The sequence below is a fragment of the Scyliorhinus torazame genome, chromosome 6 (assembly GCF_047496885.1).
Source record: "Scyliorhinus torazame isolate Kashiwa2021f chromosome 6, sScyTor2.1, whole genome shotgun sequence".
NCBI lineage: Eukaryota > Metazoa > Chordata > Chondrichthyes > Carcharhiniformes > Scyliorhinidae > Scyliorhinus > Scyliorhinus torazame.
This window is the reverse complement of record NC_092712.1, coordinates 71,077,485-71,149,573: the sequence shown is the minus strand read 5'-3', so window position 1 is coordinate 71,149,573 and position 72,089 is coordinate 71,077,485.

The following is a 72,089-nucleotide window of genomic DNA, read 5'->3' as shown; positions in this document are numbered from 1 at the left end:
TTTATCAGCCTCATCTGAATCCCAGCTCCACCATTTCTGTAATCAATATAATAAATCAATTATGCATTATAACTGGTCAAAAGGGGTACAAATTTCATTGAGCCTTGCCCGATGAGAAATCACGGTATACTTCCTGAAGAGCCAATGATAGGAGTTTTTAATTGTAATGTTGCCACATCTGGGGCAAAATTCTCCGTTATCGGCGCAAATCCGACTTGCGTCACGTCGGAAAAATGGGTCGAAAGTCTCCGGCCCGAAATGGGCTAGCAGCGACGTAACGGGATCCGCGCTTGCGCACGTGGTTCACGCCGTGCAGCGTCATATGCGCCGCACGGCGTGACGGCTCATAAGGCCGCGCTGCTCCCCCCAACCCGACCGGAACACCTGACCGGAACACCCGACTGGATGGCTGGCCGCCGCTCAGCCCCGAGGTTCGAGTCACGGGATGTGGAGGCGCTCCTGGACGCAGTGGAGCAGAGGAGGGACGCCCTGTATCCCGGGCACGGCCGCAGAGTTGCCCCACGCCACAGCCGGCGTCTGTGGAGGGAAGTGGCAGAAGCCGTCATCGCTGCGGCCCTGACACCACGGACAGGCACCCAGTGCCACAAGAAGGTGAACGACCTCGTCAGAGCAGGCAGGGTGAGCCTCCCCCATATCCCCCCTCCCCCATATCCCCCCTCCCCCATATCCCCCCTCCCCCATATCCCCCCTCCCCCATATCCCCCATATCCCCCCTTCCCCCATATCCCCCCTCCCCCATATCCCCCTCCCCATATCCCACTCCCCCATATCCCCCTCCCCATATCCCCCCTCCCCCATATCCCCCCTCCCCATATCCGCCCATATCCCCCATATCCCCCCTCCCCCATATCCCCCATATCCCCCCTCCCCATATCCCCCCTCCCCATATCCCCCCTCCCCCATATCCCCCCTCCCCCATGTCCCCCTCCCCCATATCCCCCATATCCCCCCTCCCCCACATCCCCCCACCCCCATATCCCCCTATCCCCCTTCACCCAAATCCCCCCTCCCCCATATCCCTCATATCCCCCCTCCCCTATATCCCCCCTCCCCATAACCCCCCTCCCCATATCCCCCCTCCCCCATATCCCCCCTCCCCCATATCCCCCATATCCCCCCTCCCCCATATCCCCCTCCCATTATCCCCCCTCCCCCATAGCCCCCATATCCCCCCTCCCCATATCCCCACTCCCCATAACCCCCCTCCCCCATATCCCCTCCCCCATATCCCCCCTCCCCCATATCCCCCCTCCCCCATATCCCCCATATCCCCCTCCCATATCCCCCCTCCCCCAGATCCCCCATATCCCCCTCCCCCATATCCCCCTCCCCCATATCACCCGCTCCCCCATATCCCCATATCCCCCCTCCCCATATCCCCCTCCCCATATCCCCCATCCCCCATATCCCCCCTCCCCCATATCCCCCATATCCCCCCTCCCCCTCCCCCATATCCCCCCTCCCCCATATCCCCCCTCCCCATATCCCCCATATCCCTCCTCCCCCATATCCCCCCTCCCCCATATCCCCAAGTGAATCCAGCCCTAACCTTAACCTCTGCAATGCACGCGCAACCGATGGCGTGCATTCATATACCTGCCTAACAGTGTTGCCTTTTACCCCTGCCACCACGCCCACCACCCTCCCCACCCCCCCCACAGGAGAAGCGCGCACACAACAATAGTGAGCATGTGAGGACTGGAGGAGGCCCCGCTGATGAGAGGCCACTGACCGAACACGAGGAAAGGGACCTGGAACCGGCTGGCGGACCTAAGGACCGGGAGGTTGCTGATGCAGAGGTCGGGGGCGTACTAGCAAGTGAGCCACCGACAGCACGTCCCCATATCCCCCCTCCCCTATATCCCCCTCCCCCATATCACCTGATCACTGCCTGCGTGTCTAACCATGCATGCTTCACTGTGTATCGCAGGACCAAACGTCCAGGCACCCATCCCCGCAGATGCAGACCGCCCGCAGGATGCCCCTCGGAGACCACGGGAGACGGAAAGACCCGGACCCTCCAGCATGCGACGCCCGCAGGGTGCCCGTCAAGGCCACGGGAGACAGAGAGACCCGGACCCTCCAGCATGCGACGCCCGCAGGATGCCCCTCGGAGGCCACGGGAGACAGAGAGACCCGGACCCTCCAGCATGCGACGCCCGCAGGATGCCCCTCGCACACCACGGGAGACGGAGAGACCTGGAGCAAAAGGGAGACGACACCCTCGTCACGTGCGGGAGCGACCACCCAGCGACGAGGGGGGCAGCCACAGGCCCCCGTCACATCCGAGCCAGGACACCACGACCCAGGACACCACTACCCAGGACACCACTACCCAGGACACCACTACCCGGGACAGCACTGCCCAGGACACCCCTACCCGGGACAGCACTACCCAGGAAGACGAAATACCGGACAGTGACTCAGAGTGGATGGGTGGAGACGAACCCCCACCCCAAAGTGACATGGACTCAGAGTGGGACGAAGAGCACGACACAACGCCACTGCTGTCACCAACACCCTCCACCATTGCAGAAACACTCACCTCGGTTGGGCACTTGAGTGATGAGGCGTCTGGTACACTCACTGGTGCGCACAACACAGCCATCCCGGTACAGCAGGTGGAGGTAGGAGCAGCAGAGGGGCCGGGCGTTCGGAGGGCAGCCCAGCCCAAGCGAACATCTGCCGCCCAGATGGATCCCGGGTTCCTGGAGTTACCACACCCACACATAGATCCGATGCAACCACCGAACCGGAGACGAGCGAAGAGGGTGACGGGCGGCTTGCGGCGGCTGCAGTCGCAGGTGGAGGAGTCCACCCACGCCCAGGAGCTGGAAGTGGTGCCGGTCATACGTGCCACCCAGGCCGACACCGCACGGGTGGCGTCCGCGGTGGAGGCAATGGGTGCGACAGTGTCAGACATGGGGAACGGTTTGCGAGGCCTGGGGCTTTCCGTGCAGGCGGCGTCTGTGGCCCAGGACATGGCTGCCCTCTCACAGGAGGCCATGAGCCAGTGCCAGCGCCAGATGGCAGAGGCACTCAACACCATAGCCCAGTCTCAGCAGGCCATAGCTCAGTCTCAGCAGGCCATAGCCCAGTCTCAGCAGGCCATGGCCCAGTCTCTGCAGGCCATCGCTGAGGGCATCGGCGCCAGTGGCCATGTGCGAGCCGGCGTCGCACTGTCACAGGCAGGATTTGCCAACCCCCTGGGCTCCATGGCTGCAAACTTGCAGACCCCTGTCGATACCAGCACGGGCCTCCAGGACTGGCAGCGCCAGATGCCGGGGGGGCGTCGGATGGCCAGTCCGTTCGCATCCCCCACCCATGTAGAGGCCTGGGGGCCATCGGGCACCCCGAGGGAGGAGGAGGTGGTGTGGTCCGTCCCGGGTCCCCCTGTAGGGGAGGTCCGGGAACACCGCGACACCTCAGACTCCCCCCCTTCCGTCCCAGGAGCATTGGGTGGGCAACGGGCAGGACAGGCTGGCAGCTCACCATCCCAGTCGCCCGGGCCGCAGCCTGGCCCATCTAGGCCAGGACGCCCCAGGAAACGGCCGCCAAAGAGATCCAGTGTCAGAGGGCAGGAATCACAGGAGTCCACCTCCGGTTCTGCTGTACCGTCTGGGGAACCACGTAGACGTAGTCAAAGGGCCCGTAAGGCCAAGCAATTAGACACTGAGTAAGTTGGCACGGGTGCAGGGCACAGATGAGTTTTCGTGGCTAGTGCACGTGCATGAACTCCTTTGGTTATTAAAGTCAATGTTACACATACAGAAGCTGCCTTTGTGCTCTGTCCAAAGCGTGCGAGGGTGTCATGTACGTTGAGCGCAAGTGTGTGTGTGAGGGGTGGTCTTACCTCAGCCCCAGGTGAGTCTGCCCCGTTCCCCCTGGGCCGCCATCAACATCCCCCCGGGCAGAGGACAGGACCGTGCGCTGCAGTGTCACAGCCGCATGCAGGGATGGTCCGGGTGGATGGTGGTACTGTGGCCATGGGTCAGACATAGTCCAACGATGTGGAGCCAGGAGCTCACCGCAGGGCGGGTTGTCATCATCCTCCATGGCCTGCAATAGACACGCGTCCACCCGCAACTGTGTGAGCCCGGCCCGTTGTGCCGCAGGTGGATCGGCAATGGGGGGGGGGGGGGGGGTGGTGTGCATGCGGGTGGGGTGGGTGGGGTTGGGGAGGGGGGTGAGGGTGCTGGGTGGGTGGATGGGTGGGGGGTGTGGGTGGTCGGCTGTTGCCATGGTGTGCGGTCTGTGGCCATACTACCCGATTCCCACGCCCATCTAGTCAGTGAAGCGGGCGGCTCTCAGTCTGTCCCGTGCCCGCTGGGCCAGCCGGTAACGGTGGACAGCCACCCGCCTGTGTCTACCCCGTCTGCCCTGACCATTACCCCCATCCCCCTCATCTGGGGAGGACTGCGCCTCTTCCTGCTGCTCCTCCACTCTGCCCTCCTCTGCCTGCTGCACATCGCCCCTCTGCTGGCCTATGTTGTGCAGGACGCAGCACACCGCAATGATGCGGCCGATCCTATCTGACCGATACTGGAGGGCGACCCCAGAGAGGTCCAGGCACCTGAAACGCATCTTCAGCACACCAAAGCACCTCTCTATCACTCCCCTTGTCGCTACATGGGCATCATTGTAGCGGTTCTCCGCCTCATTGCGTGGCCTCCGTATAGGCGTCATCAGCCACGATCGCAATGGGTAGCCCCTGTCGCCCAGCAACCAGCCCCTCAGCCGGTGATGGCATCCCTCGTACATGCCGGGGATGGATGACCGCGACAACACGTATGAGTCGTGTACACTGCCTGGGTAACGGGCGCAGACGTGCAGGATCATCATGCGGTGGTCTGTGTGGTGTTGGGTGTTCTGACACACAGATGAGCCAACACAGTTGCATATGGTACAATGCTTCTTTATTTAAACTCACTATTTACAACTTGGTCTTTGCACTCTGCACGTGGGGGGCTCCCTGCTTGTGGTGTTTCAACAGCTCTTTCTTGTTCCCTTCTCCCCAGACCTACTGACCTCCAGGTGTCGTGCTCGTGCTTTTTATGTGGTTGGTGTTCGTGTCTGTGATTGGTTGTGGTGTTGTGTACTCTGATTTGCCTGTTAGTGTGTCCATCATGATGTGTGTGTTTGAATATCATGACATCCCCCCTTTTTACAAAGATATGTGCCTACGTGGTGATAAATATGATCGTGACGTGAGTGCATCTAAGAGTGTGTGTGTGTCATGTTCAGCATGTGTCTATGACGGAACTATGTACATGGGGCGATGTCGAGTGCGTCACATGAATCCAGTTGTACCATAACATAACAGAAATGCGAACGAGAGAAGAAGAAAAAAAATTTGAACAGTTGTCCAGTCAGACGACATCTGGAACGATAAACAACAACAGGTTATCATGTAAAATTGTCCAACTTATTAAACATATGAACTGTATTATAAGTCCATTCTAATGGGTTTGCGACGAATTCGGGTTGACCGCCTCAAGGGTGGATCAAGAACCACCGGCTGCTGTGCAGGCATGGCCATGGGTGGCGATGGAAAGGGCGTGATGTGCGGCAGCTCCACAAAGTCATCCTCGGAAGCCTGTTGAGGATCTGGCGTGTTGTGTGGCTGTGAGCGTGGAAGTCGGCGAAGGGCGCGCCGATTGCGGCGACGCACGGAACCATCCGGCATGCGAACCAGGAACGAGCGGGGAGCCACTTGTCGGAGGACTTCGGCCGGTGCTGACCAGCCACCATACGGTTGATGGACGCGTACTTTGCCTCCGGAGGACAGGGGGGGCAGGTCCGTCGCTCGTGTGTCGTACCGACCTTTCTGGCGATCACGCTGCAGTTGCATGTTCCGAAGAACCGCCTCATTGTCTGTTGTCGGTGCCAGGACGGAAGGTACCGTCGTCCTGAGGGAGCGACCCATTAGTAGCTGCGCTGGCGAGAGGCCCATGGATAACGGGGCCGATCGATAGGCCAGCAAGGCAAGGTTAAAGTCCGATCCGGCATCAGCCGCCTTGCACAGGAGCCGCTTTGCGATGTGGACACCCTTTTCAGCCTTCCCGTTCGATTGTGGATGCAGAGGGCTGGATGTCACATGAGTGAAACCATATGCTGCGGCAAAGGACGACCATTCACGGCTGGCAAAACAAGGTCCATTGTCTGACATGACAGTCCTTGGAATGCCATGGCGAGCAAACGTTTCCTTGCAGGCCCCAATGACTGCGGACGACGTCAGATCATGGAGAGGCATGACTTCCGGGTAGTTTGAGAAGTAGTCTATAATAACAATGTGATCTCTGCCGAGCGCGTGAAATAGGTCCACACCCACCTTCGCCCAGGGGGACGTCACCATCTCGTGTGGTAGAAGTGTTTCCGGAGGTTGCGCCGGCTGAAACCTCTGACAGGTTGTGCAGTTGAGCACCATGTTGGCTATGTCTTCATTAATACCCGGCCAATATACCGCCTCCCGGGCCCTTCGTCTGCATTTTCCGACGCCCAAGTGGCCTTCGTGTAGTTGACGAAGAATCATCTGGCGCACACTGTGTGGAATAACGATCCTATGCGATTTCATAAGGACCCCGTCTATATTGGTGAGATCATCTCGCACATTATAAAACTGGGGGCACTGCCCTTTTAGCCACCCTTCCGTCATGTGGCGCATCACTCGCTGCAGCAGAGGGTCAGTCGCCGTCTCTGCGCGTATGTGGGCCAGACTAGGATCATCAGCTGGCATATTTGCTGCTGTCAGAGTCACGTGTGCCTCAATTTGACGCACGAACCCCTCTGCATCTGGTGGTGTGCTCACTGCTCGGGAAAGAGTGTCCGCCACGATGAGTTCCTTCCCCGGAGTGTAGATCAGTTCAAAATCGTACCTCCTGAGTTTAAGTAAGATGCGCTGGAGGCGAGGAGTCATGTCGTTCAGGTCTTTGTTAATGATGTTGACCAGGGGGCGGTGGTCAGTTTCGACCGTGAATCGTGGCAGGCCATACACATAGTCGTGGAACTTGTCCAGTCCAGTTAACAAGCCCAGGCATTCTTTTTCGATTTGCGCGTAGCGCTGTTCGGTAGGGGTCATGGCTCGTGAGGCATACGCAACCGGGGCCCATGATGACGTGCTGTCTTTTTGCAGGAGTACCGCTCCAATACCAGATTGGCTGGCGTCTGTTGAGATCTTTGTAGGGCGAGTCGTGTCAAAGAAGGCCAGCACTGGTGCCGTGACCAGTTTGTGCTTGAGCTCCTCCCATTCCCGCTGATGCGATTGGTGCCAGTTGAATTCCGTCGATTTTTTTACGAGATGGCGCATGTTTGTTGTATGAGAAGCCAGGTTGGGAATGAACTTTCCAAGGAAGTTGACCATGCCCAGGAATCTTAAGACAGCCTTCTTGTCAGCCGGTCGTGGCATGGCTGTGATGGCGCTAACCTTGTCTGCATCGGGACGGACCCCGGACCTTGAGATGTGGTCCCCGAGGAATTTCAGCTCCGTCTGGCCGAAAGCACACTTCGCACGGTTGAGACGCAGGCCATTTTGCCGTATGCGGGTAAAGACACGTCGAAGACGATGCATGTGTTCCTGCGGAGTGGTGGGCCAAATGATGATATCGTCCACATATACACGTACCCCTTCGATGCCTTCCATCATCTGCTCCATAATGCGGTGGAATACTTCAGATGCCGAAATGATGCCGAATGGCATCCGGTTGTAGCAGAATCTGCCAAAAGGGGTGTTGAATGTGCATAGTCTTCGGCTGGCCGGGTCCAGTTGGATCTGCCAGAATCCTTTGGACGCATCCAATTTAGTGAATATGTTGGCTCGCGCCATCTCGCTGGTGAGGTCTTCTCGTTTCGGGATGGGATAGTGTTCCCGCATGATGTTGTTGTTCAGATCTTTTGGATCTATACATATACGGAGCTCGCCCGAGGGCTTCTTTACACAGACCATGGAGCTGACCCATGGCGTGGGCTCCGTGACCTTGGATAGGACCCCTTGGTCCTGAAGAATCTGCAGTTGTGCCTTGAGGCGGTCTTTGAGAGGCGCAGGAACCCTGCGAGGTGCGTGAACGACAGGGATGGCGTCCGGTCTGAGTCGAATCTTGTACGTGTGTGGCAATGTCCCCATGCCTTCAAAAACCTCCTGGTTGTGAGCGAGGAGGGAATGGAGATTCGCGTGGAACTCAGCATCCGGGAAGTCGGATATCTCATCTGGAGAGAGAGACATAATGCGCTGTACCAGGTGAAGGACCTTACACGCTTGTGCGCCCAGTAACGAGTCCTTTGATAAGCCCACAACTTCGAAGGGGAGTGTGGCCGTGTACCTCTTGTGAGTCACCTGTAGCTGGCAAGATCCTATGGACGGGATAACGTTCCCGTTATAGTCAACCATCTTAAGCCGGGATGGTGTGATGGGTGGTTTGACCTTCATGGCCTGGACTGCAGAGTAAGCAATCAGGTTGGCGGATGCGCCGGTGTCCAGACGGAAGGCGACGCGCGATCGGTTGACCGTCAGGGTGGCACACCACTCATCGGCTGGATTGATGGCATTGACCTTGTTGACATCAATGACGGCAACTCGGAAGGCATCCTGGTCATCTGCATCACTTAACTGGAAGTCTTGATGCGTGGGCTGGACGGTCCTGACTCGTGCGCGAGGTTGTCGAGGATGCGCCGGATCCATGGGTTGAGCCGCACGACAGCGGGCTGCGTAGTGGCCCATCATGGCACATCTGTTGCACTGTCGGTTTTTTGCAGGACATTGCCCTTTTAAGTGTAGACCTCCACAATTGCTGCACGTCATGACGTCACGGCGTTCGTTGCGCCACTGCGCATGCGCAGTGCGATCTTGCGGTGGGCGCGCCTGCGCAGTGCGTCCCTCGTTGTGGCCGTTATTTTTGGCGCGCACCTGCGCGGGAGACCGCGAAAAGCGCGGGAAGCGGCCGCTGTCGTCCGGGCCGTGGGGCGGGAAGAAATCGACGGCCTGGATGCGTTCGACGTCGTGGGCGGCCTGGCTTGCCGATTCGACGGCTGGGGACCCCCTCCGTGCCAACTCGGACGCCTGAAATCGGGCAAAACGGCAGGTAGCATTTTCATGGAGGACACAGGCTTCCACAGCAGACGCTAAGGTGAGGCTTTTTATTTTAAGAAGCTGCTGGCGTAGGCCACTAGAGGCAACGCCAAAAACAATCTGGTCCCTGATCATGGACTCTGTAGTGGTGCCGTAACCGCAGGACTGCGCTAGAATCCGGAGGTGCGTCAAAAAGGGTTGAAAAAGCTCCTCCTTACCTTGCAGGCGTTGCTGAAAGATGTATCTTTCAAAACTTTCGTTTACTTCAACTTGAAAGTGCTGGTCCAGTTTGAGGATGACCGTGTCATAGTTGGCCTGGTTTTCGCCTTCTTCGAACACCAGTGAATTAAAGACATCGGTTGGGTGCTGGCCTGCGTAGAAGAGGAGCATTGCAATCTTCGAATCATCCGAGGCATTCTGTTTTTCGGTGGCACGGATGTACAGGTCAAATCGCTGCCTGTAGAGCTTCCAGTTGGTGCCTAGGTTCCCCGTGACTTGCATCGGCTGCGGTTTGCCGGTGTGGTCCATGTCCAGAATGGCAGGTTAGTAGGCAGGTATCGATCCACTCCTGTACCATGTGGTGTTGGGTGTTCTGACACACAGATGAGCCAACACAGTTGCATATGGTACAACGCTTCTTTATTTAAACTCACTATTTACAACTTGGTCTTTGCACTCTGCACGTGGGGGGCTCCCTGCTTGTGGTGTTTCAACAGCTCTTTCTTGTTCCCTTCTCCCCAGACCTACTGACCTCCAGGTGTCGTGCTCGTGCTTTTTATGTGGTTGGTGTTCTTGTCTGTGATTGGTTGTGGTGTTGTGTACTCTGATTTGCCTGTTAGTGTGTCCATCATGATGTGTGTGTTTGAATATTATGACAGTCTGTATGTTCATCGAATAGGTCCCCTTCCTATTGGTGAACACGGCCCTGTTATCCGCAGGTGGCCGCACGGCGACGTGCATCCCATCAATCGCGCCCTGGACCATGGGGAACCCGGCCACGGCAGAGAAGCCCACGGCCCGGGCATCTTGGCTGGCCCGGTCCACAGGGAAGCGGATGTAGCGGTGCGCCATGGCATATAGGGCATGTGTCACTGCCCAGATGCACCGATGCACCAATGTCTGCGATATGCCGGACAGGTCCCCACTCGGTGCCTGGAATGACCCCGTTGCATAAAAGTTCAGGGCCACCGTAACCTTGACGGACACGGGGAGAGGGTGTCCCCCGCCAGTGCCACGTGGTGACAGGTGTGCCAGCAGGTGGCAGATGTGTGCCACGGTTTCCCGCCTCATCCGGAGTCTCCTCCTGCATTCCTGGTCCGTGAAGTCCTGGTATGACTGCCGGGGCCGGTACACAAGGGGCGCCCTCGGGTGCCTCCGTTGTCGTGGGGCCACGACGTCCTATTCCCCCTCCTCGTCCTGTCGGTCAGGTGTCCCTCCAGCCACGGCGGCCAACATCGCTGGATGATCGGAAAACATGACGGCCTGGTGGGGGGGAGGGGAACGACGACATGTCATCATTGCCCACATCCCCTCCTCCCCCAGCCAGGTGGCATGGACCGCATGGGTCCAACTGTTGGAGGCTGGCACCTGGCCAGGTGGACCAACTCATTTGCCCTCGCATCCCCCTCCCCGGCACGGACCCCAACCTCCTCCCCGGCACGGACCCCAACCTCCTCCCCGGCACGGACCCCCCAACACCCTCCCCGGCACGGACCCCCCATCCCCCTCCGCGGCACGGACCCCCCCCAAACCTCCACCCCGGCACGGACCCCAACCTCATCTCCGGCACAGACCCCCCAACCACATCCCCGGCACGGACACCCCATCCCCCTCCCTGGCACGGACCCCCCCCAACCTCCTCCCCGGCACGGGCCCCCCCCCAACTTCCTCCCCGGCACGGACCCCCCAACCTCCTCCCCGGCACGGATCCCCCATCCCCCTCCCCGGCACGGACCCCCGCAACCTCCTCCCCGGCACGGACCGCCCCAACCTCCTCCCCGGCACGGAACCCCCAACCTCCTCCCCGGCACGGACCCCAACTTCCTCCCCGGCACGGACCCCAACGTCCTCCCCTCACGGACCCCCCATCCCCCTCCCCGGCACGGACCCCCCCAACCTCCTCCCCGGCACGGACCCCTACCTCCTCCCCGGCACGGACCCCCCAACCTCCTCCCCGGCACGGACCCCAACCTCCTCCCCGGCACGACCCCCCCAACCTCCTCCCCGGCACGGACCCCTACCTCCTCCCCGGCACGGACCCCCCAACCTCCTCCCCGGCACGGACCCCAACCTCCTCCCCGGCACGGACCCCCCATCCCCCTCCCCGGCACGGACCCCCCCCAACCTCCTCCCCGGCACGGACAACCCCAACCTCCTCCCCGGCACGGACCCCCCATCCCCCTCCCCGGCACGGACCCCCCCAACCTTCTCCCCGGCACGGACCCCAACCTCCTCCCCGGCATGTACCCCCAACCTCCTCCCTGACACGGACCCCCCATCCCCCTCCCCGGCACGGCCCCCCCAACCTCCTCCCCGGCACGGACCCCAACCTCCTCCCGGCACGGACCCCCCATCCCCCTCCCCGGCACGGACCCGTCATCTCCCTCCCCAGCACGGACCGCCCCCCCAACCTCCTCCCCGCCACGGACCCCAACCTCCTCCCCGGCACGGACCCCCCATCCCCCTCCCCGGCCCGGCCCCCCCAACCTCCTCCCCGGCACGGGCCCCCCCAACCTCCTCCCCGGCACGGGCCCCCCATCCCCCTCCCCGGCACGGACCACCCCCAACCTCCTCCCCGGCACGGACCCCCCATCCCCCTCCCCGGCACGGACCCCCCCAACCTCCTCCCCGGCACGGACCCCCCAACCTCCTCCCCGGCACGGACCCCCCATCCCCCTCCCCGGCACGGACCCCCCCAACCTCCTCCCCGGCACGGACCCCTCTCCCGGCACTCCCCCGGAGCCCAGCCCACTCTAACCACCCCCCCCGCCGCACACACACACACACATCCCGAGACACACCTCTCCCCACACATTCAGACTGCGGCCACGCCATCGCCTGCCCAGAGCCAACCCCCCAGGCCGTCACTCACCTCCACGCTGGTCGGCGTGAACCTGGAGCACAGGGTCACACCGATGAAAAGGAGGTTTGAATAGCCACTAAACAATTGTCCATAATCATAGAATCAAAGAATTCCTACAGTGCAGAAGGAGGTCATTCGGCTCAACGAGTCTGCACTGACCCTCTGAAAGAGCACCCTCCCGAGGCCCAATCCCGCCCTATCCTTGTACCCTAACCTCTACATCCCTGGACACTAAAGGGTAATTTAGCATGGTCAATCAACCTAACCTGCACATCTTTGAGCTGCGGAAGGAAATCGGAGCACTCAGAGGGAACCCACGTACACACGGGGAGAACGTGCAAACTCCACACAGACAGTCAGCCAAGGACAGAATGGGTCCCTGGAGCTGTGAGGCAACAGTGCTAACCACTGTGCCACCGCGCAACCCCTAAATGCTGTTGCTTCCTGTGGCCATGCAATCCCATGGGAATGGACTAAAGACAGAATTGACTATCCACCAATAAATGCATTTTAGATTAGTGGAGCAGGGGCCATGGAGAAAATGACCGATATAACTAGAAAGGTACAGGAAATTAGTTTAATGCTAAAATATATTTGGGGTTGCAATGTGAAATCTCACAGCTAATGCCGACTTTGTGTGGGTCTGAGTTGTCACACATCAGGGGCGTCATTCTCCGACCCCCCAGAGGGTCGGAGAATGGCCGTTGGCCGCCGTGAATCCCGCCCCCGCCGGTTGCCGAAGTCTCCGAAGGGAGAAAAGTCGGCGGGGCGTTAATGGCGCCGCTGCCGTCGGAGAATGGCACGGGTCTGCGCAAGGCAGCCGATTTTCGGCCTGCCGATATTCTCCCTTCCGGATGGGCCGAAGTCCCGTCGACGTGAACGTCCGGAAGGGAGAATATCGGCAGGCCGAAAATCGGCTGCCTTGCGCAGACCCGTGCCATTCTCCGACGGCAGCGGCGCCATTTACGCCCCGCTGACTTTTCTCCCTTCGGAGACTTCGGCAACCGGCAGGGGCGGGATTCACGGCGGCCAACGGCCATTCTCCGACCCTCTGGGGGGTCGGAGAATGACGCCCCTGATGTGTGTCAACTCAGACCCACACAAAGTCGGCATTAGCTGTGAGATTTCACATTGCAACCCCAAATATATTTTAGCATTAAACTAATTTCCTGTACCTTTCTGGTTATATCGGTCATTTTCTCCATGGCCCCTGCTCCACTAATCTAAAATGCATTTATTGGTGGATAGTTAATTCTGTCTTTAGTCCATTCCCATGGGATTGCATGGCCACAGGAAGCAACAGCATTTAGGGGTTGCGCGGTGGCACAGTGGTTTGCACTGTTGCCTCACAGCTCCAGGGACCCATTCTGTCCTTGGCTGACTGTCTGTGTGGAGTTTGCACGTTCTCCCCGTGTGTACGTGGGTTCCCTCTGAGTGCTCCGATTTCCTTCCGCAGCCCAAAGATGTGCAGGTTAGGTTGATTGACCAGGCTAAATTACCCTTTAGTGTCCAGGGATGTAGAGGTTAGGGTACAAGGATAGGGCGGGATTGGGCCTCGGGAGGGTGCTCTTTCAGAGGGTCAGTGCAGACTCGTTGAGCCGAATGACCTCCTTCTGCACTGTAGGAATTCTTTGATTCTATGATTATGGACAATTGTTTAGTGGCTATTCAATGAAGAATTTACTAAATGCTGTGAAACAGATGTGAGTATTTCAGGATTAATTGAAGCAACATCTGCAGAGTACACGATGTTGATGTAATATTGACATCAGATCACAAGGCAGAGAGGTAAGAGAGATCTGGAAGAAAAAGAGCTTTGTGTGGAGATCCAAATATGTAAATACTTGCTGCAGAAGGCTGTGGAGGCCAAGTCACTGAGTGTCTTTAAGACAGAGATAGATAGGTTCTTGATTAATAAGGGGATCAGGGGTTATGGGGAGAAATCAGGAGACTGGGGATGAGGAACATATCAGCCATGATTGAATGGCCGAGCAGACTCGATGGGCTGAATGGCCTATTTCAGCTCCTATATCTTATGGTCTTTTGGGAATGGTTTTGAGAAATTGCAGACTCGAGCAGCATACTTTGGGAAAATAGAAAATCCCTAAATCCACAACCTAGATCCCAACCACAGAACACAACATGGTGACAGTGTGTAAAAGATCCAGCGAACCTTAAAAAGAGGATTCAGGATTGACAAAGAGATCCTCGAAGACAGGACAAACACAAAAGGCTCCCCATGACGTCGGAGCAATGCGAGTGCAACAGATACAAGCTGAGACACATATCCGGAGACCATTGAGCAATGAGCACAGTCCTGAAGTAACAAGCAAGAGCCTAGAAGCAGGAACAATTCCAGAGCTCAGCTAAAGCCTGGAATCCAGACTATCATTCACAAAACTACTTCAGCGTGCAGAAGACTCACAACAGGCCCAGAAGTAGGCCAACTGAAAAAAGTTTCACCAGATGGAAATCTACACAAAAACGATCAAACAACCAGGTCAGTACATTACCTTATGCAATGGGATCTATCACAGATGACATGGTAGCAAAGCAGGGCATTGCTGAGAGTTCAACCTGTTATCAAATACTCCGGGAAGCTTTTGACTCTTACTTCAGCATCTGTAGGAATTTAATAACAAAGAAGGTTAAATTTAATAAAATAAAGCAAAATCAGGCAGAAGCATGGTTCCGTCGATCAATAATCTCTGTAGGATGGAAGGGAACTGCGATTACAGAACATTAAAGGATGAGCTGAACCACAACAGGATGGTAGTCGGATTCCTATTATCCGATTTCTTAAAGACGAGGGAAGATTAACACGAGTGAAAGCAGTGTGGACCGTGAGGCAAATGGAACTCGGAATCGAAATTGGGCTTTTGTCTGCAGGGAAGGAGAGGCTGCGTGAATAAGGTCGGGTGAGACCATTCAGTTTGTAGGCCATAATAGTGAAAGCACGCCAAAGTCTAGGCCTGGCAAAATGGGGAAAAGCACGCCATCTGCCATTCTGAAAAGTCTTTGGTGTGGCAGGAACAAACTGCACTAGTGAAAAGAATGTTCAGCAGGGGTTGGCACAATGCCACTGTTGTGGAAAAATAGGCAACTTCAAAATTATCTGTTGCTTGAAAATGCTGACAACCTGTAAACAGATGGAGAAAATTTTAAAGCAGAGTGACATACAACAAGTGGAAGAACGACAAGCAAAGGACCTGGGAATGTAAATGATACCGAAAAAAATTATTGGAGCATTGTACACAAAGTGGAGGGCACTCCTCGGAATTTAAAACTAGACACAGGAACAGGGGTTTCAGTTTTATCAGATCACGTCAAGTAACTCAAACAGATTGCATTGCATCTTTCATTTCTCAAATTACAAGGTCCTGGTCAGACAACTTTAAATGGGAAAGGCCTAATCGTGACAAACCTGAAATATCAAGATCGAGAAGTCCTCGAACCTCTCTATGTGATTTAACATTAAGAGTTCTCTGTAGTAAGCAGGAAGACATGCCTAAAACTGAAATTAATCTATAAAGTGGATGAAGCTGTTGATGAGAACTACAGGGGTACATTCCAAAATGAAACTCTAAAATTGTTTACAGACCTAGGGAAGCTGAAGCCCAAGTACCATGGGCTGGATTCTCTGCTGCCTGTTGCCAGCAGTGAGCGTCACCATCGAACAGAGAATACAGGGTGAAGCGATCATCGGGATTTGTGCCCGATGCTGATTCCGATGCGATGCTCCGGTCCCCCGTTGGTGGTGTTAGTGCCCTGCGTTGGTGGGCCCATGCAAATCTGCATTTGCATGGATTTGAATGCTCTTAGTGGGTTGGATGCTGCATGCTCCACCCCTCTGTGATGCTCCACCCCTCTCAGGTGGTGGTCACGGGGGTATGAATTGGTGCAAGTATTTGCAAGTGGGGTTTGGGCACTATGGCTGTTGAGGGGGAGCAAGAAGGTAAGAAAACTCTCCAATCTTTATGGGCTTGCTGGGGGGTTGCTGCCTGGGCCACCGGGACCTGATGCCAAGTCTGTGCACTCAAGGTGTTTGCCTTGGGATCGGGGGTGGCCTGGCTCAGACTGCCATTGCTCCAGTATGATATTTAAATGCACCTCTATGGGCTCCTGGCTGTTCACACTGCTGACTGCTCACTGTGTCCTCTATATGCACAGAGAGCCTGTGGGCATGTGGGAACCCACCTATCCAGTCCCTCTGGAAGCCCTCAGTCCTCAGGAGTATCATCAACAGGATTGACGTGGACATGCTCAATCACTGGCCTACCAGGTGCTGGCAGTCCCCAAAGCACTCCTCAGAAGCACTGCCCCAATGCAGAGGAAGCAGGGGACTAGCAGTGCTCACCCCACACAATGGACACATGCATCATGGTCTTTGGCACACAGCCCCTCTTGGAGTAGAAGCCTCACTAGTGACACTACAAGCTAGTCCACCCCTTAGGGTCACGAGATGTCTCCAAGCAACAACTGTCCACTGTGCCCCTGCTCCCATCCATCCTACTCTAGGTAAGGAAACCTGACCAGCTCTCTGCCACAACTTGTGCGTTACACCCAGGCCCCACATCACACTGCAACTAAGCTCTCAGCAAACGTACACTTCCCTTGCTCAGTCCCACCTGTAGGACCTGCCCACACACCAGCCTCTTCGCCTGGAAGTAACTGGCAACACACTTTGACCATCTCCACCACACAACCAGCTGCCACCCTAGTGACGGTATAACACATGGCCCACCCAGTGAGGAGACCCACAATACACCCTACTGGGGGAAACAGGGCAGGGACCACCTAGCGTACCGTTGACAAGGGTTGTGGCAGCCACCGGTACCCCTGTTGATAGGAACGGGTGATGAAGATAAAATTCCCACATCACAGACCAGGTGCCACTCACTGATGGGGAGAGGGGTGCAGTGTGGACGACAACATTTCAAAGGGGCTGGGTGAGAGGAATGTGTTGAGGGTGGCGCAGCAGTCCAACTCAGGGTGATCATGTAACCTGCTGGCTTTGGATGGTCAAGGGAATTCTCACCTTGCTGACATTCTCTGTATCTCCTCCTCCCTCTCCCCACCCTCCCCCAACTGAGACATGAATTTTGAACTACAGCCAGCTATGCCCGCAATCTACCTGGCCACTGCTGCTGTGGTAGATGTATGGTGGCTGGAACATCAGAGCCAGCTCAAGGGGTTCCTTGAACAAGTGGAGCCTGCCCCAGAATAGCAGGGGCCAACCTGTGGGGCTCAAGAGCTGGCAGAGGAGGAGGCGCGAAGGAGACGCCACGTCGGAGCACTTGCCTACCCTAGGCGCCTGTCCTTTGAAAAGCTAATTGAACCGCCTGTTCTGACACCGACTCTGGCTAACCAGGGAGACAGTTGGCCACCTGTGCCAGATGATGGCACACCTGGCATCACAGTGGTATGGAGGAGGACACCCGCTCCCAGTGACCGACAAGGTATTTGTCACCCTGAACTTTAAAGTCTCTAGCTCATTCCAGGGCTCAAGCATCTGTCGAACGTCCACACACAGGTGCATCCGCATTGTGACAGATGCCCTAGGTGCCTGTGGATCAGATTCCATCACCTTCAACTTGGGCCAGGCCCACTAGTTTGCTCAACCTAAGGAAGTCTTTCATTTTCTGATGATATTGCATGCTGGTCCTCCTGGTGATGCAGGCAGACTGACTGCCTCTGTCACCTTTTCCCAGGCGCTGTTCAGGAGGGCAGGCTTGAGTCCCACCATGGGGAAGAGGGTGTCCCACTTCCTCTCAATCGCATCAAGCAGTGGGTTCACTTCACCAGAGGGCAGTAGAGTGGAGTTGCTGATTGGCTGTTGCGGGGAAACTTTGCATCAGTGCATTGCGGTCACTGCATCCAGAAAGTGTACCTGAGCAAGACACCCTAGGTGTTCAAGTCAAGGCAAGCATCCAACAGAGGGCAGTAGAGCAGAGCTGCTGATTGGCTGATGCGGGAAAAATCTGCATCAGTGCATTGCGGTTACCATATCTTGAAAGTGGGTTGTGGAGGAGCTGTTGTCAAGTGACAGTTAAACCCGAAACACTTCTTCAGTGTTTCCCTCCCTACCTCCTCCTCTAACCAAAAAGAAAAGACAATCACTGTAAAGTTCCCAGCCGAGTAAAGATGAAGAGGGCAGGTAGAAGTAGAAAGAAGTGGAACCGTGATGTCACAGCCTGCAGTGAAAGAGAGCGAGGAAAGCAGCGGGGACTCAGTGAAAGAGCGCGAGGAGAGCGGCGGAGACTCAGTGAAAGAGCGCGAGGGGAGCAGCGGGGACACAGGATAAAAGAGCACGAGGGGAGCAGCGGGGACACAGTGGAAGAGCACAAGGAGAGCGGCGGGGACACAGGATAAAAGATCGCGAGGAGAACGGTGGGTCACAGGCTAAAAGAGCGCAAGGAGAGCGGGGGGCACACAGCTGCCAGAGAAGCGGCCATCAAACTTTGGAGGGAGCAGTGGCCAGGGGGCTGTCGGGAAGTTAAGTTTTCCTCTTTAAAAACTTACCTTGAAGAGTGACATCACAGCAAAGCAGTGACCTGATTGGCTGGTAAGGAAAGTGCTGGGAGAAATTTAACTCTTCGTGTGTTGGTAAGTATTGTGATTGGTAAGTAAAATCTTTATTCCTTTCACTTATTCATTATTTGATATTATATATGTAATCAGGTAAGGTAAAGTGTAAAAATGGCAGGCGATCCCAGACCCGTGTTATGCTCCTCGTGCTCAATGTGGGAGTTCAGGGACGCGGCCGATGCCCCTGACTCCTTCATGTGCAGGAAGTGTGTCCAGCTGCAGCTCCTGTTAGACCGCATGACGGCTCGAGAGCTGCGGATGGACTCACTTTGGAGCATTTGCGATGCTGAGGAGGTCGTGGATAGCACGTTCAGTGAGTTGGTCACACCGCAGATTAGGATTGTGGGGGAGACAGGGGATGGGTGACCAAAAGGCAGAGAAAGAGCAGGAAGGCAGTGCAGGTGCCCCCTGCGGTCACCTCCCTCCAAAACAGGTATACCGTTTTGGATACTGTTGGGGGAGATGACTCACCAGGGGAAGGCAGTAGTAGCCAGGCTCATGGCACCGTGGCTGGCTCTGCTGCACAGAAGAGCGGGAAAAAGACTGGCAGGGCTATCGTCATAGGAGATTCAATTGTAAGGGGAGTAGACAGGCGTTTCTGTGGTCGAAAACAAGACTCCCGAATGGTATGTTGCCTCCCGGGTGCACGGGTCAGGGATGTCTCAGATCAGCTGCAAGACATACTGAAGGGGGAGGGTGACCAGCCAGTTGCCGTGGTGTAAATATGCACCAATGATCTAGGTAAAAAATGGGATAAAGTCCTACAATCAGAATTTAGGGAGTTAGGAGATAAGTTAAAAAGTAGGACCTCAAAGGTTGTAATCTCAGGATTGCTACCAGTGCCACGAGACAGTCAGAGTCGAAATTCAAGAATAGTCAGAATGAATATGTGGCTTGAGAGAGGTTGCAGGAGGGAGGGTGTTCAGATTTTTGGGACATTGGAACCGGTTCTGGGGTGGTGGGACCATTACAAATCAGATGGTCTACACCTGGGCAGGACTGGAACCAATGTCCTAGGGGGTGCTTTTGCGAACACTGTTGGGGAGGTTTTAAACTAATGTGGCAGGGGGGTGGGAACCATATTAGGAAGTTAGAGGTCAGTAAAGAGGCAGTAACTAAAGCCAGTAAGGTACTAGATAATAAACTCAATGTGACTAAGGGGAAGAGTAGACAGGGAAGAGATGATGAACGCAAAGAAACAGGTGGTCTGAGGTGCATTTGTTTCAATGCGAGAAGTGTAGCAGGTAAGGCAGATGAACTTAGGGCTTGGATTAATACCTGGGAATATGATGTTATTGGTATTACTGAGACTTGGTTGAGGGAAGGGCTAGACTGGCAACTAAATATCCCAGGGTATAGATGCTTCAGGAGGGATAGAGAGGGAGGTAAAAGGGGTAGAGGAGTTGGATTACTGGTCAGATATGATATCACAGCTGTGATTAAGGAGGGCACGGCGCAGGATTCAAGCACTGAGGCAACATGGGTAGAGCTAAGAAATAGGAAGGGTGCAGTAACATTGTTGGGACTTTATTACAAGCCTCCCAAAAGCGCACGTGAAGTAGAGGTACAAATATGTAGACAGATTATAGAAAAATGTAGGAGCAGTAGGGTGGTCGTGATGGGAAATTTTAACTTCCCCAACATTGAATGGGACTCATATAGTTACATATACTCGGACAGCCTCTATGTCTGCAACAGCCTCACGGAATTCCTGCCCCTGTGGATTTGTTTCCGCAGACGGGAAACCCCTCCCCTCAGCCCCATTGTTCCGTCACATTTTAGAGAGAGCACAGAACAGGACTTTTGGGATAGTCAAAGTTCGAAGTCACCATCGTTCCTCCCCCCCTGGAAATGTGAAAGCCGACACATTGGCTAAAGCAGGTTCCAGGCATGGATATTTTTGGACATATCCTGAAAGCGCACCAGTGAGTCCAGTTCAGCTCTCACAGACAAAGATCGAGGATCTAGTGGAGGCCCAGATGCAGGACAGCAATCTCAGGGAGATTATAAAAGGAAAGTATCCAGCTCCCTATGAGAGGTTTAAAAATGCTCTGACCACACATGACGGTGTGGTGTTAAAAGACACCCTTTCTGTGGTTCCCGAACAGGACAGGAATCAACTGATTTGTTTGTTCCATGACGGTCATGGACATCAGGGAATCGATCCCACTACAGCTCACCTCAAGCAGCTTTGTTGGTGGCCGAATTTAAAGGATGATGTAAAACACTACATCGAGAATTGTCTTATCTGTGCCCAGAATAATCCGGACAGATATGCCAAAAAGGCTGAGCTTAGCCACACCCGACCCGTTAATGGCCCCTGGACTAACCTCCAGATTGATTTTTTAAGACCATTGCCCCCTTGCAGGAATGGTTATAAATATGTACTCGTGGTGATAGACACGTTTACGAAATGGGTGGAAGCATTCCCAGTCAGAACAAACACTGCAAAAATCACAGCCAAGATTTTGACCCACCACATCTTTACAAGATGGGGACTCCCCCGCAGCATTGAATCCGACCAAGGTTCCCATTTTACGGGACGTGTCATGCAGAACGTCCTCACGATATTTGGCATCCCCCAAACATTCCACATAGCATACCACCCACAGTCGAGTGGTATCGTGGAGCGCATGAATCGGACCCTAAAATCCACCCTCAGAAAAATGGTCCAGCAGAACAACACCACTTGGGACTCAGTCCTCCCTTTTGCGCTGATGTTCTTGCGTAATACAATTTCAACTTCCACAGGTTACACCCCACACACCCTCATGACCGGACGCCCCATGAAAGGCACAGAATTTTTATTAGGTTTAGACTTGACCAGCCCCGAGATGACGGCCCTCACACATGAGAAAGCAGTAGAGCAATTAGTGAATAATGTTAAAACGGCTCAGCTAGCAGCCGCAGTGAAATTGGGCACACGAAAGAAACAGAGCAAGGCTTGTTTCGACAAGACAGTGCATGCGACTGAGTACAATATAGGACAGCAAGTCATGCTCTCCGTATATAACCCCAGCACATTCCTGTCACCAAAATACTCGGGTCCGTACTCCATTGCGGACAAAGTAAGCCCTTCCGTATACAAGATAAAGTATCCCAACGGTAAGACTGCGTGGTTCCATATCAACCAGATGAAGGTATACGGAACACAGTCTAACCACGCACACCACGTCATGCTCGACGAAGCACACCACACCCCGCCCACAGCCAACGTAACCCTACCATCTCCCAACACGTCCAGCCCAGCCACGGACTCGACCTCGACTCCACCCCCTAAATGTACACTCCGCCCCAGAATGCCCACTGACTGCAGCAGCAGAGACAGTGACTATGACTCGGATGATAGCCACAGCACGCCTCCCTACTATCCCCATGCAACAGGACCCACACCCAACGATTCTGACTACGAACCGAGTGATCCCTTCATGATCACTTTCCTGAACAAACCCCACCACCGACTACCGACCTACCATGCGACCCCGATTCCATCCCCACACAACTAGACACCACCTACTGGCATAGAGACAACTCATACAGACTCGTCCGAAACGACGAGAGCGACCCCAAATCACACCATGCAGCCCTATCAACCTTAATACATTCAAGAGTTTGGCATCCGGGAGAAGATGACGACCTTGAGTCTGACTCCCAAAACGAGAACCCCTTTGCGACCCTGTTCGCAACCGATAACCGAGGTGTCCAGATGATGTTTTAAAAGGAACCGCTTGGGAGAAACGGTGTCCTTTCTGATGGAACCTGCCACATGTTTTATGTTGTTTGTAAGTTTGTTAAATGTTGTTTGTCAGACCGAAAAATAAATTCCTCGGCCCCACGCCCTTTCAGCAGAAACCTCTGAGGACTTGCCCACAGAGACTCGCTATTGGCCAGGCGCTGGTTCAGAGGAACTAGTTTGTCTGCAGAGACTTGTAAAGGTCCCAGGCGCCAGTTCAGCAGAACTCGTCTGTCGATAGATACCACACGCCCGTTCGTAACTGCCTTTCTGGTTCAAGGGAAGAAGCACTACGGCAGCCCCACCACGATGACTACATTTCTTGCCCGTTCTTGTCGGTTGCTCAAGCAGTGGAGAAACAGCTTGGGACCCGCCCTGCCTGGGAACCCCACTCTGGTCAACTACACTCGGGTAGGGGAGACACGGTATTGGTAGTCGTCCTACCCGGGGACTCCATCCAACTCTTACCCGTCACGGCCCATACGCACCTCATTTTGGAAATTTTTGTTCAAAAAGTTTTGTTTTGTTTCAGGTAACCTTTAGGTTGCCAACCACGTGCTATTTACATCCTGAAACATTTGGATGGTAGATCGCACAGTCTGCGAGACGGCCCGCACTGGTTCGTTATTTGAAAGTGTGTCTTGTCCTAAAATTCGGTTTTTGAAAAAAAAATGAGGGAGTCACACATAGTGACCAATTATAAAGGGAGTAATTGGCACTAAAGGACAGACAGACTATCATATGAGATGTTAAACTAAGATAGTTACAGACACTCTTCTTGTTTCCACAGAACGCCAGAAGCTCCAGGACCGGAGAAGAAAAGAAAAGAGAAGAGCCATGAGGACTTCCTTCACATGGTTCATCATCATGATAATGGACATTTGGTTGCGAGTGAACGCGAGCCCCATGACCTCAAGCCCCCCAGCCGTTAATGTTTCACTTCCCCACAGTACCCAGAGCCCAGTCTCCAGCGACACCACACCATCTTGGTGTGGCAGGTTTATAACCTGGTATTCCCTGTCCTACGTAATAGAAACCTTGTTGGTATTGACGATACTCTGCTGCATCGTGCAGACTATGCACCTAAGAAAATGGAGAAGGAGAGCCTACCACTCTCGAACCCTGGTATATAGGATCGGATCCCCTATCTTCGGATACGACCAGACCCCCGACCCCCGCGATCTATAATAAAGAGCATTCATTTGCAGTTTTATTGTAAATAAAGAAATGTAAAGAAATGTTCATGAGCAATTGTACGATCCTGAGCTTGACTGCCAAGCCAGGAAAAATGTGTATAAACTGCTATGATTTTGTTTGTATGGTTGAGGAAGTTAGAGTGATGAAATTTTTAAGTGAGTGTAGTGTATTAAGAATAGTTAGAGGTTCCCATTTTATTGTTTTGTAATGCATGTCCCTGTTTGACATAGCGCCCCTTAGAATTGTCAGTTAAAGTTTTTTTGCATAGCTATGGTCAGTGTAGAGGCCATGAAAGAAGTGCTCCCCAGGTCAGGGAATGGGAAGCAACGTAGTTATGTGATCCGTCACGCTTCGCGTTAGGATCACAAGGAGGGTGTGTAGCCACCTAAATTGGCCAACTTCCGATTTAAAATGGCGAACGGCAAAGGCTGATGGGAAAGTCAGCCAACATAGACAGAAACTAGCAGCTGCAGGTTTGCTGTGTACTTACCTCTGGAAAGGCCAGACAACATCGATACTAGCGACCATCAGCATAACAAAGTAGCAGCCATCTGCATACTGATGAGCAGTCCCCGGGAACAATAAGTAACATTTTGGACACACAAAGCAAAGCCAGACTCCTCGGAGTCAGCAGGAGCCAACACAAAGGTAATAAAACAGAGCAATTGAACCAAGGAGAAAGTTAGCAACAATAGAGAGGGAGGTAAAAGGGGTGGAGGAGTTGCATTACTGGTCAGAGATGATATCACAGCTATGATTAAGGAGGGCACGATGGAGGATTCGAGCACTGAGGCAATATGGGTAGAGCTAAGAAATAGGAAGGGTGCACTAACATTGTTGGGACTTTACTACAGGCCTCCCAAAAGCGAGCGTGAAGTAGCGGTACAAATATGCAGACAGATTACAGAAAAATGTAAGAGCAATAGGGTGGTCGTGATGGGAGATTTTAACTTCCCCAACATTGAATGGGACTCATGTAGTGTTGGAGGCGTAGATGGAACAGAATTTGTAAGGAACATCCAGGAGAGTTTTTTTAGAGCAGTATGTAAATAGTCCAACTCGGGAAGGGGCCATACTGGACCTGGTATTGGGGAATGATCCCGGCCAGGTGGTTAAAGTTTCAGTCGGTGATTACTTTGGGAATAGCGATCACAATTCCCTACGTTTTAGAATACTCATGGACAAAGACGAGAGTGGTCCTAAAGAAGGAGTGCTAAATTGGGGAAAGGCCAAGTATAACAAAATTCGCAGGAGCTAGGGAATGTGGATTGGGAGCAGCTCTTTAAGGATAGATCCACATTTGAAATGTGGGAGTCTTTTAAGGAAAGGTTGATTAGAGTGCAGGACAGACATGTCCCTGTGAAAAAGAGGGATAGAAATGGCAAGATTAGGGAACCATGGATGACGGGTGGAATTGTGAGACTAGCTAAGATGAAAAAGGAAGCATACATAAGATCTAGGCGACTTAAATCTTTCGAGGAATATTGGGAAAGTAGGACAAATCTCAAACGTGCAATAAAGAGGGCTAAAAGGGTCATGAAATATCTTTGGCTAACAGGGTTAAGGAAAATCCCAAAGCCTTTTATTCGTATATAAGGAGCAAGAGGGTAACTAGAGAAAGGATTGGCCCACTCAAAGACAAAATAGGGAATTTATGCGTGGAGTCAGAGGAAATGGGTGAGATTCTTAATGAGTACTTTGCATCGGTATTCACCAAGGAGAGGGACACGACGGATGTTGAGGCTAAGGATGGATGTTTAAATACTCTAGGTCAAGTCGGCTAAGGAAGGGGGACGTTTTGGGTATTCTAAAAGGCATTAAGGTGGACAAGTCCCCAGGTTCGGATGTGATCTATCCCAGATTACTGAGGGAAGCGAGGGAAGAAATAGTTGGGGCCTTAACAGATATCTTTGCAGCATCCTTGAGCATGGGTGAGGTCCCGGAGGACTGGAGAATTGCTAATGTTGTCCCTTTGTTTAAGAAGGGTAGCAGGGATAATCCAGGGAATTATAGACCTGTGAGCTTGACGTCAGTGGTAGGCAAACTGTTGGAGAAGATACTGAGGGATAGGGTCTATTCACATTTGGAAGAAAATAGACTTTTCAGTGACAGGCAGCATGGTTTTGTGCAGGGAAGGTCATGTCTTACAAACCTAATAGAATTCTTTGAGGAAGTGACAACGTTAATTGATGAGGGAAGGGCTGTAGATGTCATATACATGGACTTTAGTGAGGCGTTTGATAAAGTTTCCCATGACAGGTTGATGGAAAAAGTGAAGTCGTCTGGGGTTCAGGGTGTATTAGCTAGATGGATAAAGAACTGGCAGGGCAACAGGAGACAGAGAGTAGTGGTGGAAGGGAGTGTCTCAAAATGGAGAAAGGTGACTAGTGGTGTTCCACAGCATTCCGTGCTCGGACCACTGTTGTTTGTGATATACATAAATGATCTGGACAAAGGTATAGATGATCTGATTAGCAAGTTTGCAGATGATACTAAGATTGATGGTTGCAGATAGCGAGGAGGACTGTCAGAGAATACAGCAAAATATAGATAGATTGGAGAGTTGGGCAGAGGAATGGCAGATGGAGTTCAATCCAAGCAAATGCGAGGTGATGCATTTTGGAAGATCTAATTCAAGAGCGGACTATACGGTCAATGGAAGAGTCCTGGGGAAAATTGATGTACAGAGAGATCTGGGAGTTCAGGCCCATTGTACCCTGAAGGTTGCAACGCAGGTCAATAGAGTGGTCAAGAAGGCATACAGCATGCTTGCCTTCATCGGACGGGGTATTGAGTACAAGAGACGGCAGGTCATGTTACAGTTGTATAGAACTTTGATTAGGCCACATTTGGAATACTGCGTGCAGTTCTGGTCGCCACATTACCAGAAGGATGTGGATGCTTTAGAGAGGGTGCAGAGGAGGTTCACCAAGATGTTGCCTGGTATGGAGGGTGCTAGCTATGAAGAAAGGTTGAGTAGATTAGGATTGTTTTCGTTGGAAAGACGGAGGTTGAGGCGGGATCTGATTGAGGTCTACAAAATTATGAGATGTATGGACAGGGTGGATAGCAACAAGCTTTTTCCAAGAGTGGGGGTATCAATTATAAGGGGTCAGGATTTCAAGGTGAGAGGGGGAAAATTTAAGGGAGATGTGCGTGGAAGGTTTTTTACGCAGAGGGTGGTGGGTGCCTGGAACGCTTTGCCAGCGGAGGTGGTAGAGGCGGGCACGATAGCTTCATTTAAGATGCATCTAGACAGATATATGAATGGGCGGGGAACAGAGGGAAGTAGATCATTGGAAAATAGAAGACAGGTTTAGATAAAGGATCTGGATCGGCGGCGGCAGGGAGGGCTGAAGAGCCTGTTCTTGTGCTGTAATTTTCTTTGTTCTGAAATCAAGGAGGAAGGAGGGGGGCTTGTCTTCTCTGAGCCATCTTCTTGACTGGAATGAGGGTGCGTGGTGAGTGGAGCGCATAGACTCAACTCCAGCTTGTCAGGCTCTTTAATGTGAATTTCGGCCCGAGCCAATCCGACACCAGCAGGGCTGGGAATTGCTGACAATTCACATCGACAGAGTGTTGGGCCACTTGCATGTCCTGAAGATTATTCAAATAGCTCCTCCAACGGGAACACGAATTGCACGAATTGCAAACGGAGAATTCAGCCCGTATCACCCTGTAGCCTGATGCTAAACCAATTTGTCTCTTTACTTCGAGGAAAGTCCCTCACCCACTCTTTGACAAAGTCAAGACGAAATTGAAAAGAGATCCTCAAGTTTAAGGACATCGCAGAGACTAAACCTGTGGGACTGGATTCTCTGTCGGCGGGATCCTCCATTTCGCCGGCAGGGCACTCAAGCCTGCTGATTTCCCGATGGCAATGGGGCGCCCACAATGGGAAACCCCATTGGCTGGCTTTTGGGACAGAGAATCCCGTTGCCGGCGGGGGTGTGCCACATCAGAAAACGGGTGCGGCGGGATGGAGAATCCTGCCCGTGAAGTTTGAGATGTGGCAGGGAGGGGGCTGTGGGGTAATGTGGGACGGTGTAAGTATGAGAGTGATAAAGAGTTGGAGAGAGATGCAGAGTAAAGAGTTAATTCCAAAAGCAAAAATAACGATTGACATAATAATGATGTCACTGAGTAATAAGAACTATTTAGAAGGAGAAGAAGGTCCAACCTTATGCAGAGATCCATATATGTAAAAACTTACTGTAAATAAAGAGCAATGGTTTGCAAAACTATTGATTCAAGCAGAATATTGCGCAAGAATTGGGAATGCCCAAGCCCCTGTCTTAGACCCTGACCATATAACTTTCTGGAATTGTACAACCTAATCTGTCGTCCTCCTTCTCCAACTGAGAAGAGAAACTTTCAAAATCAATTCCTTCGCCTGCCAAAGAAAGAATTCAGCAGGCTATGGGAAAAGAAGTTAATCCCACACCACCCATCTTCAACCCACTTTTGAATAGATTAGAGAATCCCACACTAAAGAAGGCGGCCATTTGGTCCATTGAGTCTGCACCGACCCTTTAAAAGACCACTCTACCTCGGTCCACTCCCCTGCCCATATTCGAGTAAACCCACGCGTTGACCATGGCTAATCCACCTAATCTGCACATTTTTGGACTACGGGTGGAAACCGGAGCACAAGAGAAAACCCATGCAGACACGGGGAGAATGTGCAGACTCCGCACAGTCACCCAAGGTCGGAATGGAACCCAGGTCCCTAGTGCTGTGAGGCAGCAATATTCCATTACCAAAGTAAAAATATAGGGACTGTGCAATGAAGCTTCACTCTCATATTCCCCCATTTAGAACAAAATTAGATGGGAAGGGATGGTAACTAACCCACTGCTGGAGAGTAGCAGTGTCCCCTTTCTCCCTGCTGAATGATTTTAGGGTAGATTCTCCATTTGGGAGACTATGGGTGGGATTTAACTAAATGGGCACAAAGTCCCATAGCGAGCACGATTAGCCGTGAGTTTCCCGGCACTCACAGCCCCGAGAAACACAACGCTATAAAACGCTGCCCAGGTTAGATAGGGGGCCTCAGCAGGGAACATGCAGCCAAGGCCGCACATAGCCCCGTTTTGTGTACAGAGGAGCTCCGCTCACCAGAGCTTCTCAGTATAGCAAGAGATCGGCTTTTAAATGGCGTACCGATCTCTGGAGCCCGCAAAGTGACCCAAACCTCCCTCTCCAAGCCCCAAGACACTATGGGAGGATCCCCAGTCTGCCCGCACCCCACCCCAACACCAATTCAGAGCACCCCGGCCTGGTCGCCACTGCACAAAAATGTCAGATTGGCACCTTGGCAATGCCAACCTGGCACTCTGGGGCCCCCAATCCTCTGGGAGACCCCCAAGAGTGGCATTTTGTCTGGTTCCTGTTTGTGTAGACCAGTACTGAACGGCACTTGGTCAAGGTCTTCGAGGCGAAGGGGATAGATCGCGAACGCCTCGGGTACCTTGGAAGACTGCATATTTAAGTGAGGCTAGCTGTCTCGTTCTAATGTGCAGATTTGCCAAAACATGATCCCACCAACAATGGGTGGGGTCTACGTCGCAACATCTCGTGAGGTCGCATTAGATCTTGCGGGGCATTATGAACTGGGTGGATCCTGGGCGCGGACTCTCCCGGCTTCAATCAGCCATGCGGGGTCCAAAAGGCAGATCGCCGTAGCCCTTCAATCGTACCCTATGTTCTCCCGCTGGAAGAGAATTGCAATCGATTTATGTTCCCCATGGGAACGCAAATTGAGAAGTAATTCCGTATCCCTGGCCATGTAATCATGCATGGCGAGGAATATGAGGGATTCCCACCATCGGGCCGCCATTTCAAGTGGGCGGCCCGACAGCAAAGTCCTGTGGCCACGAACCACCCCCACAATGCACAACAGCAGCCCCCACAAAGCGCAAAGCAGCTCCCACCACCGGATTGCCTGGGTGCCCCCCCTTCCTTCAAGTAAGGAGGTGACCTGACCTAGGCCCCCCTGTACAGCTAGGGAGAGCCCCCCCACCCAGGACCCACTTAAGAGAGAGATCCTCCTGGGACCTCCTTAATAGGGAGTCCCCCCTCCACTCAGGGACCCTATTAAGGAGGTTCCTGGAGGGTCTCCTATTAAAGAGGTCCCTGGGCGGGGTGGGGGTTCTAGCAAAGGAGGGATGGACAGATAGTACATGGTTGGGGGGGAGCAGAGAGGGTGCCCCTCAGATGGACTTTGGGGGCAACTTCCCTAGGAAATTACCTCCTTGGCCCACTAAGAGGTCGGTCATGTCAAGGCTGCGCTAGTAAATAGCAGAAGTGATCCGGGCCACGTGATTCCTGGTCCATCGGACCAGAGAATTACAGAGGGCGGGAGAATAGGGTGCTGCGAGCGCCAAATGAATGAGAATGGGTCATTAAGAGCAATTTGCATTAATTTCCACCCTCCCGCTGGTACACAGTCCAGGCCCTAGTGGGGGCACGGGGGTGGGGGTTGGGGGGGGGGCGATCCTGATGTTCCCTCAACACCCGATTCTCCATCCCATCGGGCAATGCGTTGCCGGCGCCACAGGACAGAGAATCCAACCCTTTGTCAACCTTCCTCCTTCATTTAGATAGTTTTTCTGCCTTTGCTCTTTTTCATCCCTTTTGCCACCCTCACCACTTCAGTTCTATTATTACAATGTACCATGTGCCTCACATTGTAGTGTTTTAGTTTTAAATACGCAGAGAAACTCTGAATCTGCAAATCATTGAAGAAGACAAAATAAATATATCCGGTCTTCAGAAAGCCAAAGTTATGTGACTGGCCTCATACTAGCTCACCTTTGTGGAGGGAAGCGCAGATGAAGAGTCGGTAATGGTTTTTATTGAACTGGAACAAATGACGATTGTTAAATAGGAGCCTAAGAAATAGCAGCAAAATTAAGCCTTGCGGTCCACTGAGCCTTCTTGACAAAGGGAGGGGAGTCCAACAAGTTTCTTCAAAGTCTCTTTATTCAGCAAACAACATTACTTACATAAGACCCCAGTGTCATGTTGTGTAGGCTGACAGAACATCTAGTTTAAATAATCTATTATGAAACAAGAGCGTCATAAACATAACTAGGATAAATAAAATAATAAACTACTAACACTAATTAACTATTGTCAAGCTACTACAAAATAGTTCTACCCTCCAACACAACCTACTCCCAACTCCTCAGCCACGGGGGTCACGTGGTGGGTTAACACTGCCACCTAGTGGTCGGAGGTCATGTATAACATTATGTTCTGAACTGCTTTCTGCACATAATCACACCCAGTACACCTCACCAGATCATCTCTCCTTTCTGGTCAGCACCACACTGGATGAACTTTTATAGCAGTGCTAATAAGCTACCCTGCCCATTGTGGGGGAGCTTGCAGTACCAATGAGCACAGGGAAACAATCACCCCCAGCTGGATGTGCCCCATGCAAGTTGTAACAATCTGGCTGATCCTTTATTTCAACACCATCTTTTTTGCACTGTCCCCATATCCCTTGATTTGCTTAGTCTCCAAAATTCTCTCAATCTCTGTCTTGAATAATTCAACGACTGAACATCCACAACCCTCTGGGATAGGGGGGGGGGGGGCCTAAGTATTGGCAGGCATGTAGTTCCAATTATCATAAGTAAGTGCTTGACAATTACATTAAACTCACTGTTAAATTACAATTAAAATTCCTTCAGCTTTAGCTAAGGTTACAGATTTATGTGGGAGCTGAAAGCACTTTTAATTAGCTTACATCTGTGTTTGTCGAGTTAATTTTAAGGAAGGAATCCCTTTCACCAGAGGTGGTCTCTGGACTCAAAATGTTGCAATTAATGTATGCTAGATATCATTTCCTCGTTTTGCTTGTCTTGGTTCGATCTCAGACTTCCAACATGTTATTCTGCAACCAACCACTAGGGAGGCACTCACGTCTGGTTGAAGAGGACATGGTCCCCAATATTCAAACTCTTCCCTCTGGGACAGGGCCTTACCTCTTTACCTATGCTTACCATAACCCTCTGACGTCCTTGTCAAGTAGAGATGTTGCTGCATTGGCAATCATGGGTGTGGACCATCCAGCATGCTGAATCAACAGGTTTACCTCACATTGTGTCCCTGAATATTGGGCAGCGGAAATAGAATTAGCACCTTTAGTTCCTTCATTCTCCATCCTGCCAGCCCCGTTTTCCGGTGCAGCGTGCCCCCGCCGGCAGCAGGATGCTCTGTTCCCGCAACCAGCCCATGGGGTTTCCCAAGTGGCCATCCCCAGGCCGTTGGGAAACCCACAAGCGTTGGTGTGCTGCCGGAGAGGCAGAGGTGCCCAACGACAAAGAATCCCATAGAATTTCTAGTATTTGAGTTAGTATTTGTTCCCTATCATTATTCCCGTGTTCATAAAACATATTTAATAAAATAAATCAAGAACACTGGTTTGGAGATGTCTTTTCAGAGTTTGAGCACGATGTTACTGTATATATGGAGCAGTTTGGTAAGTCATTCATGTTGGGCAATTCTCTTCATCCTGTGGGAAATAGGTTTTGATAAGTCTGCTTGATTGTTCCGATGGATGTCAATGGTCTTATTTGTGCTTGAGCCCGAGGGGCTGGTTTAGCACACTGGGCTAAATCGCTGGCTTTTAAAGCAGACCAAGCAGGCCAGCAGCACAGTTCAATTCCCGTACCAACCTCCTCGAACAGGCGCTGGAATGTGGCGACTAGGGGCTTTTCCCAGTAACTTCATTGAAGCCTACTTGTGACAATAAGCGATTTTCATTTCATTTCATTGTGGAGGCCAGACCATGGAATCACCAACGTGCTTGCTAGCATAGGACAAGGACAGTGTATGGTACAGATTGACATGTTGCACTTGGGTTGTGATTTGCTTATAGCAGTCAAAGCAGCACAAGGGGAAGTCAGCATTGTTGTTGATTCCGGTTGTATCTATGAGCAGATGTAGCTTGTTTGGTTAAGAACTGGCCGAGTGCCAGTCTACTCTGCAAGCTGTTGCTAAGCTACTAATACTATAACAAGGTGACCATTGTTGCTAAGCCAATTATGTCCTAAAGCTTTCCTTTTTTAACATCTTCTGGTCTGTTATGTCTCGGATGCAAGGAAGCACAGCAAGTTTAAATGCAATGAGTGACAAAGTGAATTTCAACATAACTGTGCCTTGTATGGGTTGGTGCTGGTAATTCTTGAAGTCGAGAGTTCCCAATCTCAGCTGTGTCAAGCACTTCTCAAGAAGAAAAAAAAATCAGCGAGGAAAGAAATCACCTCAGGCTATTCTTGCACACCACCAAGTAATGAGTTGCCACTGCAATGTAGATTGCAAATCAATCCCCTCAACCTTGTGTACGGCATGGTGCAGACAGGCCCAAAGGAAGAAAATGAGGAGATATAAATTAGCTTGCAAAATAATGATTTGTTTCATTCAGTGAATTTCAAACTGCTACACGTAAAGATTTCTGCAAATGTAACTTGTGTAAGTCAGAGTTTGCACGTGCTGTCAGGAGCATAGTGTTCCATACAATTAAATACAGTACAGAAACAGGCCATTCAGTCCTTGCCAACATTCATAGTTCCATTTGAGCCTGTTCCCATCCTTCTTCATCTTGCCTTATCAGCATAATCCTTCTCCCTCATATGCGTAGTTAGTTTCCCCTTCAATGCCTATATACAGTCTGCCCGAATGCTTCCTGTGCCAATGGATGTCACATTCTCATCACCCTTGGGTAAAGAGGTTTATTATGAATTTATTATTTGATTTCTTGATGACAATCTTAGATTGATGGCCCCTGGTTATTGTTCTTCCACACAATTCTCATTGGCCTGAAATTTCGCTCCCGGGTCGGGAGCTCAGAGTCAGGACATATATCAACTATGCAAACCCGGGTAGTGTGCCCCGGAAGTTGGGATTTTCAATATTCTCTGGGAGTCATGCATAGTGACCCTGGAATGAGCTTGGAAGCTGCAGTGTGTGGAAGTGGGGTGGGCGAAAGGCCTGCCTCAGTACTCCAGCACTGTGTTGAAGTTGAAAAAACCCAATAAAAGATAAAAGAACTCACCAGCCCTCAAACCTTTTGCTGCCTCACCCCGCACACACTCCCTATCCCCACTCCATGCTAACCGATACCCTCCATGCCACTTCGTCCTCTGCCCACCCTTCATATACTCCATGCCAACCTATATCCCTCTGTCCACCTTTTACAGCCCTCATACCAACTTGGTGGCAACTCATTCCAACCCATGCCCCCCACACACCATCCTATGCCCTTACACCTACCATGTCAACTCATTCCGCATCCACCATGGGCACACCTCAATTGTCTTACTGCGATGAAATAAGTATTTATTGCAGATTTCACTTTTAAAACAATAACACTTATTCATAAAAGCATGTTTACCACATTTATATTTCTTCAACACCAGAACCCCTTATGAGTATAAACATTGCATTCAAAGAAATTCAGACCACAGTTTAGAGAGCAATTACTTACATACAATAATATTTTATTGTCACAAGTATGAAGTTACTGTGAAAAGCCCATTTGGGCGCCTGTTCAGGTAAGCTGGTACAGGAATTGAACCCGCACTTGCTCACCTTGTTTTGCATTATAAACCAGCTGTCAAGGCCACTGAGCTAAACCAGCCCATATCACTCAATGGCACATGTTACATGAGTAAGTGTCATTATAGGTAACACATAATCAGAATATTTATCTCTTACTGACTCTGTTTTTTTTCTCTCTAATTTTGTTTCTGCCAAGAGAGGCTGAGAGCATTGAGGGGGTGGGAAGAGGGGACAGAGGGAAATGTGCATGGTGGTGGTGGGAATGGGATGGGGGTGTGGGGGCGGGTGGTGGGGAATGATGAAATGTCTGGCCATGATGTGAGAGCCATCATGGTGTGGGGCATGTTGGATGGGCCAATTGGTCTTTTCCCACCCTGTCAATTTTGGACGTTCAGTCACATCTGCGTAGACTCGATGGGCTGAATGGCCTCCTTCTGCACATTAGGGATTCTATGACCTGCTGGAGTTTGGCCAAGAGTTCTTGCAACATTTCCCGCCAACCTCATCATGATGTGCTTTTAATTTGAATATCCCTCAGTGAGCACAACGGCAAATTAGATGCTCAGGACTGATTGAACAACTGGAGTAACAGGATGTTCATCATCCAGAGCTGCAAGAGGATTTCCAGTGAGTGGATGTTTTACACAATAAATAAACTTTTTTCAATTACTTGAAGCTACTGGCTCCTTGTCGAATTCTGAGAGTTTTTTTTGTCAGTTTCAATGCTACACATGATCTATTGCGCCATTATCAATTATCAGTAATTTAGGAATAAAATACGCATTGGCTTCATTTGAATGGCTACAGAGAAACAGCATGGCAATATTAAAATTGGAAACTTTAACCATCTCGCACTTTTTGCCTGAGATGGAACATTTAAGTTATGAAGTGAGGTTTGATGGGCTTGGGTTGTTTTTGCTGGAGCAGAGAAGACTGAGGGGCAACCTGATCAAAACAAAACATTCACTGTAGTAGTTCACACAATAATACAGTGCAGAAGAGGCCCTTCGGCCCGACAAGTCTGCACCGACCCATGAAAAACACCTGTCTACCTAATCCCATTTGCCAGCACTTGGCCCATTGCCTTGAATGTTATGATGTTCCAAGTGGTCGTCCATGTACTTTTTAAAGGATGTGAGGCAACCGGGCTCTACCAACCTCCCAGGCAGCGCATTCCAGACCGTCATCATCCTGTGGTTTAAAAAGTTTTTCCTCAAATCCCTCCTGAACCTTCTGCCCGTTACCTTGAACTTGTGTCCCCTCGCAACTGACCCTTCAACTAAGGAAACTTTTGTTCTCTCTGGGGACTGCCATTAGAACTCTATCCCCTTGGTTTCTGTAGCTATTAGCACCCCATTTCTCTGGGTTTTAGTGGCTATGACTCATCTTTCATTCTCACTCCACAGTATAAATATCTCCCATTTTCTCTGTTTTTTAGCTTTGACAAAGGGTCATCTGGACTCAAAACGTTAGCTCTTTTCTCTCCCTGCAGATGCTGCCAGGTCTGCTGAGATTTTCCAGCATTTTCTCTTTTGTTTCAACTAAAGGGAATAGTTGCTCCCTTACCACCCTGTCCATGCCCCTCATAATCTTGTACACCTTGATCAGGTCGCCCCTCAGTCTTCTCTGCTCCAGCAAAAACAACCCAAGTCTATCCAACCTCACTTCATAACTTAAATGTTCCATCTCAGGCAAAATCCTGGTGTATTTCCTCTGCACATACTCCAGTACAATCGCATCATTCCTATAATGTGGTGACCAGAATTGCACGCAGTACTCCAGCTGCGGCCTCACCAAAGTTCTATACAACTCCAGCGTGACCTCCCTGCTTTTCTAATCTATGCCTCAATTATAAAGGCGAGTGTCCCATATACCTTTCTCACCACCCTATTAACCTGCCCTTCTACTGTAGTTCTGCAATTAGGAAGCACTTGCTGAACAATCCTCAGTGTACTAATAGCTACACCATGAATCAATTTAAGATGATTAGTCGACTTCATAACTGGGCTCATTTATGCTTGCTCGAAGCAACGTACATTCATACACAGGGACCCTCTTCTCATCAAACCAAATCAATATGTTCAAACATTGCACTTTTTTATATTACTCAGGAATTTGGGGAGCCTATAATTGTCCATGGTAACTCCTCAGATTTAACTTGCCAACCAACCAGCACCCTTTCCTCCTGTATTATAAATTGCCATGAAATTCATGTTTGAAATTTGGTATTCTTGCACTTGTCCAGTTGAGCACAAGGTGGAATTCTTCTGCAACAATTTACTCTTTCCAACAATGTTCAAACTGGAAATCCAAGGGGCAGGAAATGGATACACGAAAGTCCTAATTGTTTCACTTTATAACCGCAAAACATTTTTTAACAAGTGGTGCCTTGAGTTTCCACTCAATGCCATTGTTTTTCTCTCCATGACAATTGGCTGACAAGGACCTAGCCCATGCAAAAGATCTTTGAATTTTAAGCGCAATTTATATTCTGCGCAACCCGAGTTTCTGTGATGTTTTGGCCGGTTTTGAAAATGCGGTGTTGGAGGATAGCCAGGCCCACAGAACCGACACCACCCACAGGGTGAATTATAATCAGCATTGTGATTTTCAGCTAATTGTGCTCGTTTACTGAAGCCTTTGGGGAGGCTTTAAGAATTAAGCAAGTTATTTTGGGCACAAGGCTTTTTTAATGTGGTTTTAATGTGACGGACTGAGATGGGGGGACATTTCTTGTGAACCTTTTAAATTCACCTCCCCAAAGATCCATGGATGCTTTGTTGAGTCAGAGATTGACAGATTTTCGGCAAGGTAAGAATTTAAGAGATATGTGATAATGTGGGAGGAGACAGATAAGGTCCAGCATCAACCATGCCGACTCCTGCACTTGTTTCTTCTGTACGTATGATTTTGCTATCAATTTAAGATATCGAGATGCCGGTGTTGGACTGGGGTGAGCACAGTAAGAAGTCTTACAACACCAGGTTAAAGTCCAACAGGTTTGTTTTGAATCACTAGCTTTCGGAGCGCTGCTCCTTCCTCAGGTGAATGAAGAGGTGGGTTCCAGAAACATATATATAGACAGATTCAAAGATGCCAGACAATGCTTGGAATACGAGCAATAGCAGGTGATTAAATCTTTATAGATCCAGAGATGGGGTAACCCCAGGTTAAAGAGGTGTGAATTGTGTCAAGCCAGGACAGTTGATAGGATTTCGCAGGCCAAATGGTGGGGGATGAATGTAATACGACATGAATCCCAGGTCCCGGTTGAGGCTGCACTCATGTGTGCGGAACTTGGCTATAAGTTTCTGCTCGGCGATTCTGCGTCGTCGCGCGTCCTGAAGGCCGCCTTGGAGAACGCTTACCCGGAGATCAGAGGCTGAATGCCCTTGACTGCTGAAGTGTTCCCCGACTGGAAGGGAACATTCTTGCCTGGTGATTGTCGCGCGCTGTCCATTCATTCGTTGTCGCAGCGTCTGCATGGTCTCGCCAATGTACCACACTTCGGGACATCCTTTCCTGCAGCTTATGAGGTAGACAACATTGGCCAAATCGCACGAGTATGTACCACGTACCTGGTGGGTGGTGTTCTCACGTGTAATGGTGGTATCCATGTCGATGATCTGGCACATCTTGCAGAGATTGCCATGGCAGGATTGTGTGGTGTCGTGGTCACTGTTCTGAAGGCTGGGTAGTTTGCTGCAAACAATGGTTTGTTTGAGGTTGCGCGGTTGTTTGAAGGCAAGTAGTGGGGGTGTGGGGATGACCTTGGCAAGATGTTCATCTTCATCGATGACGTGTTGAAGGCTGTGAAGAAGATGTCGTAGTTACTCTGCTCCAGGGAAGTACTGGACGACGAAGGGTATTCTGTCGGTTGTGTCCCATGTTTGTCTTCTGAGGAGGTTGGTGCGTTTTTTTGCTGTGGCGCGTTGGAACCGTTGATCGATGAGTCGAGCGTCATATCCCGTTCGTACGAAGGCATTTTTCAACGTCTGTAGATGTCTGTTACGCTCCTCCTCGTCTGAGCAGATCCTGTGTATACGGAGAGCTTGTCCGTATTGGCTTCTTTAATGTGTTTAGGGTGGAAGCTGGAGAAATGGAGCATCGTGGGGTTATTCGTGGGTCTGCGGTAAAGCGAAGTGCTGAGGTGACCGTCCTTGATGGAGACGAGTGTGTCTAAGAATGCAACTGATTTTGGAGAGTAGTCCATGGTGAGTCTGATGGTTGGATGGAACTTTTTAATGTCATTGTGTAGTCGTTTCAGTGATTCTTCGCCGTGGATCCAAAGGAAAAAAATGTCATCGATGTATCTGGTGCATAACGTCGGTTGAAGGTTCTGTGCGGTGAGTAGGTCTTGTTCAAACTTGTGCATGAAGATGTTGGCATATTGGGGTGCGAATTTGGTCCCCATGGCTGTTCCTTGCATCTGGATGAAGAACTTGTTGTCGAAGGTGAAGACGTTGTGATCCAGAATGAAGCGGATGAGTTGCAGAATTGCGTCTGGAGATTGGCAGTTGTCGGTGTTGAGTACTGACTTTAAGAAATTAATTAGAAATTAATTAGAAATTAAACCAATTTAAGAAATTAACTAATGTACTCCAAAATAACAAGAAAATAATTTTAGACTTGAAGTAATTATCATTAATTTAAAATCAGGTTGCTGAAAGGTGACAGATTTAATTGACGGTTAAAAATGCTTATAAATCTATTTTCAGCATATTTTAATCAAGCTATAGATTGTTGGCATTGGTGCATCTAGGGTGATGGTGGACTATATCTGGGGTATATGTCACCCTATATAGAATATCGTCTGTTGTGCTGTCGAGTCTGATTCATGAATGGCAGTCCCTAAACATCTGGCATGGATGATTAACACTGGCCAGAGTTTGGCTGATGTTCTTTCTTTCTAGTGGGCTCTCCATTCTGCCATCTGGACATTACTTTAGTTCTCTACATTTTCCACTCTCTTCCTGATAGCTTGTCTCCAGGACCTCCGGCCAGCAGTGAGGACTTCCCATGAGGCAACTCCAATCTCCATCAGCTTGAAATCTGGCTTGCCGATATCCTTGGATTGCATATGTGGGCAACATGTTGTTCTCATGCTGATAGCAAGCTTGCCACTGGGCACCTCATGGGGGAACATGGCCATCATCTGTTCAGTTCGCCGAAGGAATCCACGCTTGTAATGTTCTTGTCGGATGGCCTGATTTATGTTACAAGAACACTTGTAGCTAAAGCTATAAACTATTTAGAATATAGAATCTCTGCAGTGCAGAAGGGGGCCATTCGGCCCAACACGTCTGCACCGAACCTCGGAAATAGTACTCTAACTAGACCCACACCCCAACCCTATTCCTGTAACCCAGTAACCCCCACCAAACCTTTGGTACACTAAGGGGCAATTTACCATGGCCAATCCACCTAACCTGCACATCTTTGGACTGTGGGAGGAAACCGGAGCACCCGGGGGAAACTCACGCAGACAGGGGGAGAAAGATTTATTGACATTAACTGTGGGTTAGCTATATACAAATCAACAGATGAATGACAGTAAGATCAAGCACAAGCAACCTCCCTCCAGCTTCCTCCAGCCAGTCTGAGGGGTCACCTGACTCTACCATTCACTTACATACCAGTGAGACTTCTAGTGGTCAGTTGGTTAATTACAGCACAACCATGATATGAAATGAAATGAAAATCGCTTATTGTCACAAGTAGGCTTCAATGAGGTGACTGTGAAAAGCCCCTAGTCGCCACATTCCGGCGCCTGTTCGGGGAGGCTGGTACGGGAATTGAACCCGCGCTGCTGGTCTGCCTTGGTCTGCTTTAAAAGCAAGCTATTTAGCCCTGTGCTAAACCAGTCATTACAACGCTGATTCAAGAGGACAAACCTGTTGGCAATCCCTGCCTGCTGGTGATATTCGTATTTGGCATCTTTCTTGCCATGCAATGTCCAATATTCATCTAAGGAGGCAGGGCGTGGATGTTGTACAGTCACTCTTCTACACAAGTTGTCCATGCCATCCTACGGTAAAGAAGGTTGTTGAAAGCAACAAGTTACCACCATTAAATAAATGTAGTAACAGCACTTCTGCTTGGGGATGAATTCTACCAATGTGAAAATAAATTTGGGCAGAAACACAAGGCGGGTGGGGGGTGAAAAATTGCTTTTCAAAAAAGAAACCGGGCTGGATTCTCAGCCCCGCGATGCCTGCTAACAAAACCACCCCCAGACATCCACTAAATAAAGAAACCCCACAGGGACTCCCTAACTAAAGGACCCTCCTCACAAGGACCCCAAACTAAAGGAATCCCCCACAGGGCCCCCTAATTAAAGGAACCCCCGACAGTGATCTCCTAATTAAAGGGACACCTCACAATGATCGCCTAACTGGAGGGACCCCCCCACAGAAACCCCTCCCCCTAACCCCCCCCCCCAGAAAAGAGACCCCTGTCTGGAAACTAGGGATCACTCCAGGCAGGGGCAGTGGAAAAGATTACACTGACAACATTCACCTGGAAGTACCTGTCCATTCCTAGAAAGAAAACAGCTGTGACCTGTGTTTAAACCCCACAGATCCATTAGTGGCAAGCCATTCATTTGTTTCTGGTAGTGGACTGTGATTGACAGCTCCACTACAGAGCTGTGAACCTTCCCTCATTCATCTGCTTCACTCAAGTGCTTCACACAATGTTTACAAACATCAACCACTTCAAAGTGAGTTAAGTGCTGTCAGTTTCTAGTTCTGCACTTCAAATCATTCTCGCCTGAAGGGGCATGGATCTGCTTATGGAACTGAAGGGCTTAAACACAGGTCACAACTGTTCTCTGCAGGGAGTGAAAGGCGTATATGACGGTTACCTCCTGTGCCCAACCAGGCCCAATGGGCTACACGGTGGCTTCAGCCTGCATTGCCGCCCCACCCCATTCTCATCCCACCCCCAGCCGTCCCCCCTGATGCTTTGCCCTCTGCACCACACACCTGGCCCCATTGGTGCCTGGCATCAGGAAGGGTGGGGGCACCTCTGACCCCGACATCCATCCTTGCTGGCAGGGCTACCGGTGGATGGCGCAACCCATTCCAGCAGTATGCTTTGCGGCGCCTGTCATGCATCCTCCTTTCGTGTCTACTATGGGCATCCTCCTTGGGTGGGCTGTGTGATGGTCCACCAGCAGGGTGGTGACCGACTGGTGGTGGGGGTGCCGGGAGGGGGGGCAGCTGGTGACGCTCTGCGCAGCCATGGGCCACAGTGGGCGATCAGTGGGGTGCGCAGCTAGATGGCTGACTTGCAGGCCGCGGCTATAGCAGTCCGTGCCTGGACACACTGATATCGGGAGATCGCCCTGACCTCATCGCCCATCCTCTACTCCTCCCATCCCTGGCAAACGCACCCTCAGTCAGCGGCAGAGCTGGCAGCCCACAACTGCACCTTTGGGCCCATGTCTTACCTCTTCTCTCTCCCTCAACAGCCACAGCACCTGTTTCTTGATATTAAATATCACAAGTTAACCTTGCCGTCGGTACTTCCGTCTAGTGGAGGCGAAGCATTGTGTGAGGCCTGGAGGATGCTGGGTCGTGTCCATTAATTATATGTCAACAGTCTTTATTGTACAATTTGCGTGCCCATGCCGGCATACGGCGTAAACACATTCATGGCACTGCCGAGGCACCCGGGCATGGCATTCCGTTGGGCGCCCAGCGTCGGCTTTGATTTTTGACTCATGCGTGATTCTCCATCCAATCGCATTTTGCTATTCCGGCATCGCTGGATGGACAATCCCGCCCATTAGTTTTAAATTATGTGCAAGCAAAATGGAAAAAGTGGCGTAAATGCAGGTAAATTGTGATCACCTTTGATTTCAATGAGTCGGAATTACGATAACACCTCTAACTGCTGGCAATTAAGGTATCGGCTAATCTACGCAGCAGTCACCCCCAAAAAATAGGCAGTGACATCATTCATGGTATAAATCACTTAATCCATAAATTCCTCGTTGTCGTGAAACGGTGCTACAAACTGGCAGGAAGGTCTGGGACTTTGAGATGTTTCCATTGAGAATGCCAAGCTGATCACCTATAACCTTTTGTTCAGAACATCATCAGAGTTGAAAAGAGTGGGGGAGGACAAGTTACATCTGGCGTTAGTGGGTTTAGGTGGTGTAAAGCTTGATTGTAAAAACTGTAGGTTGGTGGGGTCAGGGAAGACTGAGGGATTTGCACCATTTGTAATCCTGAGAAAGAATGAATTATAAGGTGATAACATTTTTAAAAAATTTTCACGAGATATGGGCACCGCTGGCTTGGCCAGCAATTATTGCCCATCCCTAATTGCCCTCGAGAAGGTGGTGGTGAGCTGCCTTCTTGAACCGTTATAGTCCTGTGTTGTAGGTAAACCGACAGTGCTGATAGTGAGGAAGTTCTAGGATTTTGACCCAAAGACAGTGAAGGAACAGTGATGTATTTCCAAATCACAATAGTGTGTGGCTTGGGGGTTAACTTGCCAATCGTGGTGTTCCCATGCATCTGCTGCCCTTGTACTCCTTGGCGGTGGTGGTTGTGGATTGGAGAGGGGTTGTTGAAGAATACTTGGTGAGATGCTGTGCATCTTGTAGCTGGTACACATTGCTGCCACTGCACATCAATGGTGGGGGGAATGAATGCTAAGGTGGTGGATGGAGTGGCAATTGATTGATTGATTGATTGATATTTATTGTCATATGTACCGAAGTACAGTGAAAAGTATCACGTTCACAGTACGTACATAGTAGACAAAAGAATAATTGACTGAGTACATTGACAAATGGTACATAAACAAATAATGATTGGTTACAGTGCGGAACAAGGGCAAACATGAGCAGCATAGGGCGATGTGAATAGTGTTCTTACAGGTAACAGATCAGTCCGAGGGAGAGTCGCTGAGGAGTCTTGTAGCTGTGCGGAAGAGGCTGTTCCTATGTCTGGATGTGCGGGTCTTCAGACTTCTGTATCTTCTGCCTGATGGAAGGGTCTGGAAGAGGGCAAAGCCTGGGTGTGAGGGGTCTCTGACAATGCTGTCCGCCTTCCTGAGGCAGTGCAAGGTGTAGACAGAATCAATGGTGAGGATGGCAAGCTTGTGTGATGCGTTGGGCTGAGTTCACCACACTCTGCAGTTTTTTGCGATCTTGATTTCTTGCGATCTTGATCAATCAAGCAGGCTACTTTGTTTTGGATGCTTCTGGAGTGTTGTTGGAGTTGCACTCACCAGGCAAGTGGAGAGTGCTCCATCACACTCCTGATGTATGCCTACAGATTTTGGGGAGTCAGGAGGTGAGTTACTCACCACAGAATCCCCAAATTCTGACCTGCTCTTGTAGCCACAGTATCTATTTGGCTACTTCAGTTGGCAAGGGGAGATGGTTGGATTCTCTCTTGTTGACGCTGGCATTGCCTGGCACTTGTGTGGTACAAATATTACTTGCTACTTGTCAACACAAGTCAGAATGTTGTCCAGGACTGGGGGTAATTCTCCAGCTGTGTTGTGCCTGGGACACATCCCGCTATGCTTGGTTTTACCCGGGCGGCGACCAGTGCGTGATGCTCCCGGCTCGCTGCCGGTGACATAATTTTGTTCATGCCCAGTGAAGGCGTGAAACAGATTAGCATATTTAAAACAGTAATTAAATATGCTGCAACCGTTTCAAGCTGGATTCTCCCAGCTCCCGGTATTTTCCTCCCCTCCGGCCCAGTGTGAGACTGGCAAGAATCACTACTGGTCTCTACCAGCGGAGACTAGACATGACAACCATGCTGAGGGGGCTCATTAGAACCCCCGTGTGGTCAGGAACATGGCAGAGCAGTGCCAGCTTTGGCACTGCCAAGGATGCCTGGGGCAGTGCTAATGGGATGGCCCTGAAAGGGATGGGGCCTGTAAGAGGGAGGGACCTAAAATGGGCAGGGCCTGAAATGGGGTAGGGCCTGAGGGGGGGGCAGGAATCTGGTGACCCCATAGCAGGGGACCTGGGAAGAGGAAACAGATACCTGTGATTGCAGGGAGTGGGCCTGATGAAGACAAGAAGGGGAGGGGGGGGGGGCTCTGAAGGGAGAACCATTGAGCCCCAATGCCAGCGTTTTTTGTGGGGATGGGGTTTGTGGGGGAACAGGGGGTTGATGCCAGCAAGGATGTTGAGATGGGCACTGAAATCTCAATGCCGCCGATATTTGGGGTGGGGTTGGTGGCCATTGACTGTCACTTGGAGATCGGGTCACCATTTAATACAGGCGCCCCGATTTCTGTGAAGCCAGCTTGCTGGCATGTTTAGACCCTTCCCCTCTCAGTGCTGGTGCAAAAATTGCCCCCCTCCAAAATAATTTCGAAGTGTAGGTGAATTGCGATCTGGATCGCGTCCAACCACCTGGCAGGAATCGCATCTCGTTTCCTGTCAGAGACCACGCTTCGAAGTCTTTTGGGAGAATTTTGCCCCCTGCTTTATTTGGGCACAGACTGCTTGAGTATCCCTGGAGGCTCAAATAGTGCTGAACATTGTGCAGTCATCAGTGAACATCCCCATTTCTGACCTATCGATGGAGGAGATTCTTTGATGAAGCAACTGAAGATGGTTGGGGCTGAGTACACTACCCTGAGGAACTCCTGCAGTGATGTTCTGGGACTGAGAAGCTTAACCTTTAACAGCCACAACCATCTTTCTTTGTGGAAGGTATGTCTCCAACCAGTGGAGAGTTTCCCCCCTGATTCCCATTGACTCCAGTTTTGTTAAGGCTCCCTATAACGCAGTCAAATGCTGTCCTGATTCTTGACTCTTGATTTCGATATAAAGTGGGAAGAAGGAGGAATCATCCTTACAAACAAAAACGCAGCTGCTGGTACAACTCACTTTCAGAGCATTAGACACTTAAAGCTCTCTTCATAGACTAGTAATTTCTGAGGTCATGCCTTTCATCGTGAGACATCCACACTATCAGATACTCATGGGAGCAGTATAACAAAACTTGCCGATTCTGTGTACTGTATTTCGCTGAGAAGTGTTGAAACATTGAGAAAACTGGCATTGTGAAAATGGCTGAATGAGTGCATTATAACGCACGTCAACATTTTCATACAGTCAAAGAATTCAGCATTCACATAGAAGCTTCTCTTCCTAGTCTGCTTCCCATATTAAGCAATTCCATTCAACAATCAACAAGTCCCTTGAGCATTCAATAGAATTGTGAAGCGATGGTTGAATTTGAAATCCTGAGAAATTGTACTTTTATCATGACATGGAGCTATAATCCAAGAAGAGACAGTTGAAAAACATGAAGGGTGACAACTTAATTCGCCTTCATTGTCTAATCCTCCTGCAGATCAATATCAAGGAATCTTTTAGTGCGTTATAGATGATGGATGTGGAGAGAGAGGAATAGTTTTGTTTTCAATAATTCTCTATCCCTGTGTAGAAGCTCTAATCTGTTGCTGTGTGAGACTACAATCTAATGGGCACGATTCTCAGGGCCTGTTCACCAGTGGCGCAAATCCGGTTATGGCTGCTAAATCTCCCGAGAAGGCCTTAACGTGATTTGTGGTGGCGAGATCTCGGTTTAAGATTTTCCCGTCCCTCTGCCAGTGATGTAATCAGATTTAAATTTATTTAAATATTATTATACGCTTAATGCCGTTGCATGCCAGTGGGAATCACTGCTTGTTTTCAAAATGAAAACCAGTCATGATGGCGATGCCAGGGGCACGGAGGGCAGTATAGCTCCCAAGTGGCGAAGGCCATTGTGGGACAATTCCCTGGCACCCTGGTTTTGACAACCCAGCGTGGGTCCTCTGTGTGTCGGGGGGGGGGGGGGGGGGGGTTGTGCCTGCATTGGGGGTGGGGGGAGCTGACGACTGTAAGGGGATTGCCCTAATGCCAGCAGAGGTGATGGTGTGGGTGGCGTAGTCAGGTCACCCTGATGCTTGTCTTGTGTTTGGTGGGGGAGGAGGGTGGGGAGCCGCAATCTTCCACTGGTGGGGATGTGGCCCTCTATGGACGACGGTTGGGGGTATTCCCCATGTCTGCCGGGGATCCCAATGTTGGTGGGGGCCTCCTGATGTTCATGGCAGAGGGTCCCGATGTTTGTGAGCGGGAATTCTATGGATGGTGGAGGGGGCCTTTACCACCCCGATCTCTGAATCCTAGTTTAACTGGCAAGTTTTGGCCATGGCATCTCCTTGCATCTGGCCGTGTAATCCTCGCGAGCCCTTTGGAAATTGCACAGAGTGATCGACGGAGGAGTCTGTCCGTTTTCTGTCTCATGTCATGGCTCCGACATGGAAGCGCTTGAGGCCACCATGGAAAGGTTGGCGACCACCAGGAAGATATTGGTCTGGTAGGTCCTGTCAGTTTTTTGCTCGCCCCTGCACTCCATGGCTACACAACCTGGTGAGCATTATCAAGATAAAGGCAGCAGGGGATTTGTTTTTAAATTCATTCATCTGCCATCTGCCATAGTGGGATTTGAACCCTGGTCTCCAGAGCATTATTAACCTGGGTCTCTGCATTACTAATCCAGCGATAATATGAGGCACCTTGACCGAAGGGCAGGTGTCAGGGCTGGGCCCTTGGACACCCACAGGGAGGCCGAGCTTCAGTCTGGTGGCCTCCACTCAGGACACTCCAAGGGTGTGCAGCCGCTCATATTCCCCTCTGCCTGTGACCCCCACGCAGTCCCGTTGCTCTTGCCACCGAGTTCAGTTCTACCTCTGAGCAGAAGATCCTTATCAGGCTAGGATCCTCCGGGAGCGGAGACTTCGGCGGGGGCGGGGGCGGGATTCACGGCGGCCAACGGCCATTCTCCGACCCGGCGGGGAATCGGAGAATGACGCCCCTTGTCTCTGCTCTCTTGTGTGATTTCAGAAGATGTGTTTAAATCTTTATTTGAAGTGTGTGATTTAAGTGTTTCCAACTCTTTTTACTCAAGGAACACCACCATTGAATGAAGGCAAATCATCAGCATTGATATTTGTGTTCTATGTGTGGGTTGGTGTAGTCGTGTCTCTTTAAGAGACAAGTCATGTGACATACCATGATGTCATGGGCTACTTTATTTACTTTTGGCATTAGTCCAGTACCAGACTTTGTAGTGATGCCCAGATGGAAGTAAAACCAGGACAATGTCGGTCATTTGCGCAGGCAAGGAACACACCACCATTGTCCCCATTGCATCCATAGGAGTGACCTAAATGCCTTGGCAATGTCTACACATTGACTTTGCTGGGCCATTCGAGGAGCACATGCTCATGGTCTTCACTGACACACATTCCAAGTGGCCTGAAGTGACCCTAATGAAGTCAACTACTATGGAATCATCGAGGAACGCAATGAGATTTTTACGAGAATCGGAAAACTTGAGCAAATTCCAAGTGACAATGGGCCGAGTTCGAAAACTACTTAAAGATCAGTGATGTTTAACATATAAAATCAACACCCTACCACCCATTCACAAACGGTTTGGCCAAAATGTTTGTCCAGTCCATGAAGAATGTATTGAAAGCTTCCAAGGACGAAGTTTCACTACATTGCCGTGTGAACAGGTAGCAACATACCGAAATACGACGCTTACAACTACACAATGTTCCCTAGCTATGTTTTAATCAAAAGGAAGCGGAGGCGTACCTTTGATTTACTTTTACCAGAGGAGACAACTGACAAAGTAGAGTGAAACCAACAGTCACAGATCTTGGAATGAGAAAATAACTCAAGGAAACGCTCGTTTCAACAAGAAGAACAGGTTTTGGCGCATAGCTATACCACTAGTGAGAAGTGGATTCCTGCAATTGTATTGGCTCTGATGGGTCTGATTTCCTAACGGTCCAAACGACAGACAAACTCGTGTGTCGACACCACGTGGATCAATTGTCGTCAACGTTCATTAGTGTGTCAGTGTGGGGCGGCATTTGGTGCAGTGGTTCGCACTGGGACTGCAGCACTGAGGACCCGGGTTCGAATCCCGGCCCTGGGTCCGTGTGGAGTTTCCACATTCTCCCCATGTCTGCGTGGATTTTACCCCCACAGCCCAAAGATGTGCTGGTTAGGTGGATTGGCCACGTTAAATTGTCCCTTAATTGGAAAAAAAAATAATTGGGTACTCTAAAAAAAATGTTAAATGTAGTGTGTCAGTGCCAGAATTACCTCAGGAGGTAATGGTCTCCGTTCCATCTGACTGTAGGACTCCCAATTGATCTACAGAAGCAGAGATTGCACCTACTACTACTAGTCTTCAATCAGAAAAAGAGACTGTAACGCTTTCCAGGGTAGAGACATCTACTGGAGAACCTGAAAATACATCTAAGATCGAGAGTAACAAAATCCTGGAAGTGTGCAGTCAACCAGTGAGAAATAGAGCCCACCTGATTGTCTAACTTATTAATTGTATGATAACAACGTAATAATTGAATACAATGTATATATATTTAAATGACGATGTTAAAATATTAGTTATTAGCTGTGTTGTACCATGAACATAAAGGGGGAGGGTTATTATATATGAGGCTTGTTGTAGTTGTGTGCAATGTCTCTTTAAGAGCCAAGTGATGTAACAGGCCATGACATCATAGGCTACTTTGCAGGCTTTTGCCCTTAGTCTAGTACCAGCCTTTGTACAGTGAACATCCATCGAGTAAACCTCTGTTGATTATTGCATTCAACCCACGTGCATCTGCAATCTTATTCTTTTATGCTCTTAATACAAAAATCCAACAATTTGTGTCTCCTCAGTGGTAGTGGCAGAAGACAAGACATGCATGGAAGGAGGAGATCCTATCCATGTCCTTGACACAGCAGTGTTTGCATCATTAATCTGGTGGCGAAAGCTTCAAGCCATTACTCACATCACCCTTGCTCCTCAGTGGACTCTCAGTGCCCAGGGCACCGCAGACAGAAGCAGAGGCCATGGCCTGGCAATTCTTGATGCCAAAAAATGGACGTGTGAATTCTGGACCCATCCTCGCTGAACATAGTTAGACATCTCCTGAAATGAAAGTGAATGGCATTGTGGGTTAGGAGAGGTGTGGTTATATGCCCTCATTTAACTTTACTCTTCCTGGAACTTGTCAGCAATTAAAGTATCATGGGCACGTCACCGACATCTTGGTTTCTCCATATCGCAACATTGCATTCATTTTGACCCTCAATAACCTCCTGATCTTTCCGAAGATTCAGAGCTCTTCATACTCCTATGAGCTATTATCCTCCTCGAGTTCACCCGCTGGCAAGGGCTCACCTCTTTGCATTGTCAGATTGTGATGGGTACAACACACTGTGTCAATGTATGAAAGCCGATTGGGAGTGTATCGTAGTGAGCCTCCTGAGTGGCCCATGCATCTGAAGTGCAGCACCGTAGCACAGTGGTTAGCACAATTGCTTCACAGCTCCAGGGTCCCAGGTTCGATTCCCGGCTTGGGTCACCGTCTGTGCGGAGTCTGCACGTTCTCCCTGTGTCTGCGTGGGTTTCCTCCGGGTGCTCCGGTTTCCTCCCACAGTCCAAAGGTGTGCGGGTTAGGTGGATTGGCCATGATAAATTGTCCTTAGTGTCCAAAATTGCCCTTAGTGTTGGGTGGGGTTACTGGGTTATGGGGATAGGGTGGAGGCTTGGGTAGGGTGCTCTTTCCAAGAGCCAGTGCAGACTCGATGGGCCAAATGGCCTCCTTCTGCACTGTAAATCCTATGAATGCGCATCTTCAGTAGTCATATAGATTTCTCTATAAGTTAGAGTGTGGAGCTATGAGCAGAGTTGTACCTCTTCTCAGAACAACTCTGAGAGTAACATACCGGTGTCATCAGCCAGAATTTCAGTGGGTACCCATTATCTCTCAGCTACTATCCCTGCAGACATAGTGGGCGAAATTCTCCGTAATTGGCCCGATGTCCGCCGACCGGCGCCAAAAACGGCGCAAATCAGTTGGGCATCACGCCACCCCAAAGGTGCGGAATCCTCCGCATCTTGACCGGCCGAGCCCTAACCTTGAGGGACTAGGCCCGCGCCGGACTGATTTCCGCCCCGCCAGCTGGCGGGAAAGGCCTTTTTGCCCCGCCATCTGGCACGGAAATGACATTGCCTGGCAGCGCATGCGCGGGAGCGTCAGCGGTCGCTCACGGCATCCCCGCGCATGCGCAGTGGAGGGAGTCTCTTCCGCCTCCGCCATGGTGGAGACCGTGGCGAAGGCTGAAGAAAAAGAGTGCCCCCACGGCACAGGCCCGCCCGCGGATCGGTGGGCCCTGATCGTGGGCCAGGCCACCGTGGGGGCACCCCCTGGGGCCAGATCGCCCCGCGCCCCCCCCTAGGGCCCCGGAGCCCGCCCGCGCCGCCTTGTCCCGCCGGTAAGAGAGGTGGTTTAATCCCCACGCCGGCGGGACAGGCATTCTAGCAAAGGGACTTCGGCCCATTCGGGCCGGAGAATCGCCGGGGGGGGGAGGGGGCCACCAACCAGTGCGGCGCAATTCCCGCCCCCCCCCCCCCCCCGGATATCCGGTGCTGGAGAATTTGGCAACCGGCGGGGGCGGGATTCACGCCAGCCCCCGCCGATTCTCCGACCCAGAGTGACTCAGGGTGTAGGAATCATGGCAACTCCCAGGGTGCAGTGCACAAATGTGCACCATGTTCTTCCGACGATCACACACCAGTTGTACATTGATGGAATGGTAGCTTTTGTGATTATAAACATTAGGGCCTGCTGCCCTGGAGCCAGAATAGCCGAATGGGCACAGTCAATTGCATCTTGCTCTCTTGGCCAATCTGAGATGACCAGTGTAGCTGGTGAATCTCGCAGTTCCTTCTAATTATCCTCGACCAGGGCAAACCTACCATAATAATGTGCCATCCTGTAAAGGGTATTTGTGACCTCCTTTATGCTTCAATGTGTTGTGGACTGTGAAATATCACACAGGGTCCCTGGAGGTAAGGAGGTTGAGTACAGTGGTCACCTTCAAAGCCACTGGCAGGCAATAGCCTCCAAACCCAGGGGTGTCTGGTCTTCACGTAAAATGTGGCATATGTGATTTATCAAGTGCAGCCATGCCCGGCATTGCTTCTCATTGTAAATATGAGACTCTTCTACGGTATACCCTAGATCTGGCAAATCTCCTCCGCTGGCTGGGATTCTCCTCCTGATCCTCCGACTCATGCTCTAGATCCCCTTTACTATGTCCCTCAGGCGAGGCCTTCTGTTAGCGCTGCACTTGGCATCGCTTCTCCCTCCTTCACCCCATTCATTGCATTAAGAGCCCTGGGTCCATTTGTCCTTTTGCATTCTCTCTGAAATGAAATATTGATTCAAGGGTCCAGAAAGTAAAGCTCCAAATATGAAACCTATGGGACATGCAAGGGGCCAGCAGCTTTTCCAGCCTTATTTGCATGCTGGCTGATACAGCGTCTCCAAGATGCCCGAACACACATTGAGGTGACCAAGACGGTATCCCAGAAATTTAACATCTGGTGCCCTGCGTGGGACGATATGGTGTAAATGAGATGAGTCACCCAAATTAGCTCTGTGCTCCAATCTCAGATGTGGCATACCAATTACCAATCACTTCTCTTGGTCAATGAATGGATGACCTTTGGTCTGTTATGAATGTCAATTCTGCTGAAAACGTGACTGACTATTGATGGAATGCAATGTATGGTGCAGCTGTGCCTCCTTTACTTTTGCCTGAATTGACAAAGTCTACATTCCTAGGAGTTACTCTTAAGATGCGGCAGCAGTGATGTGAAGTCATTGAGTTCTGAGTATCCTTTTACAATGCTGAAGGCATTGGCTTTCAGTAATTTTGTTCCCAAGGAAATCTTTCTCCATTCTAACTAAGCTCATTCGTATACATTGGTGCTGCATCAACAAGTTAGAAGGTGCCCCCAGAAGGGGCCCTAAGCCAAGCAGTGTACTCATCCCGCACGGCTTCCGACCCCTCCCACTCAGCTTTCCTGACATTTATCTTGGAGCCAGCGGCATTATTGTGGTACAGGTGTCTCTTCACTTTATTTCCAGATGCAATTCGACACTGTCTGTGAGGCACATACATTCTCACTGTCTGTGAGGCACATACATTCTCACTGTCTGTGAGGCATATACATTCTCACTGTCTGTGAGGCACATACATTCTCACTGTCTGTGAGGCACATACATACTCACTGTCTGTGAGGCACATACATTCTCACTGTCTGTGAGGCACATACATACCTCAAACATCACAGTGTGAAAGTAGAGCTTCCTCCTGTTTTTCTCCAGCCTGCCCCGGTAATATTGGATCCCATAGTTGTTGTGGTGGACATTCCTACCCTCTACCCTGAGCCATCGCTTCTGATGTGCCCATTCCCCATGTGGACATCTAACTGTACCATCTAAAGGCTGTGTGCACAGCCACCTACTAAGGTAAACCCCCAGGAGAGCGCCACACCATTCCTGCGTTGTACATTCTATCTATGTTTCCCGTGCCCCCTTTTTAGTTTGTGTTTCCAACCTAAAGGCTGCAGACGCCTCCAGTTACCATCACCATTCCCTCTGAAGCTCAGTACAGAGCCTGCCACTCCCAGGGACATTATTGTAGGTCAGTCCTCCAAACCAAGCTGTGTTTTTTCCTCTGGATCACACAACCCTTGTCCCTTACCTTGTACACCATACTCCCAATGATTCCTCCTGTTGCACACCCCATGCACCCTTGGACTACCCCCAATCTCTGACCTCTGACTATGAGATCCACAAAGCCTCTGGATTTCCTGTAATCTGTGGCCCCTTTCCACATTACCACAGGAGTGTCTGTACTCTGTGACTCCTGACTGCAAAGTCCAGACCAAGGACTTGGGCAGAGTTCCCCATTGCCAAGAGGATTAAGGACTACAGTGTTTCTTCCTAAAAGGAACCCCACCAACCTCCCAAGTCTCCGTCTAAACCATCCCTCATGTGCCACACTAACAACATCCCCTCTCCCACTCCTATTCCAGAGTGTGGGTGAATCCCCTTCTGGTCAGAAATGTGGTACCTCTGACCCCCTTGTTTGTCAACGTTTCATTTATCCTTGTCAGGCGCCAGCTTCCCACTCCTCTGTCTATCCTCTGCCTTCCATTGTTGCTCATCCTCCTCCATCTCATTGCCCCTCTGCCTTCCATCGTGCCCTCTTTCCACTCTCACAGTCCTTGCACAGCCTTCCCTCCCCATTGCCCCCCTGCACAGCCTTAGTTCGCTGATGACTGTACAATATTCAGTACCATTCATGACTCCTCAGAAACTGAAGCAGTCCATGACCAAATGTAATGAGGCCTGGACAATATTCAAGTTTGGGCTGACTTGTGGCAAGTGACATGCGATTCACACAAGCGACAGGCAATGACCATCTCCAACAAGAGAGAATCTAATCATCACCCCATGACATTCAATGGCATTATCATTGCTGAATCCCCCACTGTCAATATCCTGGGAGTTACCATTAACCAGAAGCTGAACTGGACTAGCCATATAAATACTGTGGCTACAAGAGTAGGTTAGAAGCTGGGAATTCTGCGGCAAGTAACTCACCTCCTGACTCCCCAAACCCTCTCCTCAAGGCACTTGTCAAGAGTGTGATGGAATACTTTCCACTTGCCTGGATGAGTGCAGCTCCAAGAACGCTCAAGAAGCTCAACACCATACAGGACAAAGCAGTCCATTTGATTGGCACCCCATCCACAAACATTCAATCTCTCCACCACTGACGCACAGGAGCAACCATGTGTACCATCTACAAGATGCACTGCAGGAACTCACCAAGGCTCCTTAGGCAACTCCTTCCAAACCCACATTCCAACCTAGTGATCCTTCTCTGGACTGTCTCGAATGCCTGTATATATTTCCTTAGATAAGGAGGCCAAAACTGTTCATAGTATTCCAGGTGTGGCCTTACTAGTGCCTTGTAAAGTTTTAACAGGACTTCCCTGTTATAAAGGCCAACATTTCACTTGTCTTCCCTATTACCTGCTGCATTTACATGCTAGCTTTTTGTGATTTATGCATGAGGACCCCAAAACCTCTGTGCTGCAGGCTTCTGCAACCTTTCTCCATCTAAATACTATTCAGCTCCTTTATTCTCCCTACCAAGTGCATAACTTCACACTTCCTACATTAAATTCCATCTGTCAAATTTTTGCCCACTCACTTAACCTGCCCGACTTTGTGTCATCCTCACCACTTGCCTTCCCACCTATATTTGTGCCATGCACAAACTTGGCAATAGTGCATTCACTTCCCTCGTCCAAGTGATTTATATATATTGTGAATAATTGTGGTCCTAGCACAGATCCCTGTGGCACTCCACTAGTTACGGTTGCCAACCTGAACGTGCTCCCCTCATCCCAACTCTCTGTGTTTTATCAGTTAGTCAATCCTCCATCCATGCTCATGTGCTACCCCAACACTCAGGACTCTTATCTTATTAAGTAGCCTTTTGTGTGATACCTTATCGAATGCTTTCTGAAAATCCAAGTGCATTGCATCTACTGGTTCCCCTTCATCTACCCTGCTCATTACCACATCAAGGAACTCTAATAGATTTGTCAGGCATAATTTCCCCTTCATGAAGCCATGCTGACTCTTCTTGATTATATTATGCATTTCTAAATGCTCTGCTTTTGCATCCTTTATAATGGACTCTAGCATTTTCCAAATGAAAGAAGTTAAGCTAACTGGCCAACCTGTAAATTCAATCTTAAAAATTGGAATAGTGGAAGGAAATGGCAGATTGAAGAAAGGGGAAAATGGACCGAAGGAACAGGTTACTAGAAGAAAGGAATTGCACTGCAAACATTAAATAATAATGCTCTATTTCTCCTTATCTCATTGAGATTTAAAAAAAGTAATTTGAAGCCACTGAGACGGGCCTCAACCTGCTGTAATACCAGTGCAGCTTGTTATTCCACTGTTATCACATTATTACAAAGGGTCACTTGTGCTTAATTGGGGTGCAGCATGGCAGGAAGCACCGTCCAATTAAAGTAATAGCAGTAGGTTATTTTGAAATAGGAAATACATGATTTAAAAATTCTAAAAACAATGAATTGTTGGAGATTAATTGTCGAAACATCTTTGAAATACTGCCACTAAATTACTGTGTTAATGATATGACGATTGGCCATTTGGAGGGTCACTGGATCCAGTGGAACCATTTTACAGAATGAGTCATTGCTCTAGTACAGAATGTATGCCGCTAGCCTTTCGATTCATTCATTACCTAACAAATAGACCATCAACAAAGCTTCGAGAGTCCAAATCTCAGCACACTGAGTGCATCGGCAATTATGTGTGTCATTGTGATTATTGTGTTTGTGTGTGGGCAGAATTTTAGACCCTCCTGCAAGATGCATTTGGTGGATAGTGGGGGAATTTGATCATGCAAGAAGTGGGTGTGTGGGCATCCTGCCGCCTTCCTGCCTCTGCCCTGATTTGGTCCCAGGCAGGAAGGCTCAAGGACAGCCATCCTGCCCCACCGCCAATTGAGATGCTCGAATGCCCACTTAAGAACATATTGTGCCACTGCTGGTATTCATCCAGTAGTGGGCAAGGGATAAACATGCAGGAGGCGCAAATGCCAAACCCTGTTACGAGTTGCTTGCCGGATTTTGGGGGATTCCTTGTTCAAAGGCACTCAGTGCCTGATCGAGAGGCCTGGCATGGGGAAGTGGGGGGAGATTCGCTGAGATCCAATCCCTTCCTTTGCCTCTGACACCTTTATCTGTAACCTTATCACCGCCCCTCCCCCACCAGGCCCCCCATCCCACAATCCCCCCCCTCCCGCCTTTACTCACCTGTGGCCTGGGTTCCCTGGTGATGCTGGGATGTTGGGCCTCAGGCATTGCTTTTAGTTGCCATTACTCTCCTGGTGGGAAAGTCTGCAATGACAGCTGCTAGCCTCCAATTAGATAGAAGCCTCTGGTGGGAGATGGTGCAGGATCCCTGGCCCTGGGGACCTTGATCCCAGGGAAGGCCCACTACTGCTCAGTTCTGCCTGAGATGCAGTTAATATGGTGAGCCTTCCAGCTAGCGGGCAAGACCCCCATCACCTCCATTAAATACCGTCCTGTGTCGATGAATGTGTATGTGATTATGTCTATGGGTGTATGTGGGTGTGTGAGTCTGATTTGTGTGTCAGCACTTTTGTAATTGCGTCAGTGTGTATTTGTGACTGTGTGCGCACTCGCTTGTGTGTATAATTCTGATTGTGTCTGAACTTATTCACAATTGTGTGTGTATATGTGATTGTCCATGTATTTGTGATTGTGAGTTCATCTATGATTCTGCAGTTGTTGTTTTTTTTAAAGAATATTTTATTGAAAATTTTTGGCCAACTATCACAGTACATTGTGTATCCTTCACACAATAATATAACAGTATAAATAACAATGACCTGTTTTATAAACAAAGAATAAATAATATATAACAAAAACGAAAACTAAAACTAAATGGCAACTGCCTTGTCTCAGATAAACACTCTCCAAAAATATGGTTTAACAATCCAATATACAATTATTTATAGCAACGACCTATACATATTATACATATATATTAATAACCCTGAGACTCCTTCTGGTTCCTCCCCCCCCTCCCCCCTGGGCTGCTGCTGCCTTCTTCTTTTCCATTCCCTCTATCTTTCTGTGAGGTATTCGACGATCGGTTGCCACCGCCTGGTGAACCCTTGAGCCGATCCCCTGAGGACGAACTTAATCCGTCCCAGCTTTATAAACCCTGCCATGTCATTTATCCAGGTCTCCACCCCCGGGGGCTTGGCTTCCTTCCACATCAACAGTATCCTGCGCCGGGCTACTAGGGACGCAAAGGCCAAAACATCGGCCTCTCTCGCCTCCTGCACTCCCGGCTCTTGTGCAACCCCAAATATAGCCAACCCCCAGCTTGGTTCGACCTGGACCCCCACTACTTTCGAAAGCACATTTGTCACCCCCACCCAGAACCCCTGTAGTGCCGGACATGACCAGAACATGTGGGTGTGATTCGCTGGGCTTCGCGAGCATCTCGCACACCTATCCTCTACCCCAAAAAATTTACTGAGCCGTGCTCCAGTCATATGCGCCCTGTGTAACACCTTAAATTGAATCAGGCTTAGCCTGGCACACGAGGACGATAAGTTTACCCTACTTAGGGCATCCGCCCACAGCCCCTCCTCAATCTCCTCCCCCAGCTCTTCTTCCCATTTCCCTTTCAGCTCATCTACCATAATCTCCCCCTCGTCCCTCATTTCCCTATATATATCTGACACCTTACCGTCTCCCACCCATGTCTTTGAGATTACTCTGTCCTGCACCTCATGCGTCGGGAGCTGCGGGAATTCCCTCACCTGCTGCCTCGCAAAAGCCCTCAGTTGCATATACCGGAATGCATTCCCTTGGGGCAACCCATATTTCTCGGTCAGCGCTCCCAGACTTGCGAACTTCCCATCCACAAACAGATCTTTCAGTTGCGTTACTCCTGCTCTTTGCCATATTCCAAATCCCCCATCCATTCTCCCCGGGGCAAACCTATGGTTGTTTCTTATCGGGGACCCCACCAAGGCTCCCGTCTTTCCCCTATGCCGTCTCCACTGTCCCCAAATTTTCAAAGTCGCCACCACCACCGGGCTTGTGGTGTATTTCTTCGGTGAGAACGGCAATGGGGCCGTCACCATAGCTTGTAGGCTAGTCCCCCTACAGGACGCCCTCTCCAATCTCTTCCACGCCGCTCCCTCCTCTTCCCCCATCCACTTACTCACCATTGAGATATTGGCGGCCCAGTAGTACTTAGGCTCGGTAGTGCCAGCCCCCCCCTATTCCTACTACGCTGTAAGAATCCCTTCCTCACTCTCGGGGTCTTCCCGGCCCACACAAAACTCATGATACTCTTTTCGATCCTTTTGAAAAAAGCCATCGTGATCACCACTGGGAGGCACTGAAACACAAAGAGGAATCTCGGGAGGACTACCATTTTTACTGCCTGCACCATCCCTGCCAGTGACAGGGATACCATGTCCCACCTCTTGAAGTCCTCCTCCATTTGTTCCACCAATCGCGTTAAATTTAACCTATGCAATGTACCCCAATTCTTGGCTATCTGGATCCCCAAGTAACGAAAGTCCCTTGTTACCTTCCTCAGCGGAAAGTCCTCTATTTCTCTGCTCTGCTCCCCTGGATGCACCACAAACAACTCACTTTTCCCCATGTTCAGTTTATATCCTGAGAATTCTCCAAACTCCCGAAGTGTCCGCATTACCTCTGGCATCCCCTCCGCCGGGTCCGCTACATATAACAACAAATCATCCGCATACAGAGATACCCGGTGTTCTTCTCCTCCTCTAAGTACTCCCCTCCACTTCTTGGCACCCCTCAATGCTATTGCCAGGGGCTCAATCGCCAGTGCAAACAGTAATGGGGACAGAGGGCATCCCTGCCTTGTTCCTCTATGGAGCCGAAAGTATGCAGATCCCCGTCCATTCGTGACCACACTCGCCACTGGGGCCCTATACAACAGCTGCACCCATCCAACATACTCATCTCCAAAACCAAATCTCCTCAGCACCTCCCACAAATAATCCCACTCCACTCTATCAAATGCTTTCTCGGCATCCATCGCCACCACTATCTCCGCTTCCCCCTCTGGTGGGGGCATCATCATTACCCCTAGCAGCCTCCGTATATTCGTATTCAGCTGTCTCCCCTTCACAAACCCAGTTTGGTCCTCATGGGCCACCCTCGGGACACAATCCTCTATCCTCATTGCCATTACCTTGGCCAGAATCTTAGCGTCTACATTTAGGAGGGAAATAGGTCTATAGGACCCGCATTGCAGCGGGTCCTTTTCCTTCTTTAGGAGAAGCGATATCGTTGCCTCAGACATAGTCGGGGGCAGCTGTCCCCTTTCCTTTGCCTCATTAAAGGTCCTCATCAGTAGCGGGGCGAGCAAGTCCACATATTTCCTGTAAAATTCAACTGGGAATCCATTCGGTCCCGGAGCCTTCCCTGCCTGCATGCTCCTAATTCCTTTCACTACTTCCTCTATTTCAATCTGTGCTCCCAGTCCCACCCTTTCCTGCTCCTCCACCTTGGGAAATTCCAGCCGGTCCAGAAAGCCCATCATTCTCTCCCTCCCATCCGGGGGTTGAGCTTCGTATAATTTTTTATAAAATGCCTTGAACACTCCATTCACTCTCTCCGCTCCCCGCTCCATCTCTCCTTCCTCATCCCTCACTCCCCCTATTTCCCTCGCTGCTCCCCTTTTCCTCAATTGGTGGGCCAGCAACCTGCTCGCCTTCTCCCCATATTCGTACTGTACACCCTGTGCCTTCCTCCACTGTGCCTCTGCAGTACCCGTTGTCAGCAAGTCAAATTCTACGTGTAGCCTTTGCCTTTCCCTGTACAGTCCCTCCTCCGGTGCCTCCGCATATTGCCTGTCCACCCTCAGAAGTTCTTGCAGCAACCGCTCCCGTTCCCTACTCTCCTGCTTTCCTTTATGTGCCCTTATTGATATCAGCTCCCCTCTAACCACTGCCTTCAGCGCCTCCCAGTCCACTCCCACCTGGACCTCCCCATTGTCATTGAGTTCCAAGTACTTTTCAATGCACCCCCTCACCCTTAGACACAACCCCTCATCTGCCATTAGTCCCATGTCCATTCTCCAGGGTGGGCGCCCTTCTGTTTCCTCCCCTATCTCTAAGTCCACCCAATGTGGAGCGTGATCCGAAATGGCTATAGCCGTATACTCCGTTCCCCTCACCTTCGGGATCAACGCCCTTCCCAAAATGAAAAAGTCTATTCGCGAATAGACTTTGTGGACATAGGAGAAAAACGAAAACTCCTTACTCCTAGGTCTGCTAAATCTCCACGGGTCTACTCCTCCCATCTGCTCCATAAAATCTTTAAGCACCTTGGCTGCTGCCGGCCTCCTTCCAGTCCTGGACCTCGACCTGTCCAGCCCTGGTTCCAACACCGTATTGAAATCTCCCCCCATTACCAACTTTCCCACCTCTAGGTCCGGGATGCGTCCTAGCATACGCCTCATAAAATTGGCATCATCCCAGTTCGGGGCATATACGTTTACCAAAACCACCGTCTCCCCCTGTAGTTTGCCACTCACCATCACGTATCTGCCCCCGCTATCCGCCACTATAGTCTTTGCCTCAAACATTACCCGTTTCCCCACTAATATAGCCACCCCCCTGTTTTTCGCATCTAGCCCCGAATGGAACACCTGCCCCACCCAACCTTTGCGTAGTCTCACCTGGTCTATCAGTTTCAAGTGCATTTCCTGTAACATAACCACGTCTGCCTTAAGTTTCTTAAGGTGTGCGAGTACCCGTGCCCTCTTTATCGGCCCGTTCAGCCCTCTCACGTTCCACGTGATCACCCGGGTTGGGGGGCTTTTTACCCCCCCCTTGTCGATTAGCCATCCCCTTTTTCCAGCTCCTCACCCGGTTCCCACGCAGCTGTGTCCCCCCCAGGCGGTGCCCCCCCGCCCATCCCACCCCATACCAGCTCCCCCCTCTCCCCAGCAGCAGCCCAATAATTCCCCCCTCCCACCCCCCCCGCTAGATCCCCCACTAGCATAGTTACACCCCCCATGTTGCTCCCAGAAGTCAGCAAACTCTGGCCGACCTCGGCTTCCCCCCGTGACCTTGGCTCGCACCGTGCGATGCCCCCTCCTTCCTGCTTCCCTATTCCCGCCATGATTATCATAGCGCGGGAACCGAGCCCGCGCTTCCCCCTTGGCCCCGCCCCCAATGGCCAACGCCCCATCTCTTCCACCTCCTTTCCTCCCCCCACCACCTCCTGTGGAAGAGAGAAAAGTTACCACATCGCAGGATTAATAACATAAAACTCCTCTTTCCCCCCTTCTTCGCCCCCCATACTCGCCCCACAACTTTGTTTCAAACGTTCTTTTTTTAATAACCCGCTCATTCCAATTTTTCTTCCACGATAAAAGTCCACGCCTCATCCGCCGTCTCAAAGTAGTGCTGCCTCCCTTGATGTGTGACCCACAGTCTTGCCGGTTGCAGCATTCCGAATTTTATCTTCTTTTTGTGAAGCACCGCCTTGGCCCGATTAAAGCTCGCCCTCCTTCTCGCCACCTCCGTACTCCAGTCTTGGTATACGCGGATCACCGCGTTCTCCCACTTACTGCTCTGAGTTTTCTTTGCCCATCTAAGGACCATCTCTCTATCCTTAAAACGGAGGAATCTCACCACTATGGCTCTAGGAATTTCTCCTGCTCTCGGTCCTCGCGCCATCACTCGGTATGCTCCCTCCACCTCCAGCGGACCCGCCGGGGCCTCCGCTCCCATTAACGAGTGCAGCATCGTGCTCACATATGCCCCGACGTCCGCTCCCTCCGCACCTTCAGGAAGGCCAAGAATCCTTAGGTTGTTCCTCCTCGCGTTGTTCTCCAGCGTCTCCAGCCTTTCCACACATCGTTTATGGTGTGCCTCGTGCATCTCCGTCTTCACCACCAGGCCCTGTATGTCGTCCTCATTCTCGGCAGCCTTTGCCTTCACGACCCGAAGCTCCCGCTCCTGGGTCTTTTGCTCCTCCTTTAGCCCTTCGATCGCCTGTAATATCGGGGCCAACAGCTCCTTCTTCATTTCCTTTTTGAGTTCTTCCACGCAGCGTTTCAAAAACTCGTGTTGTTCAGGGCCCCATATTAAACTGCCACCTTCCGACGCCATCTTGGTTTTTGCTTGCCTTCCTTGCCGCTGCTCTAAAGGATCTACCGCAATCCGGCCACCTTCCTCTCCTTTTTCCATCCGTATCCAGGGGGGATTCCCTTCTGGTTCACCGCACAGTACTTTTAGCCGTTAAAATTGCCGTTGGGGTTCTTTTTAAGAGCCCAAAAGTCCGTTACACCGGGAGCTGCCGAAACGTGCGACTCAGCTGGTCATCGCCGCACCCGGAAGTCCGATTCTGCAGTTGTGTGGGCACATTTGTGGTTGGGCATGTTTGTGATTGTGAGTGTGTTTGTGATTGTGCATGTTGTGATTGTGAGTGTGTTTATGATTGTGAGTCTATTTGTGATTGTGCAATTGTGTGTGTGAATGTATTTGTGTGTGCACGTTTGTGATTGTGTCGGTGCACATAAACTAAGTGATAGCTTTTTGGAAATTAAATCTACGTGAACCATCTTGAGTAATATGTTGCCTAAATAAGTAAGTTATTTTTACTTTTATACCTTTTTTCAAATTGTGTGTGTCGGGGGGAAACTAAAGTGAAATCACAGAACAGCTGTGGCCAGAGTGGCTGGTTGGGATTCTAACCTAAATTTTAAAAAAATGTGAGTATTTGGGAACTAATTAATCATAATAACTTAATTATAATTTAGAGGATATCTAAGCCAGAGATCGGAGAGTATTATAGTTAGCTATCGCATTTCTATTAGAAATCTAATGCTAGGAAACAGATAGTTGACAGTAACTTTGAAATTAAAAAAAAAGTATTTAAAAAAAAAAAGACAAATTTTAATTAATTGACGCAATGTCAGTTAGAGGGGTGCTGTGCTCTGACTGTGAGATGTGGCAGGTCCGGGAGGCTTCCAGCGTCCCGGATGGCTTCATCTGCAGAAAGTGCACCCAACTGGAGCTCCTCACAGACCGCATGGTTCGGTTGGAGCAGCAATTGGATGCACTTAGGAGCATGCAGGTGGCGGAAAGCGTCATAGATCGCAGTTATGTAAATGTGGTCACACCCAAGGTGCAGGCAGAGAAATGGGTGACCACCAGAAAGGGCAGGCAGTCAGTGCAGGAATCCCCTGTGGTTGTCCCCCTCTCGAACAGGTATACCCCTTTGGATACTGTCGGGGGGGATAGCCTATCAGGGGAAAACAGCAGCAGCCAGAGCAGTGGCACCACGGCTGGCTCTGATGTTCAGAAGGGAGGGTCAAAGCGCAGAAGAGTAATAGTAATAGGGGACTCTATAGTCAGGGGCACAGACAGGCGCTTCTGTGGACGTGAAAGAGACTCCAGGATGGTATGTTGCCTCCCTGGTGCCAGGGTCCAGGATGTCTCCGAACGGGTAGAGGGAATCCTCAAGGGGGAGGGCAAACAGGCAGAGGTCGTTGTACATATTGGTACTAACGACATAGGCAGGAAGGGGCATGAGGTCCTGCAGCAGGAGTTCAGGGAGCTAGGCAGAAAGATAAAAGACAGGACCTCGAGGGTTGTAATCTCGGGATTACTCCCTGTGCCACGTGCCAGTGAGGCTAGAAATAGGAAGATAGAGCAGATAAACACGTGGCTAAACAGCTGGTGTAGGAGGGAGGGTTTCCATTATCTGGACCACTGGGAGCTCTTCCGGGGCAGGTGTGACTTGTATAAGAAGGACGGGTTGCATCTAAACCGGAGAGGCATAAATATCCTGGCCGCGAGGTTTGCTAGTGTCACACGGGAGGGTTTAAACTAGTATGGCAGGGGGGTGGGCACGGGAGCAATAGGTCAGTAGGTGAGAGCATTGAGGGAGAACTAGGGAATAGGGACAGTGTGGCTCTGAGGCAGAGCAGACGGGGAGAAGTTGCTGAACACAGCGGGTCTGGTGGCCTGAAGTGCATATGTTTTAATGCAAGGAGCATTACGGGTAAGGCAGATGAACTTAGAGCTTGGATTACTACTTGGAACTATGATGTTGTTGCCATTACAGAGACCTGGTTGAGGGAAGGGCAGGATTGGCAGCTAAACGTTCCAGGATTTAGATGTTTCAGGCGGGATAGAGGGGGATGTAAAAGGGGAGGTGGAGTTGCGCTACTTGTTCGGGAGAATATCACAGCTATACTGCGAGAGGACACCTCAGAGGGCAGTGAGGCTATATGGGTAGAGATCAGGAATAAGAAGGGTGCAGTCACAATGTTGGGGGTATACTACAGGCCTCCCAACAGCCAGCGGGAGATAGAGGAGCAGATAGGTAGACAGATTTTGGAAAAGAGTAAAAACAACAGGGTTGTGGTGATGGGAGACTTCAACTTCCCCAATATTGACTGGGACTCACTTAGTGCCAGGGGCTTAGACGGGGCGGAGTTTGTAAGGAGCATCCAGGAGGGCTTCTTTAAACAATATGTAAACAGTCCAACTAGGGAAGGGGCGGTACTGGACCTGGTACTGGGGAATGAGCCCGGCCAGGTGGTAGATGTTTCAGTAGGGGAGCATTTCGGTAACAGTGACCACAATTCAGTAAGTTTTAAAGTACTGGTGGACAAGGATAAGAGTGGTCCGAGGATGAATGTGCTAAATTGGGGGAAGGCTAATTATAACAATATTAGGCGGGAACTGAAGAACATAGATTGGGGGCGGATGTTTGAGGGCAAATCAACATCTGACATGTGGGAGGCTTTCAAGTGTCAGTTGAAAGGAATACAGGACCGGCATGTTCCTGTGAGGAAGAAAGATAAATACGGCAATTTTCGGGAACCTTGGATGACGAGTGATATTGCAGGCCTCGTCAAAAAGAAAAAGGAGGCATTTGTCAGGGCTAAAAGGCTGGGAACAGACGAAGCCTGTGTGGCATATAAGGAAAGTAGGAAGGAACTTAAGCAAGGAGTCAGGAGGGCTAGAAGGGGTCACGAAAAGTCATTAGCAAATAGGGTTAAGGAAAATCCCAAGGCTTTTTACACGTACATAAAAAGCAAGAGGGTAGCCAGGGAAAGGGTTGGCCCACTGAAGGATAGGCAAGGGAATCTATGTGTGGAGCCAGAGGAAATGGGCGAGGTACTAAATGAATACTTTGCATCAGTATTCACCAAAGAGAAGGAATTGGTAGATGTTGAGTCTGGAGAAGGGGGTGTAGATAGCCTGGGTCACATTGTGATCCAAAAAGACGAGGTGTTGGGTGTCTTAAAAAATATTAAGGTAGATAAGTCCCCAGGGCCTGATGGGATCTACCCCAGAATACTGAAGGAGGCTGGAGAGGAAATTGCTGAGGCCTTGACAGAAATCTTTGGATCCTCGCTGTCTTCAGGGGATGTCCCGGAGGACTGGAGAATAGCCAATGTTGTTCCTCTGTTTAAGAAGGGTAGCAAAGATAATCCCGGGAACTACGGGCCGGTGAGCCTTACGTCAGTGGTAGGGAAATTACTGGAGAGAATTCTTAGAGACAGGATCTACTCCCATTTGGAAGCAAATGGACGTATTAGTGAGAGGCAGCACGGTTTTGTGAAGGGGAGGTCGTGTCTCACTAACTTGATAGAGTTTTTCGAGGAGGTCACTAAGATGATTGATGCAGGTAGGGCAGTAGATGTTGTCTATATGGACTTCAGTAAGGCCTTTGACAAGGTCCCTCATGGTAGACTAGTACAAAAGGTGAAGTCACACGGGATCAGGGGTGAACTGGCAAGGTGGATACAGAACTGGCTAGGCCATAGAAGGCAGAGGGTAGCAATGGAGGGATGCTTTTCTAATTGGAGGGCTGTGACCAGTGGTGTTCCACAGGGATCAGTGCTGGGACCTTTGCTCTTTGTAGTATATATAAATGATTTGGAGGAAAATGTAACTGGTCTGATTAGTAAGTTTGCAGACGACACAAAGGTTGGTGGAATTGCGGATAGCGATGAGGACTGTCTGAGGATACAGCAGGATTTAGATTGTCTGGAGACTTGGGCGGAGAGATGGCAGATGGAGTTTAATCCGGACAAATGTGAGGTAATGCATTTTGGAAGGTCTAATGCAGGTAGGGAATATACAGTGAATGGTAGAACCCTCAAGAGTATTGAAAGTCAAAGAGATCTAGGAGTACAGGTCCACAGGTCATTGAAAGGGGCAACACAGGTGGAGAAGGTAGTCAAGAAGGCATACGGCATGCTTGCCTTCATTGGCCGGGGCATTGAGTATAAGAATTGGCAAGTCATGTTGCAACTGTATAGAACCTTAGTTAGGCCACACTTGGAGTATAGTGTTCAATTCTGGTCGCCACACTACCAGAAGGATGTGGATGGAGGCTTTAGAGAGGGTGCAGAAGAGATTTACCAGAATGTTGCCTGGTATGGAGGGCATAAGCTATGAGGAGCGGTTGAATAAACCCGGTTTGTTCTCACTGGAACGAAGGAGGTTGAGGGGCGACCTGATAGAGGTATACAAAATTATGAGGGGCATAGACAGAGTGGATAGTCAGAGGCTTTTCCCCAGGGTAGAGGGGTCAATTACTAGGGGGCATAGGTTTAAGGTGAGAGGGGCAAGGTTTAGAGTAGATGTACGAGGCAAGTTTTTTACGCAGAGGGTAGTGGGTACCTGGAACTCGCTACCGGAGGAGGTAGTGGAAGCAGGGACGATAGGGACATTTAAGGGGCATCTTGACAAATATATGAATAGGATGGGAATAGAAGGATACGGACCCAGGAAGTGTAGAAGATTGTAGTTTAGTCGGGCAGTATGGTCGGCACGGGCTTGGAGGGCCGAAGGGCCTGTTCCTGTGCTGTACATTTCTTTGTTCTTTGTTCTTTGTAAATAAAAATCAAAACATTGAAGACAGTTAGAGATAGATTGTTCTTTGTGTAGAGCCGAAGCAAAACTATTTAACTAATATGTCATTGGTTTTTAATAACAGTTTAAATAAAAATTAAAATTTGACATACAGGGAAAATATTTTGAATGTTTTATTTTGCCATTTGTGGCAGAGAAGGAAACAAAAAATTCAACTTCTAATTATCATGGAATCATACAGCACAGGAGACATTCTTTGAAAATTACTGTAGTATTGCTATTCTTTTTTCTTCTTTAAGTTTATATCCAGTTCCCTTTGGACAATTACTATTGAATTTACTTGCACCACCCCTTCAGGCAGTGAATTCCAGATCAGAATAAATTGACGAAGTAAAAAAATGCTTCTGCATTTACCCGCCGGCTTAAATCAGTGTTCTCCAATTACTGACCCTCCTGCTAATAGCAACAGTTTCTCCCCAGTTACTGTATCGAAACCCCTTAGATTTCTGAACAGCTTCATTAAATCTCTTGAACCTTCTTTGCTCCAAGAAGAATAATCCTAAATTAGAATCATAGAATCATTGAATCATAGAATCCCTACAGTGCAGAAAGAGGCCATTCGGCCCATCGGGTCTGCACCAACCCTCCGGAAGAGCACCCTACCTCAGCCCACTCCCCTGCCCTATTCCCAAAACCCCGTAACCGAACCTACACATCTTGGGGCAATCCACCTAACCATCTTTGGACTGTGGCAGGAAACTGGAGCACCCGGAGGAAACCCACGCAGACACGGGGAGAATGTGCAAACCCCACACGTACAGTCACCCAAGGTCGGAATTGAACCCGGGTCCCTGGTGCTGTGAGGCACTGGTGCTAACCACTGTGCCACCATGCTACTCTATTCTCTCCACATAACTGAATTCCCTCGTCCCTGTGTATCATTCAGGTAAATCTCCTTTGCACTCTTTCAGAGGTATTAACAAACCTTCTAAAGTGGGATGGTCAGAATTGGACACAGTACTCTCGCTGAGGTATAGCCAATGACCTTAGGTTTACCATAATTTCCTTACTTTTGTAATCTGAGCCTCTATTTACAATGCCAGTGATTCCATGTGCCTTTACTTATCATACCATAAAGTAGAAAAAGGTCCCAGCCATTTTCACAAGTGGCTTATAGAAGAGTCTTGTCAAAGCAGAGGCTGCTGAATTATCAGCCACCTTGGTAGGGTGGTCTACAACATCTTCAAATCACTGCAGAAGCATCTACAGAGTTCAGAAGCTGCAATGTACCTTCACTCACTCATCTGTAAGGTGGGAAGAGGTGAGCAGCTTCAATAGGGAAATCCAGAACTTGAAATTTTGGCGCTGCAAGGTATGACCGACAGGGCAGGGTGAAGGGAAGGATTGCACAGGACATCCCAGAGTTAGGAGAGCACAGAGTTTGTGATGGTGGATGCTAAGACTGGATACTGAGGCAGAGAAGGTTGAGTCCTTGAACGAATTTGATGGTCAGAATGATCATTTACATTTAAACTGATTGAGGATCAGGAACCAAAATAGGTCAATGAGAATAGGAGTGATGGAGTTGTGTTGGCTTGGGTATGGGCAGCAATGTTTTGAATGAGTTGTAGATATGGAAGGAGATATGGTGGCCTGGTAGCACAGTGGCTAACCTCATTGTACCCGGTTCATGGGTTTGATTCCCACATTGGGTGACTGCCTGTCAGGAGTTTGCACATACTTCCCATGTCTGCATGGGTTTCCTCCAGTTTCCTCTCACAGTCCAAAGATTTGCAAGTTAGGTGAATTGGCCATAATTAATATAGTGGGTTATGGGGATAGGGTGGGAGAGTGGGCCTAGATGGGCTCTTTCATGGGGTCAGTGCAGACTCGATGGGCCAAATAGGCTCCTTCTGCACTGTAAGGATTCTATGGAAGACTCTGTCATGTTCTGCAGACTGGCCGAAATGAATGATGAACTACAGAACATCTAGTTTAAATAATTTATTGTAGAACAACTGCGTGATAAGATAACAAGGATAAATAAAATAATAAACTATTAACACTAATCAACTGTAATGGAACTACAGCAAAATACACCTATCCTCCAGCACGACCTACTCCCAACTCCCCTGCCACAGGATCACGTGATGAGTTTACACTGTCATCTAGTGGTCGGAGGTCGTGCATAACATTCTGTATAAACTTGCTTTATGCATATCATCACAGACTCACCAAGAGAATTTTGGAAAAGGCAACTCTGGAGATGGCTAAGGCATGGATGAGAGTTTTGTCAGGAGATGACTGAGCTCGAGATGATGGTTAGGGGGTGAGGCCTGGTGGTAGTTGAGACGGTGAGGACGGGGTAGCAGATGGTGGTTGGGGGTCGAACAATAGTGGTCCAGGGGAGGAGGTAGCAGTCTGGGTCTGATGGTGGTCAGTGGGAGGAGATGGTAACCTAGGGATACAGATGGTATGTGGTTGGTGAAGATGGTAGTTGATGGTACCAATGCTAGCTGAGGGAGCAGTCTGATTGGAAGGGTGAGTGGGGGGGGGATTTACTGGGTAGCTTATTGGGCATGGAAGTAAAGCTACTGTTCCCCCTGTCTCACAAGCAATGCTGTTGGATTGAGCCCATCTCGACTCCTGTTGGCTGCTGATATGAGGAAGGATAATGAACCATGATCATTGTTACAAACATGTTGCTTCTAACTTTAGTTAGGGCCAACTTCCGTGCAGTCGCAGGAGCAGAGAGATTCCAACAGTGAGTTGTAAGAAATATTCGTGAGGATTTCAGAGGCGAGAACACAAAACATTCAATAACTTTGATGAGGAAAAGGAGGTCAGATATGGGGCTTGCAAGGACAGAGAGGGATAGGATGTGACTGAAAACTGCTGATGATGGTCATTTGAAATGGAGGACAGTGCCTGATGAGAAGTCACACAATGTCAGTTAGCGTGGGGGCCAGGAGGGGAAGTTAGGTACTCAGCAATTCAGCGCAAGGAAGTCAAGGGTGCAGGAGGTGAGTCTCATAGATGAGGTGAATTTGGAGAGGAAAGGAAGTCGTGTGTTTGTACAGATTACTTCAGATTGTTCCAAAGAGCTATACAAGAAATTAAGTAATTTTGTAATGCAGTCACCGTTGTAATGGAGGTTGAGAAATGGGGCCAGTTTCTAGGGTGGGCGGTGGGTGTGGGAGTAGTGGGGGCGGGAGGGGAGGCATTGGGGGGGGGGCTGGAGGGAGAGTGTTGTGAGCGAAGTCTGGGGGAGGTTTCGTTTAATGCTTGAGAGGGAAAGAGAGAAGTGGCAGTGGCAGCTGATCGGATGGTCAAAATCGTACGGGTAAAGAACTCCATCAGCCTTTTGAAGATATTGCCGGAAGTGAGAGTACAGAGCAGAAGGGTTTAAGGAAACAATCGAGCCTGATGAAAATATTTGCTGTGCGCCGTAAACAACGGGCGGGATCTCTGGTTCCCCAACCACATGTTTCTCGACCTTCAACCATTCACTGGTGGCCGGATTCTATCTTCCCGCCGCTTGTCAATGGGATTTCCCATTGTTCCCAACCCACACTGCTGCGAAATCCACGGGCATGAGTTTGCTCCCGGCAGGAAAAGTGAATCATAATGACCGAAGAATTCTGGCCAACACCAGCAACTTTCATTTATCTTGGTCACCAAATTTAGACTGTGTGCTTTCTCCTTTATTTACTTTCCAGACATTTTTTTATCTTAATTAAAAAACCATCCCCAAAAATCCCGCCCCTCCATCCCCCCCACCCCTCTTCCTCCCACAAGCCCAACCCACCGGAATATTTTGCTTATTTTTGCATTTGTATGGTGCCTTGAATGTAGTAAAATGTTCCAGGGTTCTTTGCACAGCATTATCAGACAAAATTTACGCTGATCCACGAAAGGGTAGCTTTGACAAAGAAGTAGCGTTTAAGAGGTTTCTTATAGGGTGAGAATGAGATAGGAAGGTTTAGGGAGGGAGTTCCGGAGTTTATGTCCAAGGCAATTCAAGATACGACTGCCAATAATGGAAGCACTGTAAAAGAATGTTAAAATGATGGGGCACACTGGTCTTTAATGTTATTGACATCCATGATTCTCCACAAGATAATTTCCTCAGATGGAGAAAGGTGTTTCACAGAGGCACTTGCCCTTTGGACAAGAGCACATAACCAGATTGTTGATCGCCCAGCATCTCTGGTGCAGCTTGCCAAAGAGCAAGATGCGTGAGAACTGACCTAACTGTTCTCATGGCCAGTGCATGATTGGTGGGTGACATGGGAAAACCTGAATAAAAGGGGAAGAGAGAAAATAGAGCAAAAACACGCCAAACACTGGAGATGCCAAAAGGTTTTGTATTGCCTTCTGGAATGAAAAGTAGATTACCAGACCACTATAGATATTGCGCAGCACAATATGTCATGGGACATGCCTGTGTCAAGATATTTTTAATGTGCAATAATTAAACATAATGAATACTCTATTGCATTAAAACAACTGGGAAAAGAAGTATGGTTTAACTGGGGCTATAGCCAGACCTACAGGGTAGTGCTGTAAGAGAGATTAATTTATATTATGCGCCAAATTCCAAATTGTGTCTGGCATGAATGATGAACACATTTCTCAAAATAAAATATGCTCCATTATCTGTGGGAACAATACCAAACTGTAATTTTGTTACTGTCACTGGTAATGAATTGCTTTAAACTGGATGGATTCGGGTCAAGCAAAAACAATTTACTCTGTTTATTGTTTTTCAAATGGCAGGGACCAAGACACAAAGCTCCATTGAGCACTTTGCAGGTGGGATTTCCACGCCAGATCCTTGGGAATGCCCAGAGCTGTCTGGTTAAGAACCTTCATTAAATGAGGTGATGCGGAGCTCTCAGTGGCCCTCCAGCTGGTGGAGGGACATCTGTCCCCTCCATTAAGTTCTGCCATCTGAGTTGACCCTCTGTTTGTTCAGTTTGTTTCGTCAAAGTTTCATTGGACTCGAAACGTTAGCTCTTTTCTCGCCCTACAGATGCTGCCAGACCTGCTGAGATTTTCCCAGCATTTTCTCTTTCGTTTCAGATTCCAGCATCCGCAGTAATTTGCTTTTATTTTGTTAGAATGGATGATGGTCGCTTACCAAACAATGCTCTGAATGGAAAGCTTGAGGAGCCAGTAGTCCTGTTGGGTTGCCAAAACTAAGATGCAATTGAGACATTATTCCCTACCAGATTGACTTCACTAACTGGAAACAGTCAGCTTGTGACCGAAGCACTTGTCGCCATAATCTCCGTGCTGGAGTACGGAAATTTGAAGAGCTACGTCTTTTGTTTGCCACAAGAAGTTGTGTGCGGCATTAGCCCTGTATCAGAGAAGAACAACCTACCATGCTTTGGTACACCATTGCAACTCCCAA